The sequence below is a fragment of the Nuphar pumila genome, chromosome 2 (assembly GCF_984573655.1).
Source record: "Nuphar pumila chromosome 2, dmNupPumi1.hap1.1, whole genome shotgun sequence".
NCBI lineage: Eukaryota > Viridiplantae > Streptophyta > Magnoliopsida > Nymphaeales > Nymphaeaceae > Nuphar > Nuphar pumila.
The window spans coordinates 33,166,317-33,238,405 of record NC_143250.1 but is presented as its reverse complement, the minus strand read 5'-3'; the positions used below and the strand labels follow the sequence as shown (position 1 = coordinate 33,238,405).

At 37.0% G+C, this 72,089-nt stretch overlaps 2 protein-coding genes across 2 annotated transcripts; one reads left to right on the top strand and one right to left on the bottom strand.

Annotated features, from left to right (window-relative positions):
• The first annotated feature begins 13,240 nt into the window (after positions 1-13,240).
• LOC149845204 (pentatricopeptide repeat-containing protein At3g22150, chloroplastic-like) lies at positions 13,241-15,588 on the top strand. The gene is made up of 4 exons (XM_089987194.1): positions 13,241-13,504; positions 13,769-14,399; positions 14,518-15,345; positions 15,518-15,588. Exons 1-4 carry the CDS (start codon positions 13,241-13,243, stop codon positions 15,586-15,588), a joined length of 1,794 nt encoding a protein of 597 aa, XP_089843320.1.
• A 2,474-nt stretch (positions 15,589-18,062) lies between these two features.
• Positions 18,063-57,824, bottom strand: LOC149845203 (uncharacterized). Its single transcript, XM_089995599.1, has 6 exons — positions 57,266-57,824; positions 42,708-43,739; positions 42,383-42,577; positions 42,144-42,292; positions 18,446-18,556; positions 18,063-18,314 (listed from the first exon to the last, which is right to left on the bottom strand). The coding sequence occupies exons 1-6, from the start codon at positions 57,383-57,385 to the stop codon at positions 18,254-18,256; spliced, it is 1,668 nt and encodes a 555-aa protein (XP_089851725.1). The 5' UTR covers positions 57,386-57,824; the 3' UTR covers positions 18,063-18,253.
• Between the last annotated feature and the right edge of the window lie 14,265 nt (positions 57,825-72,089).

The following is a 72,089-nucleotide window of genomic DNA, read 5'->3' as shown; positions in this document are numbered from 1 at the left end:
TCCACCAAATCAATATCTACGACTTTATAACAAATACATATGAATGAATGGAGCAAATCGGGAAGAGCAACCTAGCTGCATCTATCACCAGGAGCTAGCACAAACTAATTAGTATCTTATTGGAGATATTTTCACAATTTGACATGTCATGCCATAGAATTTTCCTCCGTTGTAGCCTCTGGTCTGATTGCTGATGTCTTTTTGCTTTTGATCACTTTGATGAGGCTTGCTTTTTATTTGATTATTTTTTCCTTGATTGAACCCCTTTTCTTTTGATGAAAACTTGAAATAATTGTTCTTATTTTTGTTGAACTTATTATTATAGTTGCTACAATTACCGAAATACGCCATTTGATTTGATGAGATGACAAAATTGCTTTCGAGATTGGTTATGGTTTCATGACTTTCCAGCAACGGAACAATATCACGATATGATGGCACCAGTGGTTTGAGCATACTAGTGACAAACTGCTCATAACCCTACCCGAGCCCTTGAAGAAGCCAAAATACCTTAATTTTGTCTTCAACCGGCTTTCCAATGGTGGTCAAATCATCACAGAGGCCTTTGAATTTCCAAATATAATCATTCAGCGAGTCTGATCCTTTTTTTTAGTAGATAGTTGTTGAATGAGACAAAACTCCCTTTCCTAAGAATCCTATGCAAATGAATCGATCAACATGTCTCATATTTCTTTGGAAGTTTCGATTCCAACAATTAAACCCAAGTCAAATTCAGATAATGTGGCTGTGATCCCGCCCTTGAGCAGACGATCTGACTTCTTCCATAAGATGTAACTTGGACTTGCTACCTTTGATTTTACAACATCTGTGCTGTTAGGACATCAATGGTAGGACTAGGCATAGGACTTTCACCAGTGATGAACCCCTGCATATCTTGGCTTTCTATGAGAGCTAAGATGTGGGTCTTCCACAACAAGAAATTGGTGTGATTGAGCTTCAGTGAGACGAAGTTTGAAATATTCAAGGTAGCCGAATATGGGTATATGACAGAAGAACCTTGCTGAGTTATCTTGAAGAACAAAGCCTCCAATCACACGATAATAGAGGTATCCTACTACTCTGATACCATGAAGAAAAACAGAGTATGAAGGAGTAAAAACAAACACACAAGGAGAAGACACAATCTTTACGTGGTTCAGTTCTTTTGGTAGAACCTAAGTCCATGAAGGTAATGAGCACTCTCTGGCTCTCTCTTTCTTCATATGTATTTTCAACAATGGCAATACGATAATATATGTACAAGGAGAGTCTCCCACGATATTGGGCAACTAATTTCCTATAATCATGGGCAACTGATTTTCTATAATCATGGGAGACGATAAGACAATTATCTGCCTTTATTAATTAGCATGCTTCCTTCTTTATGGGATATTCTCTAATTCGTGATAACTAGAGTATCATGCGTATCTCCAGGAATATCGCCATGCATATCTCGGATAAGATTATAATCTTGACCTCCTTGATTATTGTTAACAAACTCAAACCTAGTTCCTTGAGTATCTCACTAAACTCCACCACTTGTTTAGACAAGGGCCTAAATGAATCAATCCTTGCTCAGACATAGGGGAGCAGACTCAGATGACCTGTGACAAAAATGTTTGCTAATTTTTGAACACTAACCATATATGATTCAAAAATCTCAAACAAACCTTCACAATTATCTCTGTATCTTCAAACACCAGTTTAGTCGGAAAGAGTACATGATCAACATGATTTACTAAAGTTTGTGAGTACCAATTGATGAAAAAATGCCCATAATAGATATCATAATCACCCCTATCATGAAAGAATCTGGTCTCATAAGGCTTCAAATTATATTGGCCAGCATTGTCAGGTCCTCTACCCCACATTGGATGCCCTTGCAAATTTGCAGTCTTCTGCAGACTCTGCTGCAAATACTTGTCATAACACTGGAAAAAAAAATCAGATTCATTCACCAATCAATCTTCTAATGGTACCAAAAAAGATAAAATTATAATATTTAGGAAATAAGAAAGTTTGCAGATGAAATCAGATTAGTATAGTTCCATAATGCTGCATAGAAGCAAAAGACTATGCTACAGAAGATGTACATTATGATGTAATTCTGGATGACACACAAAAATGATTCAAGAACACCAAATTAATTGCCAAAGATGCTTCTATGCATGTGTGCACAATGTACACAGAGACATGAGAGAGGGTTTTGAGAAATTGTTATAGTTGTATGATCCTCAGTCTCTCACTGTAACACCTCAAAATTTAACTAGAAAAGACAACAATTTTTTTTTCTATTTTGTTTTTATATCATAAATACAATGAAAATAATAATTTAAGCTTCGGTTAAAATTCTAGGGGGGGAGTGGTATAAGTGTTTGGATCTATCGATACCATTTCATCACTCAACTTAAATTAATCATCAAATAAATATATTGCCTACAAACGAGTCTTAATAAAATGAATAAATGTAAGTGATATCCCAAGAACACGAAAACTAATGGTTCTTGGCGCCGCTCCCAACATCCCGCAACCGCTCTAGTTAGCTTACTCTTGACCTAAAAATGTATAATATAGGTGGGTTAGACTTCACAAGTCTCAGTAGATTCAATCTATTAGTGCATGTGATAAGTGTACCAATGATGCATAATCATATGCCATTTTAAATGCAAGTAAAGTAATCCATATCATGATACCATTAAATACACAAGATATGACAAGTAAATTTATGTAAAAATGATTCAGAACATGTATATAACCACAACTTAACATTTTGATTATCAAGCATATTACAGTACAAAATCAACATGACAATAATCTGCTCAAATATAAATATTTTGTTTCTCTATTTATACTCATTCGGGTACTCGTAGGCTAAGGCAACCATAATAGAAGCGATCACTTGAGGGTTTATTATGCTATTATTTTAATAACCTGAGTGACTAACTAAAACTGAGATCTAAAAAGGACAGTGTAATAACCGAGAGAACACCCAGAGGCCGAACCAAAATAAGATGCATCACTAACTCGAGAAACGTATAAGATGTTTAAATTCAATTTTGGTACTACTCTAATATTTGGTACAAAAAAAGATTATTGTTTTTTAAAAAACTCAAAACCTTTAATTTTTAAGAAAGTTTTATGTGTGATTGAAACATAACAATCATTTGGGTTAGTATGACACTCAAATAATATGGAGTCATTTGGGGTCATATGAAAAGAAGCACCAAAATAAAAAATCCAAGAAGTCTTATCGGGGTCAATGTTTGTGGATACGGCCACACTTGATAAGGAAGAAACTTGTTTTTTAAACATTGATTATAGTGCCTCCATGAGTTATACTAAAGATAATAAGTTGGTGCATTTAGAATCGTCTATATCATTTCTTTCAAAAAATGGTCCCACCGAAGCTACCTTCTTATCATCTCTTTGTTATCTTTCCTTCTTTTAGGGCAAAAATTTTTTGTGTGACTCAGCTCATACCAATGGTAATATATTAGTTTATCACTCTTCTTGTATTCATGATCACCCCATTTATCATTTTGACTTCTTCCATAATCATTGGAATATCTTCCAAAGGCGGCCTATAACTCTTTGTGTGATTTTTGAACTTTGACATAGCAAACATGAATTTTTCATCCTTTGAAGATGATGATTTTTTCAACCTATTTTTCTTCATAGTTAATTCTTCAAGAGTTTGAACTATAGTAGGTACACCTCCACTATGAAAAAGGGGGTCAATTTGTTTCTTTCAAATCTGAGTCTAAGCTCATTAACAAATTGATAGAAATGCTTTGTTCTAATTTATTTTTTACGAAGTTTTATATCTTGAGGGCAATGCCATTTTGGCTCTAGAAGAGTCAATTCATCCCAAAAAAGAGATAGGGCATTGTAATATTTCTTAATGCTCATATTTCCTTGGGTTATAGTCCTTACCTTATTTTGCACATTGCATATGTGAGCAATATCCTTGAGACTATACATATCTTCAAGATATTTTCATGCATCACTAGAAAAATTAAATTTTGTTAAGTTAGACCATTTTTTGATGTCAACAATATTGATGAACCATCCAATTATCTTGGAATGACCCATCCTCCATTCTTTTCATTTCTTATCATATTTGGTGATGGCCTTAGACATATTTTCTCCTTGAAAAGCCACTTTTTTTTCAATTTTTCATCTTGAAAAATATAAGTTTAAGCTCTCTTTCGGTGCCATCAACCAAAATTCATAGACTTTTTTTTCATATTTTATGTTTTACTATGGATGCCCACATCACATAGTTAGTATCATTAAGTCTCATGGGGACAATCACTTCTCTTTTATCATCCATTTTTATAATAATGAGAGAGAGAGAGAAATGTAGAAAGAATTTTGATGAAGAGAACTTTGATGGTGCCCTTTCCAATGCAATGATCTCACAAACCAATGCTCCACCAATCTCTCGATCCTTCTCTTAGCCTTTCTGAATGAATCACAACTTAAGAGCACCAAACTCTGATACCACGTAATGAAGTAACAACAAAAGCAAACAAGTGTCTCTTATGAACTTATAAGAACACAACCAACACACAAAAAACACCAATTGATCAATCCACACACCTACACAAGGATTAGGAGAAGAAAATAAATGCTTTTGTATTACACAAATGCTTAAGAAAGCATTTAAAATATACAAGGGCTTAAGGCCCTATTTATAACAAATGAGAGAGATAGGGAGGGTCACCTATTTCACATAGGTGCCGGTGCGGGGTTACAGGAAGGCGGGGGTGTTGAGGTAACCCCCATATTTTTTTTAATGAGAGGCTTGAGGGATCCCTTTCATAGGTTTTTTTTTGTCTAAAATAGACTCGGTCAGAGTTGATTGAATCTATTTTGGATAGATATGACCTTGGGTGTAGTTGACCATACGAGGTGTCGCACCCACGTCACATTGCATCGCATCGACACTAGTGCGACACCCTATTGGGTGAGAATTTTTATGACATAGATGGTCACATTTGTGACCGTTGGTAGCAGCTCCAACAGCTAGTTGGAGCTGTCCCAATCGATTACATCAAAAATACAAAATATAAAAAAATATAAAATAAAAATCTTATAGTTAACCCCTAATTAATGGGTTGACTTGTATTACAAAGTAAATGATTGAAATACCCCTTATGAGTATTTTGGTTTACATAAATAAGGACACACACACACACACACATATATATATATATATATATATATATATATATATATATATATATATATATTAGAAGCACATCTTAACAATCATTTTATGGCATGTTTTTCATTCAAACTCACAGCATAAGGGATAATGTAGAGATATACAAAGAACTAGCCATAAAAACTGATACCTGAAACTCACCAATACCAGGATACTTCCCCCATCTTTTCAGGAAATGAAGGATACTGCAGCGCCCCCGGAAAGACCCAGCCCAATTTCAACAGCAGAAATGAAGCCCTCAACAAACAAATCATCAAACTCCACTCGGAATCTCTTCCCGAAGTCAAAATAAACCTACAAGAGTATAGTGTAAAAATCAAAATGCTAATTTAAATTTGAGAGACATGAAAGGTTAACAACAGATTTAAGATGAGAAGATGCCTTCATAAAGGAAATAAGGCATCTGAATTTAGCACTTGCATTGCTAATAAGGTTTAACAGCATATAGTCAATGACAAAAGTGAGGCAACCACTATGATACAGTTGCAACAGAGACATTGCTGTGGTTTAACTTTTTGATAAAAATGCTATATAAGTTTCTTGAAAACTATCCAACAGAGACATTACTGTGGGGTTAATAAATCTCTCTCTCTATATATTATATGCATATATGTTCAGGTCACTATGATGTCTGAGTGAGTTTCTTTTTTATGAGACTAACCTTAGGGGTGTGATCTACATGGTTAAGTTAGTAAGAATCATATTTTGGATGGTCCAATTTGGACAAATAGACATGATTTAATGAGCTTAGAAAATAAACAGCTTACAAAGTATGATATTTCTCAGCTCATAAAAACATATCCGTTTGACAAACACGATTTAAAAGTTGGTTCCAATCACTTGTACTGTGCTGAATCCATCTATGATGTCCGATCGGTCCGACCGACACATTCCACACCTATAATTTCTAACTCATTCATACAGTCGAATTAACCCTCAAACATGATCCTTTTGATCTTTCTATCTGACCTTCTAGGGTTTACAAATGCTTATTTAACTTTCTAAAAAAGAGGTGTAAATATTTTAGGGATTTGAAGGTATTATTGTCATTTGCTTCAATTTAATTTGAGATTTAATCAGAACTAATAGTTTGTCTATTTTAGGTAGTTTTTATAAAAATAAAAGCCCTATATTAGAAATTTCAGAAACACAGTTTTTTTTTTAGATTAGGCACCAAAATGTTGGTTCTTTTTAATTAGTAAAATGACTAAGTTAGACCACGTATATACATTTATTGGCATAGTTATGGACACGTAAGCAAAACTTGCGGAACATGACACTTCATTTTCCCATGACAAGATGACCCAAATGAACATGAAGTTTTGCAAATTTCTCATCGTTTTACTCTCAATAAACAAACCTCAACCACTTTCTTAGAGACACAAGTATGCTTTCTCACTTGCAAACACGCTTGCAGTGATTCAGACTAGGTAAGAGTTCAGCTTAGCACCAAAGGGTGCTCTCCCCATGGTTGGTACGTAGGAGCTGTCAGTGCACGTCTCCTTGTGGTGGGACGTTGCACGTTCAAAACTATTTTTTGATATTTTATTGTTAAAAAATATTTTTAACTTAAATAATATTTCAAGTATTAAAAATATTTAAATAATTATTTTTTATAGTATCTTCATCTGCATGTCCTCTTGTATCACCAAGGGGACACCACCAAAATCACGTGTCCCTATGATAGCCATCAGGGGTCTTTTGATGCTGCTCTTCCATGTGAATGAATGGCATTCCAAATTCCAAAATCCAAACACCATTGTTTCCCTTTGTCTACCGTTCATTTTATCAGGCGTTCTTTAGATGTCATTTTTTTTAAAAGTTTTTTTCTCTAAATACCATTCATTTAAGGCACGTTTAGAAGCGAGAAAAACTATCATAAGAAAAGAAAGTTTTGCTTATGGGAATTTTGATATGAGAAGTTTTCCAAAAAAAAAAAAGATCGCTTGTTGTTGTAGCATGAAAAAATGACTACCTCTTTCATTTTTTTCCTACACCCTTGTCCCTACACCATCCCCTCATTCACAAACCCACCACCACAACCACGGTTGGAGCTGGCCAAATGGCGGTCGGAGGCCACTCCAATAGGTACATCTCTCTCTTTGTGTGTATGTTTATTCTTCTTGATTTTTCTTTCTCACCTCTTTTTTCAGCCATAGCCGATCAAAACTCTTACAGGAGGCAAAAATGGAGCTTGTGTCGAATGGAGGTTGTAGTGACTGTGAGTTTGCCAGATGGAAGTTGATCTGTCACCGAAGATGCAAGCCATGAGAGAGAAGAAAGTGGAACAGAGAGTAGAAGCAATATGGAAGATGAAAGAGGTTAGGAATTGGTGATGGGTCACCGGATCTGAGTGCTTGTCAGAGGTGAGATGGGTGGTAGTGTAATGCCCAAAATTTTAACCCAAAAATTATGATAATTTTTTTTAATATAGTTTGAAAATCACAGAAAAAAACATTTGCTAAAAATATCGGTTAAAAAGACTGAGTGGGTTACAAAACAATCAAACCATACAACTGAATTAAATTGAATTTATCAATAAAATAAATAACTTAAATCAGTCCCATGAATTTAAAATAACATCAAAGTCCATAGAATGTCCAAGAAAATAAATTAATGTCGATTTAAAAAATGCCTAAGAAAGAAAACAGTTTGGCTCTCGACCCACCGCAACATCCTGCCATCGCAAGACATCCTCAATCGATACATGTATGTAATTTTGGGGTCAGACTCATTGAGTCCTAATAGAAGTTAGTAATTCATGAGGCATGTTTTATTTACTTTAAATATTTATTTAGGCAGATAATCATTTCAAACATGCTTCCAATCACAAATATATTTCGAACAAATATTAAATCTATGCAGGATCATAATTGCATAAAATAAATAAACTTTAGAAATAAAAATAACTTTATGCATGAGCAGATAAATAATGCATGCACTTACTAATATGAAACAATAATTTTTTCATACATGCGTGATTTTAACTTTATTTATTTAAGTTTTCTTTTTGAATGATGTATGACATAACTACGTTAATGTACATATACTAACACATGTTAAACTTGGATCAGGCCAGGCGGGGTATTTTCAAACAAGTTGTGGCTTAACCCTATCACTGGTCTTGGGGGAGAAGCGATATTGTCGAGAGAAAGCTCTCAATACTTCTATCCTTATATATCAGACTTGAGTTATGAGATCTTTATCTGCCACCTTGTGGTTATTGTTGAGGTTTTACCTATCTTCATGATTGGGGAGAAGTACTCTTTCGTGCTTACAACTTAGTTTCATGAAACGAAAAGTATCACTTATCCTCTCATTGTAAGCATCAATAAAATTAATGTTCATTCTTTGTTCTTTAATTACATTAGTCATATTGCTTTTCATGCAGATACATAATGAATCTATTTTAAAGATTTGTGCCTTCATTTTGTACACCTTAATGTATGATTCAATGTCATTATCACTTTCATGCCATGCATGTTAATTGTAAAACATTCACATCATTTATACATTCATCTTAGGCATTGAATATGAATAACATCATTCAACTCCAAAATGCCATATGCCACACACTTCAATCAACATGCCTTTGCAATTTAGTAATAGTGTTCAATTAATGGCATGCAATAATAACATATTCAAATGACATGCTTTATAAAAATTTAGAACATGCATTTAAAAAAACATCATAGTACAATTGCATGTTAACATGTAAGCTCATTTATTTCATTAAAATCAAAAGTCCATGCTTCGCTTAGTTAATTCAACCCGTATTCAGATAAGGGTCCAATTAAGCAGGAACCACCCTGATATCTTCAGGTTGAGTTCCAAGCTCATTTTTTTATGAATACCCTTATTCGTCACTTTTCACACCCCACAAATTGTTCGTAAAAACTCCTCATAAAATAAGAGTTACGAATATTTAACACGATCGGTTCCCAATTTGTATGGGTTCTAATCAACATGTAAAACCCACCAACATATATTAAATTTTCTTTTTCCACAACAGTCATAGGCAAACATTATAACAGAAAATTTAACTGTATATATATAATGTTTTGTTGGGACTGCAGCGGGGCTGCGGCTGCAGCTTACTACAGTCTTAACCTAGGTGCACCAACAAGGTCACACCATGCTGGTCACCGTGGACCAGTAGACCAACTGGGCCAGGCTAACCCAGTCTGTTGCACCTCTTCTGGTGCAGCAACTGTTGTGTCTGCTCAAGACAACAGAAAACTTCTGTTGTGCAGCAGACACCACAGTCTGCGGCATTACATGCACAGCAGGTTCATGTGGATGTATATATATATATATATATATATATATATATATATATATATATATATATATATATATATATATATATATATATATATATATATATATATATATATATATATATATATCTTCTCGGTCTCAGCTTGTATAACAGGTGACGAGCACCGTAATTATAAAAGCAAACAGATTGATATCATGATCTAGGCCATCATCCAAAATTTTTAATGATATAAAAACAAACAAATATTTGAGGACGAGAAGAAGAATGAAAACCAATTGCTCAAGGAAGGAATGGATTTTGGTGCATGTATGCAGATTTTTCCATGTTAATTGTCACTATGGTTTCACCATCCAACACACACATGGGCCACTTTCTACATGCAGGATGCTACTCAATGACCAGCTTTCTGTCGGACGAAGAATGGAAGGGTTGGCCCACTTTTTTTGGTCTTCTCCCACCGGGATCAAGAGTGATTTTGGAATCAGGTAGGCTTAACCTGGTAAATAGTCTGAAAAGAAAATTGAAGATAGAGCTCAGGGAAATGAGATTCCTTAAAATGTTAAGAATTTTGTGTATAGCTTAGACAATATACTTGTACAGAAGCCATGTATACAGTCAAATCACATTATTAAACATCTTGCTTATGCTGCAAAGTTGAGAATCCCAAAAGACTGGAAGGACTACCCCTTTATTATTGATGACCTAATAAAAGCTGGTAGCCTAACCCCAGCTTGCAAAAGAAAACATTTGTAAAGCTCATTTTTTGGGAAAAACTTTACCTAAGTTTGCTAGAGGGGTGTGAGTAACACATGAAAAGAACAGCCCCAAGACTGACATCCTCTATTTGTTTTTTGTTTTTTTCAGAGGTGATTTTTTTGTACACAGTTTACTTCTTAATGAACTGATAGTGAAGGATTCAATACATACCTTTTCGTCGAAGCGGAAGCATAAGATGATCGTCTATGCTCGTTTTGCTCAGCAGATGTGCGCCCTCACTTGGAGAGAATGACAGATCCACGATCCAAGTGCTCACTAAGTTGATTCACCACAAAGATACACTGTCTTCTTTTCTTACTCTTTCTTTTCACTGTGTACAGATCTCTCTATTGAGATCTCTCACTTAAATACACAATACACAATTTTGTTGAGATTTCTCTCAAGTACCAGCGTATACAATCCTCCCACTGAAGCACACAAAGGCCCAGCCTTTTTTCTTTCTGTGTCTCACACACTTAATTTTTTTCTCTCTTCACGCACATCAGGATTAAACCCTAGAAGTGGGGATAATGGACGGTTTTCAAACCGCCCCCTTCTCAAATGGTGGTCCGAGTCTGAATCTCGCCCATCATGGGCAGACCCGGTACCCAACCCAACAGATAGGGTAGGGGTCTGCCTAACCCGTAAAAAGATCATTGCACAAATATTTATGCATTAAGCACCTGATCACCATCCATCTTGGGACAAGACCTGTCAGGTGTGGGACCCGAGACCTGATGGAGGCGATGGACTGTTTAATGAACACAATTTTGTGCAATCATATTGCACCCGGACTCACCTAACCCCAGTTTGATTATATAAAAAAAAATCCATCAAGCCTTTGAAACCTCGAAATACATTTTTTTGTGCTCTGTGTTTAGGAAGCACAATATCACACGTAGTACATGTCATGACACGTCCAACATTATTTTGATTTTATATAATATCTTCATAATAAATATAATTTTTAATATTAAAATATTAAAAACATATTTTTTATCGATTAACGCTATGTTAAAAATATGTGCATGTTTGTGTTTCGTACCGGTATCGAAATGCAAATGGGTAAGACCTAGAACAGCTAATTAAATACATGGGGGTGGGGGAAGCAGATCAGGTCATGCTGAACATGAGCTTTTTGCTCATGCAAACATCGTGGCCGTCTGTTTGCATTTTGGATGAATGCCACGTAGCATATAACTGTTCCGTTGACTTTTAGACTTTTTAAAATACAAAACGGCCACGATGTTGGCATGAGCAAAAAAGCTCATGTTCAGCATGACCTGATCCGCTTCCTGGGGGTGGTTCCCATCCAATCTGAAACAGCAAAAAAATTGCAAAACCTTCTTCCTGAATCTGACCCATTTGTATCCCTAGTACTGAGTTCGCCTACAAGTCAGCTTCTTTGTGAGATAGTTTTGAATCTGATGTAGTGATGGTGCATTACCAATGGTGTGCGTCCAATAAGATGAGATGGCTGGCTCAATAGGGTTATTCCATGACACCCAACGGGGCTCCGCTTGTCTGGTAGGAGCAGTTAGTGCACGTCACCATGTGTTGGGACGGTGTAGGTTCAAAACCCAATGGTGTATAACTGGTAGGGGCAGCTTGCCTTTCAAAAAAAAAAAATTGGTTTATTCCGTGAACAAGCCTGTACATTGTACAACTACAACAACAACAGTCTCAATCGCCATTATCAAACTCTATCTCCCCATGTGGCACTTTGTTCAAATGGGCACCCTTGAAAGATTGGCTTCAAATGGTTTTCCTTCACCTTTTAGTTGTTATGATAATCATGATATTTGTTTGCTATTGTATAGTTTAGGCATTAAATGCATATTTTAGAATTTGATTGGGCAAATTGATGCATTTTTCAGATAGGTTTTGGTCTTTTTAAGTAATTTTACACAAGGTCACGAACACTCGAGCCCTTAGGAGCCCAAAGGCAGCTGCACACCCGATCAAAGTCGTATCTGGGATGAAGGGGTCAGCACCTTTGATTTTTTATTCCTTGAAATCTGAACCTATCACCAAATTTAAATGCACCAACAAAACTAAACATTGAGAACACGAAAATATAAAGGCTATAAAAAAAAATAGAGAGTACCTTTCATATCGTTAATAAAACGATATTTTAAACTAGGCGATATTCTGAAAATATCTTGACATTTTATGTGTGACACGGGCTCCATAAAATAAGGAATCATATATTTTCAAATGTTTCCGGTATTTTTTTTTTAAGGCAAGCTGGGGTTAGGCGTATCCCTACCAGTTATACAACTATACCAGTAGGTTTTGAACCTGCAACGTCCCAAAACAAGGTGACGTGCACCAGCAAAGCTGATAATATTAGAGAGAGAGAGAGAGAGAGAGAGAGCTTCTCTTTTGGAAGATGAAACCCAAGTGGAGGAAGAAGTAGCAGCAGCCTTTGATGGCTTCCCTCGTCTTCCCTCCTCCATGCAACTCGTCGTCACCGCCACCACCATCATCTTCGATACATTCTCGAAGGCCAGGAACCCAACGTACTCTATCGACTCAATCCGACCCACCGATCGAAAGCGACAATGAGAAAAGTGCCAAACCGAAACCATCCGTTCGATCTCGACTGAGCCAGCTCTGCAAAGATGGACGGCCGGAAGCTGCACACCAACTGTTCGACAGTATAACGAAGCCAAACACAGTCCTGTGGAACACCATGTTCGTGGGCTTCATCTGCAACGGGTTCCCTGTTCTATCACCGGATGAAGGAGAATTCCGGCAGAAAACAAGGGGTTTATACGTATTCTTCGGCGCTAAAGGCCTGCTCGGATTTACGAGATCTCAGGGCTGGGAGAGCCGTCCATTGTCACGTAATTCGCAGCCGTTTGAAGCCCACCAGGATTCTGTGCAACTCCTTGCTTGATATGTATGCTAATTGTTTGAGCTATTCTCTTGCATTCCAACCGTTTGACGAATTTCCTCATAGAAATCCGATGTTTATGGGAAATGGCATTGTGGGTTGTGCTCAAATCAACGGCGAGATATTTGGGGAGGAGAAGGTTGGGCTGCAGTTTGATGCGGTTGATTCGAATTGCTCAGTCTCTGTCGATGTCCATCAACCGTTTGTTGAAATGCCTCAGAGAGAAGGATCTGATCTTCTCACTGGCACAGAGACGAGCTATGAGACGGTTGGTGTGGGCCAATGGTTTCATGGTCGAACGAAGGAAAGGTTTGCGAGAAAAATGAGAGAAAACATGGTTAGCCGATCATTTGGTGAGGTGCCTAGGGGGAAATTGGCCGTGATTGTCAGCATGTCTCCAAAATGTACCAGACTTCGAGTTGTCAATCTGTTATTTGATAGAATGCTTAGGAGAAACGCAGTGACATGGAACATTATTATCTCTTGATATTTTCGGACGGATCGACCATTTGAAGCAGTGAAACACTTCAGACCCATGCTTGAGAGTGGAATCAAGGGAACTGTCCTTAGCTTCGTTAACGTGTTTCCATCTGTTGCACAGCTTGGAGACTGGCGAGGATCATCTGCCTTTCATGGTTTGCTGTTAAAGTTAGGGCCAAACTATACCCATGATCCGTTTGCAGTTAGTTCACTTATCTGCCTGTACTTTGGCATCTCAGACTTTGACTCGGCTAGAAGGGTTTTTGACTTGGTGCCCGAGAGGAACACAGAAATCTGGAATTCTATGGTCAGTGGATATATTCAGAATGACCATCCTGATGAAGCTCTTGATCTTTTCTTGCAACTGCTGATCTCAGATCAGAGGCCTGATGCTGTTACTGTCCTTGGTGCTGTTATGGTTGTCTCTCAGTTGCAGCAGTCAGAATTTTGTCCACAAATTCGTTCATATGCTTTGAAAACTTCAGTGGATGTGCCTTTTATCGTGTCAAATGCACTTTTAGAGATGTATTCACGATGTAACAGTTTGGAAATCGTATGCGATCTTTTCAGTAAAATGACTGATAAGGATCTTGTTTCTTGGAATACCATGATTTCTGCTTATGTGCAGAATGGATTGAATATGGAGGCTATCAAACTTATTCATGAGATGCTAAAGCTGGGTTTCATTGTTTATTCAGTAACTATGGTTCTTTTGGTGTCTATAAGTTCAAATCTGGGTGATCCAAGAATGGGTAATCGGAGTCATGGTTATATCTTCATTCTTCAGGCATGGAATATATTTTGAGTGGGTGGAAAGTTATCTTGTTGACATGTATATGAAATCTGGATGTGTTGAAACTGCTTGCGAAGTCTTTGAAAGAGTAACACTGAAGGATCAGGTGCTGTGGAATGTTATGATCGCTGGGTATACACAAAACGGACTGAGCGCTGAGGCTTTCAAAGTTTTTCAAGATATGCTAGAGCAGAAACAGAAAGCCAATTCTGTGACACTAGCTTCAATTCTCCCAGCATGCAATACAACTGCCACTGTATGTTGTGGGAAGGAGCTTCATTCCTGCCCGATCCGCCATGCACTTAACATCTTTGTTGACACGGCACTAGTTAATATGTATGCCAAATGTGGGCTCGTGGCTTCAGAAGTCAAGGTGTTTGATAGGATGCAGAAGAGGAATTCAGTTTCTTACACAACCATGATTTCTGGTTATGGTCTTCATGGCCATGGGCAGAAAGCCCTGGAATTATTTCATGAGATGCTTGAAGCTGGTATGAAGCCTGATCATGTCATGTTTGTAGCAGTGCTATCTGCATTCAGCCACAGTGGACTGGTCGAGGTGGGACTGAGAATCTTCTATTCAATGCCAGACTATGGAATAGCCCCATCTTTGGAGCATTGTTGGTGTGTTGTGGATATGTTAGGAAAGGCTGGGATGGTGGAGGAGGCTCATGGCTTTGTGAGAGAAATGGAAGAGAAGGTTAGTAATGCAAAATTGTGGGGAACTCTGTTTAATGCCTGCCGAATCCATGGGAGGCTGAAGTTGGGAAATCTGGTTGCAGACAGGCTTTTTGAGATTGAGAATGGGATAGCTGGTTATCATGTCCTGCTAGGTGGGATAAACAATTTGAGAAAGGCTATGAGAGAAGGGATTGAGAAAGGAGTCTGGAACGAGTTGGATCGAGGTCTACGGTGTTGTGCATTCTTTCATGGCTAGGGATCAAAGCCACCAACAGCATGAGGAGATTTATGCAGGGTTGGATAAGTTATTCTGAACATGAAAGCAGAAGGTTATGAACCCATAATCAACTGTCATATAGATGATATTTTTGCGTTGGAGTATGGATGATGTTTCAGGCCTGAGAGGGTCTACTGCTCCTGATATGGCAGGTGCTTGGCATATCAAGTGGATTAGTACCACCTTCTAATCTCAGTGACATGATGAGGGATATCCACATTGTGAGTTTTGGGAGCTCACTATTGAGCAAGGCATTGTTGTGAATGCTCTCCACAGCGTCGTGCCCAGTTAATACCATTGATGTGAATCTTGCCTTCACCATTACCCTGCAAGTACATCCTCTGAAATTAGGTGCTCATGGTGCCACTTTCAATACTTGCGATTACTGTAGTCCCAGCAGGACCTCACTTATACCTTAGTCCATTTTCATGCTGCTCGAAAAATATACCCCGTTGTCCCGAAAAGTAGGAGTGGCTGGGATTTTGGTGTTCCAACTATGATTGAGAAAATGCCTCAGCAGTCTCCATAGTTCCAGGAATTGGAAGGAATTCCTACCAAGGATTGGTCGATATAAGGGTGACATGATTGCAATAGATTAAATGCTAGTTGAACTTGCTAGGACTCGTCTTGTGATGGTACAAAACACGTATACGTGCAAGCATTCATGACACATACAGATTAGGCTGGAGCTGGCCAGCCTGCAACATATCATCTGCAGTTCTAAGAGGAGAAATGTTGTAAACTAGAAATGCTTGCTTCTTGTATCTAAAATTGTAACAATACTGAAATCCTTGATTTATTTTCATATTCAATTTTTGCTACGTGAAATAATAAAATGTCATTTGAATGCTTGAAGCCACCAGCTGATTCCTTTTGATCCAATGGTTATAATTATTTCTTCTGTCTATCAGAAGCAAAGGACGAGTGCAGCGAAGGTACCAGGTGACATGATGTTCTTTATAGATGCCCCTCTGATCATAGAACCGCGGCCACCTTCCATCAACAGTTCCGATGTGGCCTCCACCTGTGCTTCCCAAAGAGATAGATAGGCCAGTTCTGACGATGAGTATGAATGGGGGCGATTTGGAATTCGTTGCTCTTTGATGAAACTATGGCTTGGTTTATGGAATCACGCCCATTTGTACTTTCTAGCTACTGGCAATTAAATACAGTGCATCGACTTTGTGCTTGTCACATAGATACGGATGTGGATACAGGGATACAACCATTTTTTTTAATGAATTTTTAATATGACTAACATATTAGGGGTTATGGAACAGGATTAAAAACGGAGTATACATACTGTGTATTTATACACATGCAATGTTATGTGAAGAAATATTTCCAGAAGTTCCACCGGACATAGGATAAGATTCTTCTAAAAAGCCATAATCATGAGTAAAGAATCTTCGATAACGCTAGTGAACATTTGAAAATAATGTCTTCTGAAAAAAGGGAAAATGAAAAATATCCAATGCCTTCAGATCCACATACGCTACCACCCTCACCATGTTAAGATTTTAAATGATCATTACCCCTTCATTCATGGCTCAAGTTTCTTCCACCCATGTTTTTGTGAACTATTATTGTTGTTTTACAATGATATCAACATGAATGCACTATTAAATGCTTCGTATCTTGCTGCCAACACCTATGATAAATGATGAGTAGGTGAAAAAGAAAAGGAGATCCATAGATTACTTTTAAGATATACAATTTTAAGTTATTTCCTTAACCGCGAGATTGCGGTAAAACATTGTATTACACCATACATACTGGTCAGAGCCAACTGCCCTCATTGTATTCAATGACAACATTTAAACTAGGGATGCAAATGGGTCGAATCCAGGATAGTCCTTTTGCAATTTTTGGCTGTTACTAATCCTATCCGGATCCTACTGTCCATGTATTTAGCTGTTCCAGATCCGATCTGTTGGTATCCCTAATTTAAACCAACTTTAAAACACACACATGCACTTGCACTCCCATAATGAACTTGGAGTAGAACAGGATGATTCCTCAGGCTTTTGGACGCCTGCAGGCCTTGAATTTTATCTGATTAAAATCGAGACCTACTTGTATTTATTACATAAACAGAGGTGCACATATTATGAAAGATGTCTTTGATTGTGCAAGATGTCAATGCTCTTCGCTACAAAGGCCACTAGGGCAACTAGGTCCCTAGTTCAAGAAAAGGGTGCCATCAATTTGAAGATAACCACTTGTAATAGTAATAGTAATAGTAATAGAAGCAGCAGCCATGGAACAACACTAGTAGTAAGAAAAACTGCCTAATGACAAACTTTCAGTTGTTACATTTGGTCACCCAAGTTTTTTGTTGGCCCTATAATTAATGAGTTGAAAACGGTTTAATCAATCAAAAGGATTAAAATAGGGTAAACGTTCCTTACAATGGTTTGTATGGTTTCCTACCAACGGGGCTTGTCTGGCAGATCTGCTGTGTTGAAGGAAACAATTGCCTGCACTGAGTTTTATATGCATGACAACACTTGGTGACTGAAAATAGTGCTCCTTGGCGCAGCTTTTCAATCAGTGGAGACAGGATGCCAAAAATATGCATCATAGAATCACAGATAGAAAAAGAAATGGTATCCCATGTTTACATATGAAACTAACAGCAATAACAAAGAAAGAAGAAAGGTATGCCAGAGTAAAATAAAGAACATAATTTTTTCTAAAATGGAAAATTTGAATTCAACCATCAAGAAGAAAGCTTGAAGAACATTATGGTACATAACTTTGACCACATATAACCATCATAGACGGTATTCTTGATAGACGGGGACATGGATGATGTATAAAGAAGAATATCCAGTGTATCATTTGTACTTCAATCAACTCTCCTGTGGCAAAGAATCTGATTTGCAAATATTTCCTCTACAAACGGGGCACACCCTGCAGAGACCAAGGATAGCAATAAACATCAAGCTAATGAAGGTCTATTTGTTAAGGAAGAGAAAAAGAGTAAACAAATTTTCAAGTGATCTACAATATAAAAGCAAAATAAAAAGCAATATGCGGAATACCTATGTACTTCTTTCAGCCATTTATCTACACATGATTGGTGAAACTTGTGGTGGCAGGGGAGTATTCTCAACCGATCTCCCTCATCATACTCCACAAGGCAAATGTAGCATCTGCACATGAAACACAAGCCAAAGATGATTATGCATTTAAAGACACTTGTGGATGGGTTCTTAAAGACATTGATTCGATTGCTTTCTGACACCCAGTTCCCATTGAGTTCGAAGATCTGCATCTAGCCTCTTCTGACCAGGGAGGCGTCATAATTGTTCCTTGTTTCTTGTTAAAAGTGAGACCATAGAGTTACTCAAAGTGTGGGAAGTCATGCCAGCTGGTCATTGAGGTAGACCATGGGATAAGTAATTTGACTCATTCACACAGATCATGAATGTTTGAAATCCATATTATGCAAGGAGACCATGATTTTTTGTAATTCTAATGGAACGGTGATACCAAATTGGTCTATTTCCAGTATCCTATTGGGAGAAGAAAGTTTCCAAGACATTGAAGCTTCCAAGGAACCAAGCCTAGAAGTAGCTATGGTAGCTTCTGATAAAGTGATAAGTAGTTCTAGTTTACCAACATATACAACAGACCATTTTATTCAACATTAAAGTTTCTTTTGGTTTATCCAAAAAAAATTATAACCTTTATGAAGTGGCCACATGCATGCAAAGGATACCAATAAGAATAACTTCTTTAGGATATCCTAATACCACCTATGCTTCAATGTGTTATCTTATCTTGTCAGCAATCATCTATTCTATGTATTCAAGCACTTTAAACAATATGCTGTTATGACCAGGTCACAAGTATATAGATTATAACAAAAGTCAACTCTATCCATCATTTAATAATGTCTTTAGTCATGATAACTTCATGTGCCAGTACTGCATATTATAAAGTCTATCTGCCCATGGTACCAATATAGGCAGCAGAAAAAAGAAACGGGTACTCAGTGTGGTTGAAATGTTAAGATATGTGTAGCTTTTTCTTGTGTAATCATTTTTGTCTTGCATATACCAAAGTACACCGAAGTGTACTTTAGGTATTTTCTTCTTTTTATGTAGTCTTGTACTCAAGGTATACTTTAGGTATACCACTTTCATGTATTTTGGGATAAGTATACTTAAATATACTTGTAGACTAGTGTTAGGTTTCTTTTATTTTTATTCTTTTTATTTTATTTTTTGTATTTTTGGTAGCTACTCCAACCAGTTGTTGGTGTCTACTAGCCGTTAGGATGGTCTAACAGCTAGTCAAACTAGCCGTTAGACCATCCTAACAACTAGTATTTTGCTTGGCTATCTATATGAGGCTTATGTCTCATTGTGAGTCTGAGAGAGGATGACTCATGACTGTACAAAAAGTTTATATGTAATTTTTGTTTATTTTATCATTGATATAAATTAAATTAATATTTTATTTGTTGGTGTTTTTATGAATGTATAAACATGTTAATTCTTATCTATGGTCAAATGAGTTACGTTTATGCTTCTTTTCCTCTTTATTTGTCTTTCGTTTGTGTCATGGGTTTTGTGTCACTTTGTGACAGTATCAGAGCCAAGGGAAGATCACCTTGGTGTTTGTCTTTTGGAGATGGACTCGGAATCCTCTTGGTTTGACTATGTGCTTTGTAAGGTGTCCTTGATCGAGATATATATCTAAATTTTTTCTTTAACTAAGGATTTTTTTTGTTTTAAATCTTGTTGTTTTGGTGCTCTCATGCATTGTGTGTGAGAGAGTTCTTTGGTTGTAAATTTTTTATAACAATCCTTGTAACTTTTTGTTTTTCAAAAATATAAGTTGTTTTTCCCTAATTTTTGGTGAGCTCTTCTTTTAAAGGGAATGTCTATTTGGTGTTTATTTTGTTTTCTCAACTTGATATTGTTTTAAATTTGATGTTGGTTCGTCATGGTTTTAAATTGTTTTTGCATTGATAAATAATTCTTTTGTATTAAGTTGGGGATATTGTTTGTTAAAATTAAATGTATACAAATACCCAACAAGGGTATTTTTGTCCTTTATATTTAGAACAGTCCACTAGGGACTGAAATATAATTTTTTCCGTTTCTTTTTTATTCTTCATTTTCTGTTTTTGTGTCAGTCTTTTTGACTGTTGGGAGACAGTCCAACGTCTATTGGACTGCCTCCCATTCATTAAAGGTGTAGAGCCTCACCTCTACTTTGTAAGAGTGCTTATAAAAAGCATTTGCTGTGGTATTCAATTTCTCACTTTGTTTTTCAATAGGCTTTTATGCCTTATTACTGTTTTTGTATTTTATCTCTTATGAGATTGTGATCGGTCCATTAGAGACCACATTGTTGTTGTGCATTTGTGTAGCTCTTTGTTGGCATTGTATTCGTGCACCCTTTTATAATTTCATGTATCAGAGCTAAGGTCTTTTTGAAAAAGCTTCCTTAGTGATCCTCTTGTGGTAAGTGCTCCTCACACTCGTGTTAGTCATTCTTCTATTCAAATCTTCGCAAGTCGCTATGGGAGAAAGTGACTCTGCCTCCGTCGTCACATACAAGCTAAATGAGAACAACTATTTGATGTGGGCGACGGCAATGAAAAATCACATCAAAGGCAAAAAGCTATGGGGTTTTGTTAGTGGTTCTACTAACGAACCCCAACTCAAATTGACTAGAAGAGAAGGAGATCAAGTCAAAGTATTATCCGAAGAAGAAAAGGAAAAAGCTTTACAAGAATACCAAGACAAGTTGGAAGATTGAGAAGCAAGCAACGCTCAAATTCTCTCATGGTTTATGAATACCATGGAATTTAAGATTACCACCAACATCATCAAATTCAAGAAGGCATGCGATGCATGGGCCTTCTTAAAGAACTCCTTTATTCAAAAGGATATGCCTAGACTATATTATCTTCAAGACAAGGTACGTAATGCAAAACAAGGAGACAAAAGTGTGAGAGATTTGAGTTTTGTGTCACTTTGTGACAGTATCAGAGCCAAGGGAAGATCACCTTGGTGTTTGTCTTTTGGAGATGGACTCGGAATCCTCTTGGTTTGACTATGTGCTTTGTAAGGTGTCCTTGATCGAGATATATATCTAAATTTTTTCTTTAACTAAGGATTTTTTTTTGTTTTAAATCTTGTTGTTTTCGTGCTCTCATGCATTGTGTGTGAGAGAGTTCTTTTGTTGTAAATTTTTTATAACAATCCTTGTAACTTTTTGTTTTTCAAAAATATAAGTTGTTTTTCCCTAATTTTTGGTGAGCTCTTCTTTTAAAGGGAATGTCTATTTAGTGTTTATTTTGTTTTCTCAACTTGATGTTGTTTTAAATTTGATGTTGGTTCGTCATGGTTTTAAATTGTTTTTGCATTGATAAATAATTCTTTTGTATTAAGTTGGGGATATTGTTTGTTAAAATTAAATGTATACAAATACCCAACAAGGGTATTTTTGTCCTTTATATTTAGAACAGTCCACTAGGGACTGAAATATAAATTTTTCTGTTTCTTTTTTATTCTTCATTTTCTGTTTTTGTGTCAGTCTTTTTGACTTGTGGGAGACAGTCCAACGTCTATTGGACTGCCTCCCATTCATTAAAGGTGTAGAGCCTCACCTCTACTTTTTAAGAGTGCTTATAAAAAGCATTTGCTGTGGTATTCAATTTCTCACTTTGTTTTTCAATAGGCTTTTATGCCTTATTACTGTTTTTGTATTTTATCTCTTATGAGATTGTGATCGGTCCATTAGAGACCACATTGTTGTTGTGCATTTGTGTATCTCTTTGTTGGCATTGTATTCGTGCACCCTTTTATAATTTCATGTATCAGAGCTAAGGTCTTTTTGAAAAAGCTTCCTTAGTGATCCTCTTGTGGTAAGTGCTCCTCACACTCGTGTTAGTCATTCTTCTATTCAAATCTTCGCAAGTCGCTATGGGAGAAAGTGACTCTGCCTCCGTCGTCACATACAAGCTAAATGAGAACAACTATTTGATGTGGGCGACGGCAATGAAAAATCACATCAAAGGCAAAAAGCTATGGGGTTTTGTTAGTGGTTCTACTAACGAACCCCAACTCAAATTGACTAGAAGAGAAGGAGATTAAGTCAAAGTATTATCCGAAGAAGAAAAGGAAAAAGCTTTACAAGAATACCAAGACAAGTTGGAAGATTGAGAAGCAAGCAACGCTCAAATTCTCTCATGGTTTATGAATACCATGGAATTTAAGATTACCACCACCATCATCAAATTCAAGAAGGCATGCGATGCATGGGCCTTCTTAAAGAACTCCTTTATTCAAAAGGATATGCCTAGACTATATTATCTTCAAGACAAGGTACGTAATGCAAAACAAGGAGACAAAAGTGTGAGAGATTTTTATGGGGTTTTATCTCTTATTTGGGATGAATTAGCCATATTAGAACCTAAATGGGAAGGTTCGGCTATTGAAATGAGAAAAGCTCAAATAGAAAGAGAAAACCTTTTCTCTTTCTTGTATGACCTTCAACCGGAATTTGAACAAGTTAGGTCCTCTTTACTTCATAGGATCTCAATTCCTTCTATAAGTGATGCTCTTGCGCAAATTTGCCAAGAAGAAACAAGACTTGGCATGCACAAGTCAAATGATAAGGTTTTTGCCATGACAAGACCCAGAAACTTTGTAAAAACATATAAACTCCCTCATTTTGAGAGAAAAAACAATAAAGAAGGACATCATGGAGGATACAAGGGCAAAATCATTTGTCATCATTGTAAGGAACCGGGACATATAAGACCGGATTGTCCCAAATTTAAGAAGGTAGCCGCTCTAAGTGAAGAAACTCAAGATATTAAGAAAGAAGGCAATTTCAATGATCTGACAATTGCTCAAATAGCGGAGGCCGTTTCACACATTCTTAAAGTGACTCCTTCTACATCTGGTGCCACCATATCGTCCTCTTCTTCTCCAGGTAAGTCCACTTGGATTTTGGATTTAGGAGCATCTTTTCATATGACATATAATGAATCCCTACTATCTGTTTGCACCAATTCATACTTTTCATGTGTATCAACCGCCGATGGCACTTCTTTAAAAGTCAAAAGCATAGGAAATCTCAAAGACACTTCAATTTTTTTTTTGTTCCAAATGTACGGGTTATTCCAAAGTTAGATTTAAACATTTTTTCAGTTTCTCAAATTTCTGATAATGGGTGTAAAGTATTCTTCTCATCTAAGGCTTGTTGGGTGCAGGATGTCCAGTTAAAGAATTTGATTGGGCAAGGCAATAGAAGAGGAAATCTCTATTATATGAACTTTTTTATGTATACCCAAAAACTCTTTTTGTAATCATGTCAAAGACATAGATTTAGACCTTTGGCATAAAAGCTTAGGACATCCAAGTATATCCAAATTATCTCATTTTCCATTTTTGATTTTTTTTGTAAAGATAAATATTTTGTATGCAAAGATTGTATACTTGAAAAAATGCAAATGATACCTTTTGGATCAAGAACTTCCTCATCTAGTGAAATATTTGAATTGGTGCACTCGGATGTATGGGGTCCCTCTCCTGTCATGTCAAAGAGAGGATATTCATATTATGTTACATTCATAGATGATTTTAGTAGACATACTTGGATTTTTTTCCTCAAGCTTAAATCAGAAGTTTTTTCGTGTTTTAAAACTTTTCATAACCTTATTATAAACCAATTTAAAACAAATATTAAAGTCTTCCGCTCCAACTCAGGGGGAGAGTTTCTTTCAAATGAATTTCAATCATATCTAAAAAATCATGGAATTTTACACCAACGATCTTGTCCAAGGACTCCTCAACAAAATGGATTTTTCGAAAGAAAACATCATCACATTATTGAGACTGCTAGAACCCTTCTTATTTCAAAATTTGTTTCAAAACAATTTTGGGTCGAAGCTGCACTTACAGCAGCATATCTAATAAATAGAATGTCTTCTCAAGTCTTGGAAAACAAATCTCCAATTGAAAAACTTTTTGAAATTTCTCCTGACTTGAAAAGACTAAGGGTATTTGGATGCAAATGTTTTGTGCTTCTTGAAAAATATAACAAACTCTCTCCCAAAGCCATAAAATGTGTCTTTCTTGGATATGCCGAGAATAAAAAAGGCTATCGGTGCTATGATCAAACAAATGACAAACTTTATGTTTTTAGAAATGTTACTTTTCTTGAAAAAGAAAACGTATTTGATTTTGAAAAACCCAAGTAAGAAACCGAATATGCTTTTTTACTTTATTTATTACCTAAATCAAATAATGAAATTGTTAATAACATTGAAAAATTTGAGTCTATTAATGACTCTAGTGAAGAAAGAGAACCATCTCAAAATCTTTTACAGTATTCTAGACGAGATACCGAGGAGCATCCATGTGCCCTTGAAAGATATAATCAATCAACAAATATTCAGGAAACTAGTGTTAGGAGATCTGAACAAATTCATAGACCTCCAAATAGATTCGTGTTATATGAATCTTTTACTCCAAACTATAGGGCTTGCCTTTTAGCTATCCATTCATATCATGAACCATCTAACTACAATGAAGCTAAAAACATAGACGAGTGGGTAAAAGCCATGAAGATAGAATTAGATGCACTGCATAAAGCTCATATGTGGACAATTCAACTTCTTCCCAAGGGAAAGAAGACTATAGGGTGTAGATGGGTCTTTAAGATCAAAACAAAAAGTGATGGGTCTCTAAAAAGACATAAAGCACGATTAGTTGCAAAATGATACTCTCAGGAATATGAAATAGATTATGAGGAAACATTTGCTCCAGTAGCCCGTATGACCACAGTTAGGACCTTAGTTGCAATAGCATCCATTATAAAATGACCTATTTATCAACTAGATGTTAAAAATGCATTTATAAATGGAAATTTAAATGAAGTATACATGGATCCTCCTCCTGGTTTGACTATTGAAAATGGTATGGTTCTTCGACTTCAAAAGGTTTTGTATGGTCTTAAGCAAGCCCCTAAAACATGATATGATCAATTTAGTAATACCATATTAAAATTTGGTTTTAAATCCTGTTACACTAACACTACTTTGTTTATAAGATCTATAGGTACCTCTATTATTCTTCTTCTTTTGTATGTTGATGACATGATCATCACTGATAATGATCAAAAGAAAATTAAAGAAATTAAAGTTATGCTTAAAAAATATTTTGATATGACTGATCTTGGTTTTTTGAGATATTTCTTAGGCATTAAAGTGACTTACTCACCAAGGAGATACATTTTATCTCAAATCAAGTTTGCAATAGATATTGTTGCACGTTCGAGAATCACTGACACAAAGTATGCAGACACGCCTGAGATAATAAATGCAAAAATGAGAGCTGAAGATGGCGTACTATTAGATGATCCAACACCTTATAGGCAACTTATCGGATCACTAATGTACCTTTCTATTTCTAGACCTGATATTGCGCATGATGTACACAATGCCCAGCCAGTTTCAACCTGTGCCCACATCAATTCACATGAGTGTCGTATTGAGAATAGTTCGATACATTCCGAAAACTATTTCTAAAGAGCTATTCTTATCATCTTCCTCGTCTTTAAATCTTATTGTATATGCTGATTTTGACTGGGGAGAAAATCTCAATAACTGTCACTCAACTACTGACTTTTGTGTTTTTTTAAGTGATTCCCTCATTTCTTGGAGATGCAAGAAACAACAAAAGGTGTCTTTATCCTCCACTGAAGCTGAGTATAGGGCAATGGCTACAACAACCACTGAAGTTGTGTGGATGCGTGCATTACTTTCAGATATGGGAGTTGATATTTCAGAGCCTACAAAATTATGCTACGACAACAAAAGTGCTATATACATTGCCAGTAATCATACCTTTCAGGAGCGAACAAAACACATTGAGATGGATTGTCACTATGTTCGCGAAGAATATTTGAAGGGGACTATTACATTGCCATATGTTCAGTCAGAATTTCAGATCGCAGACTTCTTCACCAAAGCTCTTCCTTTGCCTAGATTTTTGTTTCTTAACAAACTTTCGGTGATTTCACCGTAAGTTTGAGGGGGAGTGTTAAAATTAAATGTATACAAATACCCAACAAGGGTATTTTTGTCCTTTATATTTAGAACAGTCCACTAGGGACTGAAATGTAAATTTTTTTGTTTCTTTTTTATTCTTTGTTTTTTGTTTTTGTGTTAGTCTTTTTGACTGCTGGGAGGCAGTCCAACCTCCCAACAGTCATAAATATGACCGTTGGAAGGCAGTCCAACGTCTATTGGACTGCCTCCCATTCATTAAAGGTGAGGCTCTATAAATAGAGCCTCACCTCTACTTTGTAAGAGTGCTTATAAAAAGCATTTGCTGTGGTATTCAATTTCTCACTTTGTTTTTCAATAGGCTTTTATGCCTTATTACTGTTTTTGTATTTTATCTCTTATGAGATTGTGATCGGTCCATTAGAGACCACATTGTTGTTGCGCATTTGTGTATCTCTTTGTTCGCATTGTATTCGTGCACCCTTTTTTCATTTCAATTGTTATCCTTTGGTGTGTGTTTTTGTATTTGTTTTTTGAACCTAGTATGCTCTTGTTTGTTTGTTTTTTTTGTCATAAAGGCCATATACTCATTTGAGAAATTTTTTTTTGTGGTTTTATAGATAATTATGAGGTTTTGATGCTTGCCTTCTACATACATGCTTTGCGTGGATCATCTCCTTCAGGTGTTGATAATCATGTTTTGCATGTTGGCATGGGATATAGTGATTTTGTTTCCTATGCTCTTTAGTTAAGTGCATGATGATATTCTTGTTTTACTTATAGGCACTTTCAATATTTATGCATCTTGGATTTATAGTATAAAATGTGTTTGTATCTTGTATGCACTATGGATGCATGATATTTTTTGTATTCTTTGTTGACTAGTATATGAATGGGTTTATGCACATATAGCATTGATCTGAGTTTTTTAAATGATAACATATCCATGCATGCAAATGATCCTTTTTGACCATGTGTTCTCGTATAAAAATTTTGAAATTTGTGTGATCTATTTTGTATGAGAACATTATTGTCCTAATTTGAGGATGTGTGAATATCATATTTTTACTTGTTGGATTTGTGCTCGTAGGCAGCTTATGCTCTTCTTGATTGTATTTCTTTGGAACTCATTTTGTGATTGCGATAGTCTTATAGGCATATTAAATACATGTTTTGTTAAATATATCATGTATGCATGAGAACATTTTGGGTGATTGCTTGATGATATCATATGTATTTGTGAGAATTTGGTATTAAAGCATCTTTTTACATATAGAACATCGTGTGAAGTTATTTTATTTCCTCTTATGGAATTTTATGAAGCTTATGAATGCTTGATGTGTGAGGATTTCAGCATTATAGTTGTATCTTGTCATTGCACCCTGATTTATTATATGTATTTTTTGTTAAATCCTTTTGAAGATTTAAATTCTTCTATTGGATTTGATTTGAAAAATGTCTCTTGTTTTTTTTCTTCTTTTTGGATATTGTTTTTTGAGGTCTTCTTATTGCCTTTCTAGCTATGGTTTAGCTCATCACAATGTTTCTTTTGAGACTCCATCACTTATCTCTTTTGGCTTGTTGGAGGCTATGTCACACGGACTCGGCTAAAGGGTTGCCGCACCCGCGTCGACACGCACGGACTCGGGTGCGGCTTTGGACTCGGCCCGGACTCGGTCAACTCCGAGTCGGACTCGGTCAACGAGTCCGGGCCGAGTCCGACCACATTTTGGACTCGGTCAACTTTGACCGAGTCCAAAATTGTACAGTTCGAGTTTTCAATTTTATTTTGGATCCGGGTCGGGTCGGGTCCAAACCCGACCCAGATCCAATTTTTTTTTGGCAGCCGAACCCTAAAAGGGGTTTATCGACAGGGAGAGGGGCTTACCCTCTCGATTTTGCCTCTCCCCCTCAGCCCCTGCAGCTTTCTCCTGCAACCACGCCGGCGATCCGAACTCCGGCGACAGGCAGCCACCGGTTCCTCCTCCGTCAGGTATGTCGACCCTGCTCGTAGCCTCCCTCCCTGCACCATCTGCTCGCAGGGGAGGGGCTCGGCCCCCCTCCCTGCAGCTTCTGCTCGCAGGGGAGGGGCTCGGCCCCTCCCTGCAGCCTCTGCTCGCAGGGGAGGGGCTCGGCCCCCCTCCCTGCACCCTCGATTCGCAGGGGAGGGGCTCGGCCCCCCTCCCTGCATCCTCTGCTCGCAGGGGAGGGGCTCGGCCCCTCCCTGCAGCCTCTGCTCGCAGGGGAGGGGCTCGGCCCCCCTCCCTGCACCCTCGATTCGCAGGGGAGGGGCTCGGCCCCCCTCCCTGCATCCTCTGCTCGCAGGGGAGGGGCTCGGCCCCTCCCTGCACCCTCTGCTCGCAGGGGAGGGGCTCGGCCCCTCCCTGCAGCCTCTGCTCGCAGGGGAGGGGCTCGGCCCCTCCCTGCAGCCTCTGCTCGCAGGGGAGGGGCTCGGCCCCCCTCCCTGCACCCTCGATTCGCATGGGAGGGGCTCGGCCCCCCTCCCTGCATCCTCTGCTCGCAGGGGAGGGGCTCGGCCCCTCCCTGCACCCTCTGCTCGCAGGGGAGGGGCTCGGCCCCTCCCTGCACCATCTGCTCGCAGGGGAGGGGCTCAGCCCCCCTCCCTGCACCCTCGATTCGCAGGGGAGGGGCTCGGCCCCCCTCCCTGCATCCTCTGCTCGCAGGGGAGGGGCTCGGCCCCTCCCTGCACCCTCTGCTCGCAGGGGAGGGGCTCGGCCCCCCTCCTTGCACCATCTGCTCGCAGGGGAGGGGCTCGGCCCCCCTCCCTGCACCCTCTGCTCGCAGGGGAGGGGCTCGGCCCCTCCCTGCACCCTCTGCTCGCAGAGGAGGGGCTCGGCCCCTCCCTGCACCCTCTGCTCGCAGAGGAGGGGCTCGCCCCCCCTCCCTGCACCCTCTGCTCGCAGAAGAGGGGCTCGGCCCCTCCAATATTCCCTGTTTTATTAACTTTATTTTATTTACTTATTTAATTATTTTCTTTTCAGTTTTCACTTTTCAGATATAATGGCGAGTTCTAGCGGTAGTGTCAATACATTTGGTTCAAGTTCTAACCCTGAATTAGATGTTTCTCAACTACTTTGGAGACTTGTGACAAAAGGGATAAAAGCTAGTAGTGGTGGTGGTGGGAATGCGCAGTTTCATTGTAATCTATGTAAGACTGTTTTCACAGGTTCTTATACGCGTGTGAAAGCACATCTTTTGCATATTCGTGGTCAAGGAATTAGGGCATGTTCTGGGGTTGACAAAGACATGTTAAAGCAATTAAAAAAAGAACAAGAGGAAGCTGAAAAGAAGAAAATTGCAGAGATGAAAAGCGATTCGATTAATTTGTCTTTTCCTACTGCTAGTGATACACAAGAAGAGCTTTTAAAGAAAAGAAAGATGGAAAGCAATAAAACAATACAAGCGTCATTCAAAAACATGGCAAGAGCAGAAATTGATAAAAAGATTGGTCGATTCTTTTACTCAAGCTCAATTCCTTTTAATGTAGCTAGAAGTCCATATTGGAAAGATATGATTACATCTTTGGCTAATTGCAATTTGAGTGGTTACGTGCCTCCTAGTTCAGAAAAACTAAGAACAGTCCTTCTTGCAGAGGAAAAAAATAGAATTGAAGACTTGCTAGAGACCCAAAAATTTGCATGGAAACGACATGGAGTGTCGATTGTTTCTGATGGGTGGACTGATATACAAAGGCGACCACTGATAAACTTCATTGCTTATTCACTAAATGGGCCAATCTTTTTGAAGACTGTTGATGCATCTGGAGAGTATAAAGATGCTGAATATTTAAAGAGATTATTTGTTGAAGTGATAAAAGAAGTGGGTGAAGAAAGTGTGGTGCAAATCATTACTGACAATGCTCCAGTTTGCAGTCGTGCAGGAATGAATTTGGCAAGTGAAGATACATATTCACATATTTTTTGGACTCCTTGTGCAGCACACAGTTTAAATTTGGCACTTAAGAGTATATGCAATCCATCAAAAGATGATGCACATGCACATGAAATGTGCTTATGGATTGAGGAAATAGAGCATGATGTTCGAAATATTAGAAATTTTGTTGTAAACCATCATCATGCCCTTTCTATATTTAATAGGCATTCTGATCTCAAGTTACTGAAAGTTGCTGAAACTCGTTTTGCTTCTCTAATTGTTATGATAAAAAGAATTAAGCAACTCAAGAATGCATTGATGATGATGGTGGCTGATCAAGATTGGGATTTTTATCGTACTGAAGATGATGTCAAGGCTCAAGCTATCAAAAAATGCATCTGTGATGATTTTTGGTGGGATAAAATTACATATTTTGTTGAATTTACAGAGCCTATTTGGGAAATGCTGAGAGAAGTTGACAGAGATGTACCCATGCTTCATAGAATTTATGAAATGTGGGACAATATGATTGAAAAAGTTCAAAGTATCATTTTTAAACATGAGAAGAAAGATATTGCACTTGATGATTCAGAATTTTACAATCATGTACATTCAGTTTTAGTGAGAAGATGGGATAAAAGCAATACACCCTTGCATTGCATGGCACACTCTCTCAATCCAAAATACTATGCAAAAAAATGGTTGACAGCAGGTGTTGGTCGTGTTTCTCCAAATGAAGATCCTGAGATATCAAGAAATAGAATGATATATTTGGGAAGAGTTTTTAATGATCCTCACATGTTTAAGGTTGTAAATAGTGAGTTTGGCAAGTTTTCTACTGGAAGATTTGATTCTTTAGCAGCACTTGTGGCAAGGGACGAGGAAGATCCCCTTAATTGGTGGGCAACATATGGATCAGAGACACCAAATCTGCAACGTCTTGCAATGAAGTTGTTATCCCAACCTGCTACATCATCTTGTTGTGAAAGAAATTGGAGTACATATGCTCAAATTCACAACATTAAAAGAAACAAACTCACTAGTAAAAGAGCAGAGGATTTGGTATATGTTCACTCAAATCTACGATTAATTTCTCGCCGCACCAAAGAAGAGTATAGGTACTTTTTTTTCTTTGTATTCAAAGTTTGTATTTAAATATTTCATATTTGTATTCAAAGTTTTAAGTTAGATACTAATATAGTGATTTTTTGATGCAGTTGTGGACCATCCAAGAATTGGGATGTAAATCCAGAAGATTTTGACTTGGAGGGAGAACATAATTTACATACTCTCAACATGGACTACCTCGATCCTGTTCTTCCTTCTAATTCAGACGATGAGGCAGATTTATGATAAGTTTTGTTGTTTATCACACTCACAAGCTTCTTTATGTGTTATATTTTGGTAAGTTTGTGTTGTTAAGAATTGCTTTTTTTTTGCTTTAAAATTTACAATCTTTATGTGTTAATTTATTGTTATATATATAATTATAATATTTAAAATATATATATTTATAATATATATTTTTTAATATATATATATATATATATATATATATATATATATATATATATATATATATATATATATATATATATATATAGCCGAGTCCCCGTGTCCAAATTTTTTGGAATTGCGCCGCACCCGTGTCGCACCCGCACCCGCACCCGCACCCGCACCCATGTGACATAGGTTGGAGGTGAGTTGTGTAACTCACTCTTGTATGAGTTTAGATCAGAGTTACCAAAAGCTTCTTAGATAGGTGGGAAGCCCGCTTCTCGAAAACTAGCTTCGAAAGCGCGATACTCCTCTGAAACTTGATGAGAATCTTGATTTTCCCACGCTTCTATGTTTCCACATGCTTCATCTATTATTCTTATATGTTTTCTCACTCTACTTTTCATGTTTTTTATGTATTTCCTCTCACACTTCTCACTCACTTCCATATGCTTTCTCTAAATTGACAGTCATCATTTTTAGATTTTGTTAAAAATTTAATTCTTATGCTAAAAATCATGAAATTTAAGAAGTCACATTTATTTTAGTTTTTATTTGTGTTCCATTTCTATTCCCATTCAATTCTTATATTGCTTTTTTTTAATTCCTCGCTTCTCACTTCCTATACATTTTAAAATGCATCGCTTCTCGCTTTCGCTTCTTGTATCCTTTTCTGCTTCCATTTCCTAGTCTGACAACCTTGGTTCAACTTATTGGGTTTTTAGTGTAGTTTTGACACTCAATTTGGCTCTAGCTGATGTTTGTTTATCTTTAGCTCTGTGAGTGTAAGACCTGTAATTTTAAAGATTATTAATAAATAAAGAACTCATTTTTATCCTCAAATTAGAAATGTGTTTCTAGCTTTTGAATTTCATTTATTGATATATTACATGTTCATTTCTGGCCAATCAGGGCATAATTTGCATTTATAGAACTATTTCAGGCTATAAATCACTATTTATATATAAATTATATTTAAATATATTTTTTATGGTGTTTGTAATTATTAGAGTGTATTTGTGCGTTATGTGACTCTTGGTAATGGTTTATAGGGTAATTTGTTATTTTTGGCTAATCGTGATATAACTGACATTCTTGAATTTATTTTTGGCATTTCTCGTTGTATTGCTTGGGTAGCGGTCTTTGCGGATTTCGAAACCTCTCGGTCTTTTGGGTTTCGATTTATTGCTCTTCACATTATTAAAATAAGATACCTTAACTAAACTTGTAGAGAGCATGTTTATGCATTTATCTTGTAAGCATGATGTGTGGCGTTAAATTCTTAACTAAATTAAAAATATAAATTAGGCGCACACACCACACATAGTTGTGGATATCTAGGGGTGCTATGGTTGCCTATATGTTTAACTGATTTGATTGCAGGGCATACTAAAAATATGGTACTTATGCTAAGTATCAAAACGGCCATAAGTTAATGTGCATTGAATGCAATGTAATGCGAAATGCAAATCGGGTAAACACCCGTGGTAAGTATACGTGATGCACACAATTATTTATTTTATTGTATGCAACACCTTCATGCTCAGACACTTCACTTATTTATAGATATCTAGGACTCTTGTCAGAGATCATGCTTGTCATGATTGTAGTTAGCGGAATATGGTGTGTGTTTGTTGTAGGTACACCTATGTGTAGGTTTGAATGCCCGTGCACTTATGAATGTATAATATGTACGCAATGTGTGCCATCATACTTTGGATTGCACATACTATGTTGTTTTGTGTGTTTGGATGAATTTGATACATGGTGCACATATAATGTAATGCGAAATGCAAATCGGGTAAACACCCGTGGTAAGTATACGTGATGCACACAATTATTTATTTTATTGTATGCAACACCTTCATGCTCAGACACTTCACTTATTTATAGATATCTAGGACTCTTGTCAGAGATCATGCTTGTCATGATTGTAGTTAGCGGAATATGGTGTGTGTTTGTTGTAGGTACACCTATGTGTGGGTTTGAATGCCCGTGCACTTATGAATGTATAATATGTACGCAATGTGTGCCATCATACTTTGGATTGCACATACTATGTTGTTTTGTGTGTTTGGATGAATTTGATACATGGTGCACATATAACTACTATGGATACGTGTAAGTCGTATTTGATGCATACTCTGAATATTAGAAATTGTTTTGAACTTGTATGTCGTGTTTGCTTGAGAAACTTGTGTATGATGTAAGGTGGGATGGTTAATGAGATTTTGACCTACCTTTCTTACGCAATATCGATTCATATGGTGAAAAATATATATATGACTTGAATCCTGCATGCATAACTCGAACTACGTAGGAGCTATGTATGTTGAGGTTTAGTTGCTTCGTATTACGAAATGTGCATGTTCACGTATGCATTCATAGAACTCATGTTTTGTTTATGCATGCCTCGATGTTCAATTTCCGAAATGCAATGTTCCTTATGTCAATGATATGATGTGTAAGATAATATTCTTCTATATGATATAATTTAAATGCCACGTGATATGAAATTATGAATGCATGCAATAAATGTTTAAGTTCAATAGTGAACTATGGTTCATAAAACCTTATTGGTTAAATGTGTGATTTTATAATTTAAATATCATATGAAGTGATGTATGATGTGATGCATATTGATTGTATACATGTTTGTGCCCGTGTTGGTGGCTATCGACCTTGAGAGCGGTTAATTGTATTGATACATGTATGACAATAGTTTTTACTGGATATGATACCCGTTGAGAAACTGTTCCCAAAGGATTCTTTGTGAAGGTGTGTATGACCAGATCAGGTAATTCGGCTAAAGCGGTAAGTCTCTGTGAGGAAGTGCATTGTTCAAGAGCGGGTAGCCCGCAAAGACGGTATATTCCTGTGAGAAAGTGCATTGTTCAAGACCAGGCAAACCATCCATTTAGGGCGGTAACTCCTTCTGATGTTGTACATTTCTCAGACCAGGTGATCTGGTGTGGATCTTGTAAATTTTTATTATGATTAAATAAAATGTTGTGATGAATTATGATGATCTTCTGAGTTGATTGAGATAGTCAATTATAGATCTATAGATTAGGCTTTTCTGTTGTAGCATGATTATATACTGAACTCAGATGTGAGAATCATATCTTTAGTGATTTTAGATCTTGACATAAGGTTATAATTGCGACACTTATGCTAGTGTATAAGTGAATGACACATCACGCGTATAAATGACTAGTTTTGACTTATTAGGTGAATGATACATTATGTCTACATAGTTTCATTGCAAATAATTGCATTATGATTGTCAGAGTGAATATATCACACCTATGTATCATGATTAATGTGTATTATGAATATTTAACTAAATTACTTAGAAGGTATATGCGTGTGTTTTATGTTAGAATGGTCAAATGTGATTTGACTTATTGTTTATAAAAATTATGAATGCATATGAAAATGATGCAATGATCTAAATGTATATATATATATATATATATATATATATATATATATGCGATGACTTGTATGCATATAGATTATGCTTTATTGTGTGAGTTAAGGTTAAATAGAATATTAAGTGATAAAATGCTTTATGTTCGAATGCTTGAAATGAATGACTCATAGGACATTGTTCCCTTGCCTATCACCTGACGATTGATGAATAATATATAATGTCTTTACCTTTAAATGCTTGATATATTTTCTTTAAGTTTGTGTTTGGGTTGCTTAGCGAGTCTGACCCCGTTTTATGGGGGACAAGTAAAGTAGGTAAAGTATAATGAGTAGTCGGAGCGAAGGACTAGTCAAGCTTCATCCTCGAGGGTCCACTCTTACCCTGCGATCTTGGTAGACATGACTTTTTCGTTTTAAGTACTTGATCATGTAGAGACTGGACTATTGTTTTTATACTCTGATTTGAAATAAAATTAAAACTTTTCATATTTGAGTCTTATATTGTACGTGGTTTGAAATGTGTATATTCCGTACATTTTGATTTGATTGTTATCTTTAGTGTAACCCCGCCCAAAGTCTAATCATTTTTTAAAATCGTTTTCGCATTATAAGATCTAATTTACTTGTACTTATAAAAAAAATTAGTCTCAAAATTTCAATATTTGAATAATAATTAAGGTTAAAATTTTAGAGGCGGACTTGTATCACTCATTTGTTGTGATTGGATGCTTGTATTGATGTTTATCTGTGATGGTTATACCTTTTATTGTTGTGACCATGGTGGTTCATCTTATATTATTGAAAGTTTATAAAATTTATTGTTGCCTTAATTTGTATATTATTTTCAAATCATCTTTCTTATCTTCTGGTAGACATTAGTTTGTTTTCATTATAAGTTCTTTTTACTTCTCTTGTTTTTCCATTCTTCCCTATTATTTGAGTGATTTTTCTTTAGATAAGGGATCTTGTTTATCAATTTTACGACAATGTGTGGTGAGTTATGTGCACCCGTTGTAACTGACTGTATTGTTTACAGTTTTACAACCATTTTTGAGGTGAGGTGTGCACCTCTTATGGTTGTAGCTAGTATTTATTGTCAATTTAAATAGCCGGTATTGTTTGTGTGTGGTCACTGGTATGGTTAGCACCGACATTTGTTTTGATCTCTGGTTTTATGTATTGATACACTCAGTTCTTGAGGTTGTTGAGATGGGGTTAGTGAAGTGATTGCTTGTGGTGAACAAACTATTGTTTTTACGAATTAAATATTTGATAATGTTGTCTTTTCTCGTCAATTTGATTTTTTTTTAAATCTCTTCCACTGCTCTTTTGTCCTTATATGGAAAATGGTTATTCTTTGAAAATTTTTTATGCATTATTATGTGTATTAAATATGCTTTAATTGCATGTTGGATATATATTTTGAGTGGGTTTGTTTCATGTTGGTTATCTTGCATGCACTGCTGTATGAATTTAATTAATTCATCTTTTGTTGTGAGCTCTCTTGAGCTTTTACATTTTGTTATCGTGTTTGCTTAGTATAATTGATGATTTCTAGCTGTCACCTAGGTACAAGTGTGGGTTAGGTTACTGGTACAGGTATGAAGGGTACAATACGATAATTCTAAAAAATGTGGGTACGGGGACACAACTACATATATATTAAATATCACATAAATACAAAATAAACTGAATATAATATATTATATACTAAAAATATAATATTCAGTTTATACTGAAAATATAGGACATGCAAAATGGTGTGTCAGGTACCTGTACCCGTGTCGACACGGGTACGCCACCTAAAGTGGCATGTCTCGGTAACCTTAGTTGTCAAAGACGTTAGGCAGAGTGTAACGCTCCAAAATTTTTAACCTTAATTATAGTTTAAATATTAAAATTTCGAGACCATTTTTTTTTTGCTAAGTATAAGTAAATCAGATCTTATAATGCGGAAACGATTTTTAAAAACGATTAACACTTTGGGTGTGGTTATACTAAAGATAACAATCAAATCAAAATGTACGGGATATACACATTTCAAACCACGTACAATATAAGACTGAAATATGAAGTGTTTTAATTTCATTTCAAATCAGAGTATGAAAAAATACTTCAATCTCTACATGATCAAGTACTTAAAACGAAAAGATCATGAATACCAAGATCGTAAGGTAAGAGTGGACCCTCGAGGATGCAGCTCGACCAGCCCTTCGCTCTAACTACTCATCATACTTTACCTGCATTAATTGTCTCCCATAAAACGGGGTCAGACTCGCTAAATTGTGGTAAAACAACCCAAACTCAAACTTAAAGAAAACATATCAATCATTCAAAGGTAAAGATATATTATTCATCCATCGTCAAGTGATAGACAATGGAACAACGTCCTATGAGTCATTCATTTCAAGCATTCAAACATAAAACATTTAAAACATTTCATTACTTAATATTCTATTCAACCTTAACTTACGTAATAAAGCATAATCTATATGCACTCAAGTCATACAAGTCATCGCATATATATATATATATATATATATATATATATATATATATATATATATATATACAAGAGATTCAGATTATTGCATCATTTTTATATTCATTCATAATTCTTATAAACAATAAGTCAAATCACATTTGACCATTCCAACGTGAAACACACGGACATACCTTATAAGTAATTTAGTTAAATATTCATGATACACATTAATTATGATATATAGGTGTGATATATTTACTCAGACAATCGTAATGCAATCATTTGCAATAAAACTATGTAGGCATGATGTATCATCATCCACCTAATAAGTCAAAACTGGTCATTTGTAGGCGTGATGTGTCATTCACCTATACGCTAACATAAGCGTCACAATCATAACCTCATATCAAGATCTAAAATCAATAAGGATCTGATTATCATATCTGAGTTCAATATATAATCATGCTATAATATAAAAGTTAAATCTATAGATTCATAACTGACTATCTCAATCAAGTCAGAAGATTATCACAATTCATCATAACATTTCATTTATTCATAATAAAGATTTATAAAATCCACGCTGGATCACCTAGTCTAGGAAATGTACAATCTCACAAGGAGTTACCGTCCTAGACAGATGGTCTGTCTGGTCTTGGACAATACACCTCACAGGCTATGTCACACGGACTCGGCTAGGGAGGCGTCGCACCCGAGTCGACACGCCCCGACACGGGTGCGGCTTCGGACTCGGCCCAGACTCGGTCAACGCCAAGTTGGACTCGGTCAATGTCGAGTCGGACTCGGTCAACAAGTCGAGGCCGAGTTTGTCCACATTTTGGACTCAGTCAACTTTGACCGAGTCCAAAAGTGTCCATTTTTAGGATAAAAAAATCATTTTTTATATATAGTTTTTTTCTAAAAAAAATATATAACCAGACTGTGCAATGCAGTTGCATAGTCACAGACTACGCAACTGCAACTGCACACCGTCTGTGACTGTGCATAAACTGCATTGCACAGTCTGTGCAACTGTCAACGTATAAAGTTTAAACATTTGAATGTCAAAACTGAACAGATCACAAAGATGTGAATGCTATAGTAAATGGGTCATTTCAAAAATCGAACCAGTACAGATTATGGACTACTTCACAAGGTCATAGTTTCAAGTTTTTTTTCCTTTAACCATGGCCCATAGATGTGTTTACCTTAATTTTAATTGTTTACTAGAATTATTGTTATATATATATAGCCGAGTCTCCGTGTCCAAAATTTTTGAAATTGTGCTGCACCCGTGTCGCACCCGCACCCATGTAACATAGCTCACAGGAATATACCGTCTTCGCGGGCTACCCACTCTTGGACAATGCACTTCCTCACAGAGACTTACCGCTCAAGCGGAATTACCTGATCTGGTCATGCACACCCTCATAGAGAATCCTTTGAGAACAGTTTCTCAACGAGTACCATATCCAGTGAAAACTATTGTGATACATGCATCAATACAATTGACAACTCTCAGGGTCGATAGCCATCAACACAAATATAAGCATGTATACAATCAAAGCATCACTTCATATGGCATTAAAATTATAAAATCACACATTTAACTAATAAGGCTTCATGAACCAAAGTTCACTATTGAACTTAAACATTTATTGCATGCATTCATAATTTTATTTCACAAGACATTTAAATCATATCATACAGAAGCATGTTATCCTACGCATCATATCATCGCCACAAAGAACATTGCACTTCGTAAATTGAACCTCGAAGCATGCACAAACAAAACATGAGTTCTATGCATGCATACGTAAACATGCACATTTCATAATATGAAGCAACTAAACCTCAACATACATAACTCCTACGTAGTTCGAGATTTACACATACGATAAAAGTCATATGCATTTTTCACCATATAAATCGATATATCACCTTAGATATAATTGTGTAAGGGTTGGTAAAGATCTCATTGACCATCCTACCATATATCATACGCATATATTTCTCAAGCAAACAAGACATACAAATTCAAAACAATTTATAACATTCGCATGCATTCTTCCATACAAGTATAAATGAGTCCATCATATGACAAGACAATATATATAACATTCACATTATGCATCGAACACAACTTATCATATCCATAGTAGTTATATGTGCACCATGTATCAAATTCATACAAACACACAAAGCAACATAGTATGCGCAAACCAAAGTATGATGACACACATTGCGTATATATTATACATTCATAAGTGCACGGGCATTCAAACTCACACACAGGTGTACCTGCAGCAAACACACTCAATATTCCGCTAACTACAATCATGACAAGCATGATCTCCGAATTACAATCACAAGAGTCCTAGATATCCATAACTAAGTGAAGTGTGTGAGCATAACTTATACATATCCATAGTAGTTATATGTGTACCATGTATTAAATTCATACAAACACACAAAGCAACATAGTATGCGCAAACCAAAGTATGATGACACACATTGCGTATATATTATACATTCATAAGTGCACGGGCATTCAAACCCACACACAGGTGTACCTGCAACAAACACACTCCATATTCCGCTAACTACAATCATGACAACCATAATCTCCGAATTACAATCTCAAGAGTCCTAGATATCCATAACTAAGTGAAGTGTATGAGCATAACTTATATTTGCAATTTATTTAAATATTCAGCGCAACGACATCATGCTTACACAATTAGTGCCTAAACATGCTCTCTACAAGTTCAATTGATGTATCTTACCTTAATAATGTGAAGAACAGTGAATCGAAACTCAAAAGACCGAAGAGTTTCGAAGTCTGTAAAGACCACTACTCAAGCAATACAGCGAACCCTTTGTGTAAGATCTCGTGTTTTCAGACCTTAGTCACTTCATGAAAAACTTTGAAATTTGGCTAAGTCTGGTAAGAAAATCGTTTGAGGCTCGAGTTTAGACCAAGGTCTTAGAGTTTGGGTTTGACCCAAGTCTCATCATCAGGGTCTAGACAAGCCAATCGATGTGTGGCAAAGAGTTTTAAATTCAACCTTTAAATTCAAGTGAAATTCAAGCGAAGTTCGGGTTATTTTCGGGCGAAATTCGGAATTTGATACTCATGTAATATATCGTTGAATGCGTCTCGAAATTCTGAGTGCAATCGTATTTTACTTTTTCAAATCCGAGTTCCGGTTGGCCTAGAAATCACGTTTTTCTAAAATTTTAACAGTTTGTTGGGATGGATCCGAAATTGGATCGGATTGAATCCAAGGTATAGGATCCAAATTTTTATGGATTTGGGTCCTAGTTAGGTCCTACAAAAATCTGGAATGGATATAAGTCTTAATCCAAATCTTGTATGAGTATGGGTTTGGATCTTGGATCCGGATCCGATCCAAAATCCAAGCTTAACATTTTTATGACTTTAAATTCAGCTGGGAGTTTTAAATTGGGGTTATTATTATATAAAAAGTCTCCAGGGTCAACATGACCAATTTTGGGAACTTTTGAGTACCCATTAATAAGTAAATTCAAAAATTTGTATTTATTAAATTAATGATTTTTATTAATTTCGGGAATAGAGTTAAGAGGGTTTAGGGTTAGCCCTCTTCCCTAATTAAAAAAGGGTATTGAGGATTCCATACCTTTTAGGATTAGGAGGTCAAATAGTCAACCAAATGTACATTAGGGAAGGAGTCTAGAATTTGGAAACTCCTTAATGTGGGAGACCCAAATCTGGAAATAGGAGAAGGAAGGGGGGCGGCAGCCCTTTTCCTTTCTTTTGGCTGGAGAGAAAAAAAAAATAGGAGAGAGAGAGAGAGAGATAGAGAGAGAGAGAGAGGAGAAAGCAAAGAGGAGTGAAGGAGGTAGAAGAGGAGGTTGGAAGCATTGGAGCTCAGCCACACGCCCCCATAGCCTCTATTCTTTTCTTTTTCCAAAAAAGTACGGGTACTTCTTCTTGAAATAAATGAGAAATAGGGTAAAGATTGGATTTTCCATGCTTCTTTTAGTGGAAATCCATAGAGGAACAGTGGACCCTCGATTTCCACCGTGATTCCATTAGTGTAGCCCTTTTCCTTTCTTTTGCAATAAAACTATGTAGGCATGATGTATCATCATCCACCTAATAAGTCAAAACTGGTCATTTGTAGGCGTGATTGTGAAAGATAAATATAAACCAGAAGCATGCGTTGGAAAATATCGATAGGCACATGGCACTGACCAGCTAGGTAATAGAACCCATGAGACCAATCTACATATCGCAGCTCTTAAATTAAGTATCAGACGAGCTTTTTCTTTTTTCTTAGATGGTAAAAGAGCAATAATTGACAAATACACACAAGAAACGCAGGTATAGACATTGATAACTTACTGGGCGGCATCCTCATTCTCAAGGCCAGATTTAGAGTACATCTTGACAGGGAGGTACTCTACAAACTCCTTTGGAGCAGGTCCAGATCCATGAGAGACAGAAGGCCAAGAAGATAATACCACGGATTGTTGCTGAATTTCGTCCAGAACCTAATTAAAATAACTCAAGTATTACACTCACATATAACACATGACAAGAAAGGTAGTTCAGCCATAGAATTGTTCAACAAAGTCTCTTACATCAAACAATGCCTCTGCTAACATAACAATTCTTGATATGCTTGCTCTAGCATTTGTATTATCTACAGTACCATCTGTCCTCATATTTGTTCGGCACAGACAACGACCCCTACGATGGTGGCCAGACAAGACACAAGACCTATCATGTCCAACTAAGCTCTCAAATCGACTACCCAACCGATGAAGTGCACGAACCTGTGAAACACATATTAGTAAAATGCCTACACAAGGTATTTTTTGCAGGAAAAAAAGGATGCACAATGATGATAGCATGTTAATATACCACCCTAGTAGAAGTGTAAACAAGCAGGACTGTATTACTTACCTGAGACCTCACCCTCTGTCTCCGTTCAAGGAATGTCATTTGATGTGACAAAGGATTGTCATTGCTGACATTTACTGATTGCAGATTATCCACATCAAATTGGGGGCTGGTATTGGTGGACCTAACGGTACTGTCAACACTAGCAAGATCATAACTCGAGGAAGTTTGTGGAGTTTCAGCACTTAGGTTAATCACTTCTGTCACAGAGTCCATGAGATGTACCATATTACCCTGTCTAACACCCCTGGATGCATCATCCTCCACTATCTGATTAAATGGCCCAACAGATGTCGCATTTCTTTGAAGAACTTTATCACAAAGTCTCTCAACACTCAATGTCTGGCTACACTGTATGCTCATTTGCAGAGGTTCCATAGTTCCTGTCTGTCTACAAGCATGCCTTGGTTCATTTTGAGCTGTTCCAGAAGAACTCCCTAGGGAAGATTCATTTCTAGCAGGTTCAAACATTGTAACAGAACCATGGATTGCTGTATCCTCAAAAGAAGCCATAACCTGATCCTGCCGTTGAGCCTCACCAGCAGAAGAATCTATGTCTTGAGAACCATTTGAAGAATCCTTGCAAATAGGCGAACACAAGTTGCCATCTTGAAGAATGTCACTGCCCCTTTCCAAACCATCCAAACAACTATGTTCAGGACAAGCTGCAGTGGACTCTGAAATCACAAGACAACTTGACAAAAGTGAGTAAGTCTCCGAGGACCCAAGATTCACGGATCTATTCAGCCTGATGTCAATATGATCAGGGATCAGATTCAACTGAGGAAGAGAATGGCTTAAGGGGTTCAATTTTTGAGTATGTGTGGTTGTCACAGAGCCGCTAACAGCAACAGACTCGATGGAAGATGCATTTTCTTGAACCCATCCATCGAACTCTATGCTTGAGGAGATAGAAGGCACTTGAACGGTTCCCAAGCCGTCACCTTTTATACAACTTTCACGCTTTACTTTATCTGATTCCCTTTTAATCTGAACTCCACATGGCTCTTTTTCCATCCTACCACCTTGTTTGCTCTGAAAAAACAAAAGCATTATGTGAACTTTCTCTTGACATGCAAGTAAAGCCAGTTCCACTTTCATTCATACAACACAAACAAGATCATGCATCAGGAACTTACATGGGAATGAAAATAGACACGTAAAGGCAATCCTAAACAGTAAACAGTATTTTCTTATATCAAATAGAAAATTAAGTAAATGACCAATAGAACCAACAAATTAACTTTGATCTCTCAAATACACCACAAGTGGATACATTTGGAAACTAAAAGAAATTTTGATCCGTTAGTAGTGTAATGCATTGTATTGATAATCAAAGTATCAAAGGCAATGTCCTTTTCTTTCCTTTATTTTACTTCTAAGCCAAACTTGCATTGAGAAAAAGAGTTACTGAAAGCTCATGGAAAAGGCAATAAGTAGCCACTGCCGATTTAAAACCTAATAACTGCAAAGATGATCAGGCCGGCTTTCACCACCAATCGACATGCTACCTTTCTTCACAAAAAAAATGGCTTGAATTTCTGGTCATATATGAAATTCTTGGGTCTGACATGCTACCTTTCTTCACGAAAAAAATGGCCTGAATTTCTGGTCATATATGAAATTCTTGGTCTAAATTTTAAAACCATAGTCACTGATATCGCTGAACAGATTTGCCCATCTGTAATGGGGATATAGGTTGATACTGTTAAAATATTATGTCTCTTTTAACTGTAAACTGAAATACCCATCAGGGGTATTTCAGTCCTTTTACTCAATAGGTGTCAGCCACCCTAATGGGCTAACATTTTTACTTTTTCTTTTTTTATTTACTTTTTCCTTTTACACCTTTTTCTTTTTACATTTTTTTTCTTTTTGACTGTTGTGAAAGGGACAACTCCATATAGTTGTGCCCCAACAGTCACAAATGTGCCCGTTGGGTGCAGCTCCAAAAGTCATATTGAGCTGCACCCTATGGCTTCTTTTTGCATTATAAATAGGCCTTAGTGGACCTTGTAAACATATCCTTTTTTGTGAGTGCATATGCAATAACAATGCTTTTGTAAAGCTCCTCTTGGGAACTTATGAATTGAAGTTCATTTTGTTTCATGCTTTTGTGCATGTGTATCCGTGCCTTCGTGCACTTGTGAGTGTTCTCCTTTGTGCCTTTGTGCACTCTTTGTATTTCTTGTATTGTGGTGTTACACACAATCTCTTTTTGTAGAGATTTTCACATGGTATCAGAGCAAGATTGTTTGGAGAAAGAAATTGGTGTGATTCTTCTCAATATCAAGTGCCTCGAAAAACGTGCCTTCAACTTTTTGGTGATTGGAGTGGAGACTCTTCTTCATTCAATATTTTAAAAGATTACTACAACAAGAAAGATTTAAAATCTTATTGTGGTACGTATTCTTTTCTTTCTTCTTTCCTCTCTAATGGGTGAGAAAGACTCCCATTTTTCTCTTAGTTCCAAGTTAAATGACTCAAATTATCACGTGTGGGCCGAAAATATGGAAGCTCACATCAAAGGGAAAGGGCTTTGGGGTTACATTCAAGGCTCGATTCCGGAACCAGAGCCTAAAATTACTTTGGTTAAAGAAGGGGAAATCAAAATCCTTGAGGGAGATGAAAGAACTAATGCTCTTGAGGAATATAGTAGGAAACATGAGTAATGGGAAATGAAGAATTTCAAGAACTTGTCTTGGATTTTCTCTTCCGTTGAGACAAGGATTAATGCCAACATTATAAAGTTTAAAAAGGCTTCTCAAGCGTGGGAGCTATGTCACAGGGATTCGGCTAGCAGGGTGTCGTACCCGCGTCGACGCGACTCGACGCGGGTGCGGCACCGGGTGCGGTCAACCCAATCCTGGGTGTGTTGACCGCACCCAGGATCATTTAGGTTCATTTTTTTTTTTTGGATTTTTTTTTTTAAAAAAAATTTGCCCTATGAAATGGGCTGCAAAATTTTTTTTAAAAAAAAATCTGCTGACAGCAGCTGTCTGTCCGCTGCTGACTTTTCAATCCTGATTCTTTTTTTGTAAAGGATTTTCTCTCTCCATAATAAATGATAATGATGGTGCCTTGCTTGTGCTATCGTGCAGCTGTATATAAAATGAAATTTGAAAAAACCCGCGTCGGGGGAACCCCCGATCCCCTTTATATATATATTTACATTTTTGCCCCTGTCGCACCCCCGCACCCGGGTTTTTTGGAAGTGCCGAATCCCCGCACCCGCACCCATGTGACATAGCGTGGGAGTATCTTGAGAAGATGTATACCTCTAGGGACTTGTCCCATAAGTATTATCTTCAAAAGAGAGCGTTAACTCTCGTTCAAGGTGATATGTCTATAAGAGAGTATTTTACGGAACTCTCTTCAATTTGGGATGAGCTTGCCATGCTTGAACCCAAGTGGAGTGGAGAAGCCATAGAGCTTCGTCATAAGCAATTAGAAGAAGATCGATTCTTCAATTTTTTGAATGGGCTAAGGCCCGAGTTTGAGCAAATAAGATCTTCTCTCCTATCCTCTTTTACCTCTCCCTCTCTTGAAGATGTCTTAACTAAATTAAGTGGAGAGGAAACCCGTATGGGCATTAGCAAGCAAAATCCTAATGTGCTTGCAATGTCCACAAATCAAGAAGAATGTGATGGTGTTAATGTCGTTTCTAGACCCGGTAACAATTTAAGAACATGTAGACCTCCTCATTTTAAGAATCAAAATCAAGGTAATCAAGGAGGAAGAAGAGATTATAGTAAAATCTCGTGTCACTTTTGCAAAGAACCGGGTCATATCAAACCGGTTTGCCCAAAATGGAAGAAACTTCTAGCAATGGCAACTACATCTCAACCATCCAAAGAGGAATCTTCAAAAGAAGTTCTATCTTTCAATCAAATTGTGGAGGCTCTTCAACCTCTTCTAAAGGGAGCTATTTCCGGTGCCGCCGTATCCACCTCTTCTCCTCCAGGTAAAACTTCTTGGCTCTTAGATTCGGGTGCATCCTTTCATATGACCCCAAACATTTCATCTCTTTCCGAGTATTCTAAAAATGTGTCACCTTCTTTTGTTTCGACCGCGGATGGTACTTCTCTTGAAATTAAGGGAATTGAAAATTTTAAAACCCAAAACTTCTTTATTCCAAAAATTAGACTTATACCAAAATTAAATTTAAACTTGTTTTCCGTTTCTCAACTCACAGACCTTGGGTGTAACATTCAATTCTCATCTAATAAATGTTTAATACAGGATCACTGGTCCGGGAGATTGATTGGGGAAGACTCTAGGAAAGGAGACTTGTACTATGTGGACTTTCTTCAAATTCCTAAAAACACCTTTTTGTAATGTGGCCCAACATAAAGACATAAATGTTTGGCACAAGAGACTTGATCATCCCAACATTACCAAGTTATCCTATCTACATGTTGTTAAAGATCTTTATAAAAATACTTTCTCTTGTAATGATTCTATTCTTGGAAAAATGAGAAGTATACCTTTTGAACCAAGAACTATGTTTAGTACTAAACCTTTTGAAATTATTCACTCAGATGTTTGGGGACCGACACCTGTCATATCCTAAGGTGGTTTTGCTTACTATGTGATTTTTGTGGATGATTTCTCACGATATTGTTGGATATATTTTATCAAACATAAGCATGAAGTTTTTTCATGTTTTAAAACATATCATATGATGATAAAAAATCAATTTAATAGTAATTTAAAGATATTTAAGATCGATTCCGGAGGTGAATATCTCTTTAATGAGTTTAAGAAATATTTTGAGGATTGTGGCATTGTCCATCAAAGATCGTAAACTAAGACCCCACAACAAAATGGTTTGGCCGAAAGAAAGCATAGGCATATCATTGAAACCACTAGAACCCTTTTCATTTCCCAAAATATTCCTAAAAAAATTTGGGCCGAAGCGGCTCTTGCTTTCGTCTATCTTATCAACCGACTTCCATCCAAAAATTTAGATAAAATTTCTCCCTTTGAGATTCTATATGAAAAAGAACCCGATTATAATAGATTGAGAGTTTTTGGTTGTAAGTGCTTTGTTCTTACCGATAAAAATGATAAACTCTCACCAAAAGTCATTCTTTGTGCTTTCCTTGGCTATTCGGAAACTCAAAAAGGATTTCGATGTTATGACTCTAAGAATGATAAATTATATGTTTCAAGAAATGTAACTTTTTTGGAAAATGATAGTGGTTTTGAAAAAAATGAATCTCATTTAGAAAATGCCGATTACTCCTTTCTTTTTGACCTTTTATCTAAGGATGATGATATCTCTAATGATGATGAATCAACATATAATAGTGAAAATGAAATGGTTGTGATCAACAATAACTCTAACCCTTCTACCCCTCAAGAAGAAAATGTATCTAGAGAACCCATCACTTATTCTCATAGAGATAGAAGCACCTTTAGGAGTGCTATTGAACTATATAGTGAACCTAGTGAGACTATTTTCACTCATGATTCTCATCCTAGGAGAACTGAAAGAACTAGAAGGACTCCCTCCAGATTCGTATCTTTTGATTCTTTCTCTCCTAAATATCGAGCTTGTTTGAGTGTCATTCACTCTTATTTTGAACCAAAAAATTTTGGAGAAGCCAAACAATGTACTGAATGGAGAGAAGCCATGGAGAGTGAACTCAAAGCTCTTAAGAAAGCTAACACTTGGGAATTTCAATCTCTTCCCAATGGCAAGAAAACTATAGGATGTCGATGGGTGTTCAAGGTCAAGACTAAGAGTGATGGTTCTCTTGAAAGGTATAAGGCTCGTCTTGTAGCTAAAGGGTACAATCAAGAATATGAGATTGACTATGAAGAGACATTTGCTCCAGTAGCTCGTATGGTTACTGTCAGATGTCTTATCACCATTGCTTCAATTCAAAAATGGAATATTTACCAAATGGATGTCAAAAATGCCTTTTTAAATGAAGATCTTAATGAAGAAGTTTACATGGATGCTCCACCTGGTATGAAAATCCCTAAAAATAAAGTTATTTGTCTTCATAAAGCTCTTTATGGACTGAAACAAGCACCCAAGGCTTGGCACGATAGGTTTAACAATGTAATGACTGAAAATGGTTTCACTTCATGCTATACTGACACTGCATTGTTTGTTAAGAAATCTGATGCAGGGATTATTATATTATTGTTATATGTTGATGATATATTAATAACAGGTGATGATATCAAAGGAATCAAGAGCATTAAATCTATTTTGACTTCAAGATTTGAAATGTCAGACTTAGGATTTTTGACATATTTTTTGGGAATTGAGGTTGCCTATTCTCAAAGAGGGTATTTCTTGTCTCAAACTAAACTTGCTTGTGAGATTCTTGATAGATCAGGAATCACAGATGACAAGGTCTGCGAAACTCCTGAAATAGTAGGTTCAAAGATATAGATTGATGAGGGGATTCTCCTAAAAGATCTCACACCTTACCGGCAACTGGTTGGATCCCTAACGTATCTCAGCATTACCAGGCCTGATATTTCTCATGCAGTACATGTTGCTAGTCAATTTCAACATGCACCTACTACAGTCCATATGAGCGTCATCCTTCGCATCATCAGATACATAAAGGGTACACTAAACAAGGGAGTATTTCTATCTTCTACGTCTGAATTAAGTTTAATTGCTTATACTGACTCTCATTGGGGAGGTGACACAAATAACCGTCACTCCACCACTGGTTTTTGTATTTTTTTAGGTAAATCATTAATCTCTTGGAGATGCAAGAAGCAACAAAAAGTATCGCTTTCATCCACCGAAGCTGAGTATAGAGCCATGGCATCTACTACCATGGAGATTGTTTAGATTCACAACCTGTTGGAAGATATGAATATTCAAGTTCAAGGGCCCACAAAATTATGTTGTGATAATAAAAGTGCAATCTACATTGCCAAAAATCACACATTTCATGAGCGCACAAAGCATATCGAGATGAACTGCCACTATGTTCGTGAAGAATATTTAAGAAAAACCATTGACCTTCCTTATGTTACATCAGAATATCAACTGGCAGACTTCTTCACTAAGGCGTTGTGTTCTCCAAGATTTAACTTCCTTCTTGGCAAACTTTCAGTCGTGACACCCTAAGTTTGAGGAGGAGTGTTAAAATATTATGTCTCTTTTAACTGTAAACTGAAATACCCATCAGGGGTATTTCAGTCCTTTTACTCAATAGGTGTCAGCCACCCTAATGGGCTAACATTTTTACTTTTTTTTTATTTACTTTTGCCTTTTACACCTTTTTCTTTTTACATTTTTTTTCTTTTTGACTGTTGTGAAAGGGACAACTCCATATAGCTGTTGGAGTTGCCCCAACAGTCACAAATGTGACCATTGGGTGCAGCTCCAACAGTCATATTGAGCTGCACCCTGTGGCTTCTTTTTGCATTATAAATAGGCCTTAGTGGCCCTTGTAAACATATCCTTTTTTGTGAGTGCATATGCAATAACAATGCTTTTGTAAAGCCCCTCTTGGGAACTTATGAATTGAAGTTCATTTTGTTTCATGCTTTTGTGCATGTGTATCCGTGCCTTCGTGCACTTGTGAGTGTTCTCCTTTGTGCCTTTGTGCACTCTTTGTATTTCTTGTATTGTGGTGTTACACACAATCTCTTTTTGTAGAGATTTTCACATACATCTCCTGTTTGTGTTTCAATGACGGGTAACACAGTCAAGCTACCCACACCTGTCTGGTCCGATTGTTTAGTGGCTCTTTCTAAGACACGGGAATGTAAGCAGAAAACATTTCGTGGGAAAATTTTGAAAATGTCATGATATTATCGATTTTTTTAATGTCAGCCGATATTTTCCTGAGATTTTCAAAATATCACTAGAACCTAAAATATCGTGATATTTTCTCCAAATATTCAGATTTTTTTATATTTTAAGTATCTATTTTTGTTTCTTTGATATTTCAAAACCTTTTTTAATTGTTTCTTTATATTTTTGCAAGAAAAAGACTATAAAACCTATTATTTCTTATCTTTTTTACTATGTCACACAGACTCTTCTAACAGGGCACCGCACCCGCGTCACACCTGCACCCAGGCGGGTGCGACACTTGGACACAACTTCCTTTGTGTTAGGTGAAGTCAACCACATTGAGGTTCATTTCTATCCAAAAGTAGATTTAGTTAACCCTAATCAAGTCCATTTTTATCTATATTATATATATATAAATACATAAATGCACACAAATACACAGTGTTAACTTAAAATTGTTATATATATATATATATATATATATATATATATATATATATATATATATACTCCCCACACCCTCGCACCCAAGTTTTTTTAAAGTGTCGCATCACCGCATCCGCACCCGTACCAACACCCGCATCCGCACCTATGTGACAGCTTTTTTATTATTCATAGCTTTCGAGATTTTCCTGAGATAAGACACTTTTTGAAAATATCTCCCAGAAAAACCCTCACCGAGAAATTACCTTGAATGATACAAAAGACTGACTAAACTACTAGGAGTTTTTCCTATGACACGCAAGCATCCAAGCCTAGTCCATTAGTTCAACCTGTTCACATCCCTATGTGTGGGGTCAAATTGGTCAGATAAAGCTTGAATCTAATATTAACATGAATGTGTCTACTTGATATTTTTCTTGTCACTAAACGATTATGCTGACTCATTCATTTATCTCAGATGAACTCTAACGTGAACGGGGTTGCCATGAAAGGCTTCATCTGTACTGAGTTCGCAAGAAGTTCTATTTGGTATACACATGCACACCAGACATACACAGAAGAAAGGGAAAAACAAAAACTATGGCACATCTCTATATTTTCCCTTTTTTTCTCTCTAACTTAACACTGTGATTATTGTTAAGGATAACGATAATGTTAAGGCCCAAGATACCGGTCAAACCGAGAGATCGTAATCTCTTGGTTCCATGAACTCCCCTTGGCTCTATGTAGGAGCTTCAGGACTCTTCAAGGATAAGCCAAATGTAACAGCACCAGTATTGAGGACTCTTCAAAGATAAGTCAAATGAGTTGTAATCATGTTAGATAACCTAGTGTTTTGTAACAACGGTCTTTTGTTCTATCGTGTAAACCGTGAGGCCTATAAACAAATCCTTCTGCGTCTCAGCTGAATATACACGGAGACTGTGTTTTCTTCATAGCCACTATTATCGTGTTATTTTCATGGTATCAGAGTCATCCTCTCCAACGAGCTGTCCAATGGCGTCCACCGCATCTAATCCGAATGGGTCGATGACACCTACTGTAGCAGCAACTCAATGGAACGTTGTGGCCAGTCTTGTCTCTATCAAATTGAATCGAGAAAACTACCTTCTCTGGCGCTCGCAACTAAAATCTGTCATGGTGAGTCAAGATTTGCTAAGTTTTGTTGATGGGTCATCTTCTAAACTCGTCGAGTCTATATCTGATAAAGACGGCAAACTGGTAATCAACCCTGACTACCATGTATGGCGTAAAGCTGACCAACTCACCTTAAGCTGGATTAAGGCAATAGTCTCTGAAGCTGTTCTCGAGCAAATAATAAGAACCAAGTTTGCCCATGAAGCCTGGGTAATGTTAGAAAAAGCCTATGGCTCGCAATCCCCTTTGCGCATTATGATGTTGAAAAAAGAATTAACCTTCATTAAGAAGGAATCGCTGGACATGTTGGCCTATCTTGATAAAATCAGATTTTTATCTGATTCATTAGCGGCCTCAAACCATCCTGTTAATAATTCGGATCTTATCCAAATAACTCTAAATTGCCTACCCATTGAATATGAAAGTTTTGTAACGTCAGTTACGACAGGATCCACCATTCACGAGTTTGCATATTTATATGATTTATTAATCAACCAAGAAAAGAGAGTGCTCATGTTACACTCTAAAGTATCTGAAGTTCAAGAATCCAGTCAAACTACATTCTCTACCATTCGAGGAAGAGGCTGAGGATGCGGCTCCTTCAAAGGGCGATGGAATCAAGGTTGGGGGAATGGTTGTGGCTCTTCCTTGAATAACAACCAAGGCTCCTCTAATCCATGGGCACCTGTAACTTGTCAGTACTGTGGCAGACATGGGCACATTGCAAAGGACAGTTGGGACATTCCAAAGGCTTTTTCGGCCATGTCTATGCAACAATGAGGAGATGAATATTGGTTTCCTGACACAGGGGCCACCAATCACCTGACCATGCATGAGCAAAATCTTATAAATAAATCTCCATACCTTGAGAGTGACTCCATTATAATAGGAAATGGTAAGACTCTCCCTATTTTTCACATGGGTGACATGGTTCTCTCATCTCAAGGATCTCAGTTCTCATTAAAAAATGTCCTTCATATTCTAGCCATCAAAAAGAACTTATTGACAGTCAGTCAATTTACTCAGGAAAATGATTGTGCTTTTATGTTCTCACCATCTCACTTTGTTGTTAAGGATCGTCAGACAGACAAGATTCGTCTTCAGGGTCAGAAAACCACTGCGAGACTATATCACATCAAGGCAAGCAATGACTCGTTACATTCAGCGGCTTATACAGCAAGTCGTCAATCCTTTGACCTATGGCATCGGCGGCTCGAACATGCCAACAAAACCATTGTTTCGTTCCTTGGATCTAACAATAGTATCTCTTTAAATAAAGAAAGACAAATAAAAACTTGTGTCAACTGTCTCACTGGTAAGGCTCATAAACTACCTTTTGGTCACTCTTAGTCTTATAGTTCGCGGACTCTAGAACTTTTGCATGTTGATGTATGGGGCCCTGCACCTGTGGAATCCAGAGAAGGCTTTAGATATTACTTTTTATTAGTTGATGATTATTCACATTTTTGTTGGCTATTTCCCATGAAAAATAAATCTCAAGTATTTGATTGTTTCAAAACTTTTAAGTCCATTGTTGAAACGCAAGTTGGCTTCACTATCAAATCCTTTCAGTCTGATAATGGTGGTGAATTTACTAGTTCAGAGTTCAAGAGTTATCTTCAACAACATGGTATATTTCATTGTCTCTCGTGCCCACATACACCCGAGCAGAACGGTCTTGTTGAACGCAAGCACCGTCACGTTGTTGAAACTGGCTTGAGCATGCTCAGTGATACCCGTCTAGCCCTTGAGTACTAGGTCGATGTGTTCCGAACAACCGTCTATATTATCAACCGATTACCAACCTTAGTTCTAAAACGTTGCACCCCATATGAACTCTTCTTTCACCATAAGCCGGATTACTCTCATCAGAGCATCTTTGGCTGCCTCTGCTATCCTCTACTCACGCCCTACAAAAAATCCAAGTTCCAACCTAAGACTCTACCTTGTATTTTTCTGGGTTACTCCTCTTGCCAAAAATGATATATTTGTTTTCATCCTCCAACCAGTCGAACATACATTTCTCATCATGTATATTTTGACGAGTCTTCTCTTCCCATTGTTCCAATTTTGACCAATTCGTCTTCTCTCTCTCCCCCAACCGCGTCCCAGTGGGGTATTTCCCTGCTCGCCCCGCCTACCCTCCCCCCTAGACCGCCCTCTCCTCCATGCTCTACTCTTGCGCCTCCTGCTTCCCCAATGGTTGTCGCAAACGCTAGATCTGGTTCACCATCCCAATCGTCCTCTCCTCCTGATATTGCTTTGACTCCAGGTCCTTCTGTGTCTCCAGATCCTTCCCCAATATCTTTATCTGTCTCTCGACTCCCAGTGCCCACCCTGACTGATCATCGTCCCTCGGCTCACATCCAACCAATGGTCACTCGATCCATGACTGACTCTCTGAAACCCAAAACTTTTGTGACTTCTCTTTACCCACTTGTCCTTACTGGTCTCCATGCATCTCTCCTTGAGCCTGAACCGACTACCTTTAAACAAGATTCTCAACTTCCCCGGTGGCAAATGGCTATGCAACAAGAATATGATGCTCTTATGAGTAATCGGATGTGGCACCTCATCCCTCCGCAGTCACATCTTAATGTCGTCGGATGTAAGTGGGTTTACCGTATCAAGCGTCATTCAGATGGTACTATTGCTCGACACAAGGCACGACTTGTGGCCAAAGGGTTTCATCAGGAAGGTCTTGATTTTTTTGAGACGTTCAGCCCTGTAATCAAGCCAACCACCATTCGGGTCATTCTCTCTCTTGTTGTCTCCTGAAAATAGACCATGCGTCAACTTGACTTCAATAATGTCTTCCTTAACAACTACCTTGATGAAGATGTATATATGACTCATCCACTAGGCTTCAAAGATGCTAAGTTCCCTCACTATGTGTGCAAATTCAACCGTATCATTTATGGGCTCAAGCAAGCTCCTCGGGCGTGGTATCAACGTTTGAGTGCCTACTTACTGTCTCATGGATTTGTCATGTCGCAATCTAACGCCTCGCTTTTCGTCTATAAAAAACATCATCTCATACTGTTTTTACTAGTCTATGTAGATGATATTATAATCAGGGTTTTAAAACTCGCCGAGTCAACTCGGTGACTCAGCTCGACCCTCCAACGAGTCAACCCGGCAAGGTAAACTCGTTTTGCAAAAACTCATCCTTGACTCGGGCTGACTCGGGCGAGTTTTGGGCACTTTTTTCTTTTTTCATTTTTCAAAGGCTATGGGCAATTTTTTCATATGTAAGTGTTCATTTTTCAAAGAACAAATAGCATAATAACAATAGGCTTACCAACTTAATATAAAATCACAAAATTAGTAAAAGTCTATCAAATTTCACATGTCCATCATTCATTCATTTTGGTTGCTCCAGCCTCCAGGTAAGGAATCAAACCCAGTACCCCTCAATGAACATAGAGTGAATCCACTAATCCAGCTAACATAATTAATCCCTCATGCAATCATCTCTGCAACACTGACTTTGTTTGCATATTGATACTGCATACCAGGTGGTTGAAACTTGAAACACAAGATGAAAGTCATTGTTATTCTTCTATATCCTCCATCAGATCCCACTTGAAGTGGCTCCTGTCAAAACTCCAAATCCTCCTCCTAAAGGGTTTGAGTTTATTTCTTTCATTAAAAGTTCACCACGCCACTACTTACAAAGAACTATATAAGTACATAGGTACATAGAGCAAATGTCCATAAGGAAACTTTGTTGCTGTGAGACCTACAAAATAGTCGGCAGCCTGCCAGCCTGTTCAAAACCAACAACATAAAATGCCCACATTTATCATTATAATATATATACATCACAACATTCTCATTATCCAAAGCTTATATGCATTTATGTGCAGATATATAAGGCATGGTCCAATCAACTGATTCAACTCTACATCAGACAGACGCTTACAAATATCAAGATAAAGTTAAATGTTCCCAAAATTTTGCAAGGATTTTCTGAGGCCCTGCAACACAACAGCTATGTCCATATATTCAGGATGTAAACCATGATCGAGCATGGCTATTAAAGTTCTTGAAGCTAGTAATTAAGTCATTCTTTATATATTGTCTTGAAAGACTTGCTCCTGCTTGTGTATTTCTTTAGTAAATGTGAGATTTGAATTAAGAGCAGTTTTACTTGATGTTATTTTACTTATTAATCAATTAAACTAGTAATTAAGTCATTCTACAAACCTTAATATGTTTAAATGACAATTTATATATTGTCTTTCTTTTAAAATCAAAAGTTAACAAAACCGGGTCCGAGTCACCGAGTTGACCCGCCAAGTCACGAGTCAATAAAGAACGAGTCGAGTCCCGAGTCACGGGTTTTAAAACCTTGATTATAATTACAGGCAACTCTCCAGAGTTGCCAGGCAACTCTCCAGAGTTGCCATCACCAGCATGATCGCAGACTTTGGCTCTACCTTCTCTGTCAAAGATCTTGGGCTGTCAAGTTATTTTTTGGGTGTTGAAGTTCAGTATCTCCACAATTGTGTGCACTTATCTCAACGGCTATATATCATTAATCTTCTCAAGAAAGCTTCCATGGTCGATGCCAAACCCGTTGCTACTCCAATGAGTTCCTCTCTGAAACTCACTAAAGTTGGGACTGCGTCATTCTCCGTAGTAGTGTCGTGGATGGCCTGCAATATCTGTCTCTTACTCGCCCGGACATTGCATTTGCTGTTAACAAAGTTTGTCAGTATATGCATCAGCCTCTCGAAGAACATTGGTATGCAGTTAAGCGCATCATTCGTTCCTTGAAGGACACTGTTGAGTATGGACTTCTGCTTCGTCCGTCTTCGTCTCTTATCCTAAGTGCCTTTTCCGATGCTGACTGAGAAGGTTGCCCTGATGATCGCAAGTCCACCGGCGGTTTTGTTGTCTTCTTAGGCAACACTGTTGTCTCGTGGTCTGAAATGGTTTCAAAATGAACATGCCCAAATAATTCAGGAGTCAAGAATGCCAAAAATTGTTAATCAATGCCATACAATTGCAAGGTATCACCGCAAACGAACTCAAAAGACAGATTCACCAATCGAAAAAGAAACCCACACTCATCAAAACAGACAATAGGCAAGTCAAACCAAATCAGTATTGATCGAAATACATCAGAAAGAACAACAACAACAAGGCACCATAAACATTAAAAAAAATAAGACGAAAGAATCGACGAAACCTGATCGCGATCATCATGAAGATCCGAAGAATACGAGCAACCCCCCGAGCAGAAGAAACGCAACGATGCACCTCCCGGTCCACGCAAAGTCCGGGCCTCCTTGCTACACCCCGTCCCCATTTTCCCAATAACAACTTCCACCTCACTCCATCACAACCACCCCATTCCTTCCCCCACAAATCATCCCAAAAACATCAAATGGAGGAAGAAAGGAAAAAGACCAATCGACTGCCCCTTTCGAAATAGGGAAAAACCAGCCTTCAAACTTTGCCAGTAATCAGGAATTGGGCGCGACAACAGAGGATAAAATAGAAAGGAAATATGCAAACCCTAAATGCAGTACGATCACTGAGGAAGGCGACCAATTTTGCAGCGAAAAGTGCCTAAACAGACAGAATCAAAAGAACAGGAAGGAGAGGGAGATAGGGGTCGATCTAATTGTTGAGAACGAATCGATCGATTTTGTTGGGTAATTGTTTTTCTGGCCCATTTTAGCAATTTTTTGCCCCCTTTTGGGTTGACAAGGTTTGGTGCCGCGTCATTTTGGAGAGGAGGATCTGGTGTGGTAGTGGAAGGGGTTGGCTTTTTTTTTTTCAAAATTTAAATTTTAGGGTGCATCGCGACCGTCCGACATCAGACCATTTTAGGACGTATGGAAGGTACAGAGAAGTATTGAGCTGTAGATCAACGGGGCCCAAGTTAGATCCACTCGATCCTACGGACCATGGTTTGTTAACTTTGTTTGCTAGAAACGGGATGTGGGCATGACGTAAGCGATGTTGTCAGTATCGTTTCGAATCGGCCCATGCGATTCGTATCGCATCGGCCACAAATAGATAGTGTTTCGGCTTATTTTTAAATATTTTTCAAAATAATTTAAAATATTTGAATATTATTTTAGTAATTTCACGACACATGTCATCTACTGATTAAAAATTGGTTGGTTCAGTTCAGGATCGGAATCGGTTCGATCCCTTGAATCGTTTTGAAATTTGATTCAGGGCAGATACCGATTCTGACAACATTGTGTGCGAGCATACACCAAGGCCTAAAATGTTTTTCAGTTCAAATTTGAAAAATATTGAAATGAATTTCTAATAAACAATGATGCAGTTTAAAAATAAATTGGCATGAGTGCAGACAGGAAAAGTTGAGGCAAAGTATATATCTTATTCTTAAATATTATAAAAGTACAAGGATAGTAGCTGTCAAAAACTAGATGCTTCGTTATCTTTTTTAAAATGGCATTCTTCTCGTGCCTTCTGACTAGGTAATTAAAAATTTGTTTGCCCTTGTCTAATGTAGTTTTCCAAAAATTAAAAGAGTTACATGGCATATTGTATTTTTTAAAAAATGTTTGAGTTAACTCCCTTTCTTTTCTTAATTGTCATAATAAAATTACTATAATCATAATAAAATAGCAATCCTTTGATCTCTCTCTCTAAAAGAAACAATGTAAATTTTAATCTCTAAATCTTGATAAATAGTATTTGATGACAAATTTTTGTCATTCTTGTAGATCCCGGCATATGGGTTTTTATAAGGGGACCATACTTGCTACTGTCATTTGTAGGTACAAATGTTTCTTTTTTTTATTTTTATTTTTGTTATTTTTTATTAAATTAAACTTAGAGATGTAAACTATATGTTTTTCTTTGTGGGAATCAGTCTTTAAGGCTGCAAAAATCAATGGGGTGCAATGTTTGATACTTTCTGGGGTTATAAAATCATGTTTTTCATTGAAAAACTTGATCCAAAAGCCGATTCCTACTATTTTGGACATGTTAAATCCATTCATGAGGTCGGATAAGAATAAAACAACATATGACATGGAGATCCAAAAGCATCTGTACCTACTACAAACGTTTGTAATAAACATTACCCCTTTCATAAGAATGCTTACAAACTAAAATAATCATACACATCTAATCAATCATTATTGTATAATAATCTTTTTATACATCATAATATTTAAAAGAAAGAAAATAATGTATTTATATAACTAGGCCATTGTTTGTATGAAAAGTCGTTGATAAAAACAAGTGTGATAATAAACGAGTTTTTGTGGTGGATGGTACTTGCTTAGTAAGTGTCTATAATGAGTTTCTTCAACATTTGATACTTTTATTTATGATTTTTGAACGAGTTTCCTACAAGTATTTAGTATGGTACACCTAATATACGATATGCTACGGTGTATCAAATTTCAATGCATCTATGAATCAAACCCAAGATCGTGTCTTTCTAATATAGAAAAAAAACATGATATTTTTCAGTCATGAAGTTTTTGCATACTTACCGGAAGGAAAGCACGTTTCTGAAGCAGCTAGCGCTACCTTTGGGAAAACTTGTTTATTATTTGTGGGAAGTGTGCTTCTCTCTTGCATCTTTTTGTTTCCCACTCAATTGCTACTTGTTTTTCCCTTGCTTTCTGATGTAAACTGAGAAGGCTTGATTTAAAAAAAAAAAGGTACTCATTATTAATTATTTAGAAAAAACAATAGATTTAAAAATACAAGAAACTCAAGGAAGTTACTGAAAAAAGCAAAAAATATTTAGAAATTAATGAAATAACTGTGAACTTAACCGGAAAGTAACTAATATTCTTATATCAATTATCAAGTATACTTGACTTTGAACCTACTAGGCCTTCTCCGTGTTTATAAGAGAAGAATTCTAATTCTAATAAATTCCTAAACTAATAACCCTCTAAAAAATAAAACTCATCTTAATCTAATAAACTTGGATATTGGATATAATACATAATCCAATATCTATTACAAATAAACTAAATACTAAAACAATTCAAAGATCTCAATAATAAAAATCCAAAATATAAATTAGATCCAAATGAATTCTTATGAACCCAAGTCTTCGACTCCGCTCCTGCATCATTCTTTCGGGATTGGAGAAAGACTTGCTCTCAAGTCTTGATTTCGCTTGCACTTCTTCTAGTTGCATTCTACTTTGTGGGTTAATGATCCATAAAATGAGTCTGGGCATCGAAATAGGTCCACAAACTGAGTAGCCTAAATTACTCTAGTATGTGTCTCGAAGCCCAAAATATTCTTCCTAAACCAACCTTCCCCGCCCCGCCTCGCCCCGCTTGGACCGGGGATGGAGGGCATGAAACTGGGATGGAGACGAGGATGAACTTTAAAATTCATCCCCATGCGGGGATGGACTGACACTTTGCCCCGCCCTGCCCCATCCCCGCCCCTTCATATTTTATCTCTTACTAACCCTAACCCTATTTTATCAGTCGGAGCCATCGTCGTTGCCTCTTTCCCTTCCCCATCTGCATTCTCGCTGGAGTCGGGCCGTCATCGACCACCGTTGGCCGACGCCATCTCTCCCTCCTTCCTTCCTTCTTCCCTCACTCCATCTTTGTCGCCGCCCTGTGCCGTTGTTGTGAGCCTCGTCTGCGGTGCCACCTCCTCCCTCTTCTCTTTTTCCTTTCCCCGTCTGTGGTCTCGCATCGCCGGAGCAGCATCGTCGCTGACACCCCCAGCTGACCCCTCTCCTCACCTTCTTCTCTTTCCCTTTCGTCCGAACATCGACCATCGCTGATGCCCCTCATCTTCCCATCTTCCTCACCTTCTTTTTCGTCTTCCCCTTCCTTTCTTCTTCTCCCCATCTTCCTCACCTTCCCTTTCTTCTTCACCTTCTTTTTCTTGAACCTAAGAACTACAACCAAGGAAGATTCAACTCATTTCAGACATTTTACATTTCAACTTTGAGGGAATATGTTGTTGACGGATTGTTGACACTGCCTTTATTTAATGATTATGAAGGAACTATCATACAGGTTTGTTTTCATTTTCTTTTAAAATAATGACTAATGCAGCACTGTCTCACAGGTTTCTTTTCAATTATTACCTTTAAATGATGATTCATGTTATTGGCTTCATTGTATGTCTGTTTGTTCACTTCTGTATTTTACCAAGCAGCCAGAGGAGCATAAGGTTTGGAAATATAAGCCCCTGGACTTGGGTGACAAGCATTTAAGGGTACATTTTTGCTTAGTCTAATATAATAAAGGGCATCAATCTCAGCTTTATTGTCAAAAAAGAAAATGATGATTCATGGTGTTGTGGTAGTTTTCTTTGCAAGCCTGTATGGCTCACTAGTTGCCTTTCTTCGGAGGGCAGCACATATCCAAGTGAACTTTTGTAATTGGATTGCACTTTATGTTGTATTATTCTAGTATTGCCTTGAAAACTGTTGATAATAAGTTGGAAGTGGGCAGCAACCTAGAATTGATCCTTAAATTTATTATAACTGCCGCGGATGCACATTGATAGTAATCTCCAGAGTTGCATCTGTTGGTGCCATGTTGCAATTGCTCCATGGTTGCTTGATGTGCTTCACAACTTAGCTTTGGTTGTTGTTGTGCTGGTTACATCCGTGATGATATCATGCTGGTTGAATCCATGACGACATTGTTTTATCACAACAGTCATCTTCCACCCCTTATTATTAGGTTAACTGTTTTGTATTTGGATGCCAGCTTCAACACCCGGTGGTATTCTGGCACATTGGTGGCTAATTTGGTTGAGCAACATCAAATGGTTTAATTTCCAGTAATTTCTGAGTTGAACATGGATAGGCAAATCTCAAGTTACACGTTGCACAAGTTGGCCTACTTGGTTTCTTGGCTTTGTAATTGCTGAACTTCAGTGAATGAATTATTTTGCACACTCCAATAGACAGTTTCAACTTTTGTTAGCAACTTAGGCAGAGGTTGTTCAGATTAGATTCCCTTACCAACTAATTTCACTTTGTGTGTGTGTGTGTGTGTGTGTGTGTGTGTGTGTGTGTGTGTGTGTACGTCATTTTGATCACAAACTCAACTTCAGAGGATACTCGTAACTACTAATTGTTTAAACATATATCCAATATGTGGGTCGATTCTTGTGAATCCTTAGGGGAAATCATGGTTGCTCCTATTTGTTTTGTTGGTCCCTGAAGTCAAACCTTTAAGGGGGAATAACTTGATATGTGATGTCTAACAGTGCCATATTGGTTTATCAAATTAGTATTTTCTTTTTCATATTGGTCATATTCGTTCAAGTTGTTACTGTTTCTGTTTGTTTCCTACATTTCAATTTTGGTTGGTTTCAGTTGGTTCAAGTTGTTTCTGTTTCTGTATGAAATTTCAATTGTGGAGAAATTAATTAAAGTTTTGTCGATAGTCTTTTTTTTGTGAATGTTTTGTAGATCTATAAGTTGGTGGACAGTAATTTGATATGAAAGACGAAGAACCAATAACCAATAAATTAATTTCTCAACCTTCAAGTTCACATAGTATGTCTCAAGCTCCGGTAACACCAGTTGATAACAACCATGTTTCAATGAAAGATAATGAATATCAATCAACTAAATCAGGTAGATTTGCACTTGAATAGACAAGTAGGCATAAATCAGTTGTATGGAAATATTTCACTAGGAAAAAGATTGGTGGAAAGGATAAGTCAGAGTGCAATCATTGTCATAAATGTCTTGCTGATGGTGCCAAGGCTAGAACTACTCATTTGCATGATCATATTAAGATCTGTCCTAGGCTTAAGCATAATAATATTAAACAATATATTTTGGCGACAAACAAAGCTACAGTGAATGTCGAAAAAATAATAGAGAATTAGAAATTTGTTCAAGATGCTGGAAGAAAGAATCTTGTTATGATAATTATTCTACATGAATAACCTCTTAGTCTGGTTGATCATTATGGGTTTAGAAAATATTCTAATACTCTTCAACCCTTGTTCAAAATGATTACTTGAAACACTATAAAGAAAGATATTCACAAAGTTTATAATGTGGAACGAGACAAGACAATAAAGTTTTTGAAAAAAACTAAGAGTAGAGTTGCCATCACTACAGACATGTAGACATCTTCCAATCAAAAAAAGGAATACATGACTATCACTGCACACTTATTGATAATTCTTGAAGCTTGCAAAGTCGAATCATAAGGTATTTGTCAAATGTCAATCATTTTTTTTTTAATTCTTACTAACATGTTTTTTCAATATCAATATTTAATCACCTTCATTAAATTATGTTCAGGTTTTTATATGTACCTTATCGACATACCAAAAAAGTTCTTGTTGAGTGTTTGATGGATTGTTTGTTTGATTGGAACCTTGATAGAAAGTTGATAAGTTTGGCGATGGATAATTGCACCACTAATGATGTAGTTGTAGATATTTTATTGGATAAACTTCTATTTGGTTCATTAATATTACATGGACGTTTGTTTCATATGCGTTGTTGTGCCCATATTCTCAACTTGATTATCCAAGATGGTTTGACTGTGATTGGAGAAAGAATTGAAAGAATTTGTGATAGTGTTACTTGTTGAACATCATCTCCCATGAGAATACAAAGATTTGAAGAGTCTGCTCATCAAATGCATATTTCAATTACCAAAAAACTTGCTCTTGATGTTAAAACTTGATGGAACTCAACTTTTTTCATGCTTCAAACTGCTTTGCTTTATAAATATGTTTTTACTCGTTTGATATATCGAGATCCCCACTACAAGCGTTGTTCGACAGAAGAGGATTGGGAGGTGGCACAAGATAATTATGAGAAATTAGAGTTATTTCATCGTGCAACAGAATTATTTTCAGGTACAAAGTATCCTACATGCCTACTTTCTAACTATTTGTGGGATTAGAGTTGAGATGACTAAGTGTCTAAGTGATCCAAAAGATGTGGTGAAAAACATGACGCTTAGAATGCTAGAAAAATTTAATAAGTATTGGAGTGTGATCCACAGTATTATGGGAGTGGCCACTGTTTTAGATCCAAGATACAACTTGAGCATGTTGAAATATTATTACAAGAAGAATTATGGAGATAATGAGGCTTTAAATGAAATTACGAGGATTAAGAATCTTTGTTTGGAGTTGATTAGTGAATATGAAAAACAAGAAAACAACTCCAATGAACCTGAACTTTTTCCTCCTCCTCCTCCTCCTCAATCAAGTATTGGATCCAAATATTTACTAATTGATGATCTTTCTAACTTTGATAAGTTTATACAATCTAAAGATATTGAAAAAGCATGTGGGAGATCAGAATTGGAACATTACTTAGAAGATGAGATGATGCCAAGAACTCCAGATTTTGATATACTATCTTTTTGGAAGTCAAGTGGTCCCAAGTATCCTCTTCTACAAATGATTGCAAATGATATATTTGCTATTCCTGTCTCCTCAGTTGCTTCAGAGTCTGCTTTTAGTATAGGCGAAAGGGTGGTCAGTCCACATCGTAGCAGACTTCTTCCAACTAGAGTAGAGGCTTTGATGTGCTCTCAAAATTGGTTGTGGGCTGAAGCACGAGGTAATGAAAGTTCATTTTTTATAATTAGTGAATGCTTATGTTATAATGTATAATTAATGCATTGTTTTTTCATTTATAGGTTCATCATCATCGAAGGATCCACAATGAAGATATGGATGTGGTAAATTTTGTTCTTTTACTCACTCTTTTATTTGCTACTATTACTTGTTGTCAAAATCTATTTTGTTTGGTTGATAGGAAAGTGAAGTAGAAGATACAAATACTATCAATGTTGATGATATTTAGAGTTTAATGAGCTAATGGTAATTCTTTATTTGCAAGTTCATTTAGCAAATTGTTAAATTCATTATTTTTTACTGCTATATTGTGATATGTGCATTAAATTCATCAATCTTTACTTCTATATAGCAAAGTATGATTTTTTTCTTTTTTAGTAGAGGAATATGGTTAACTCTGCATGTGTATAACTGTTTAGTTATCCACTGCCGGTCCCAAGCCCGGATAAAGGAAGAAGGTTGCGGTAGGCCTGTGACAGCCAGCATAAAAACTTAGTCATACCCTATGAATTTGAACCAATATGAGAATTTCGTTGGGGCGTTCCCTACTGAGTGACGCGTTGTACTCTATAGGCCCGGAGGCAGTGATAAATGGGCAAGGGTTGCCAGGTCGTCGCCCGGAAGCGACGCGTCACACCGGCGCCCGGGTGTGGTGTCAAATAGGCAAGGGTTCCCTCACTTTGTTGGACGGGTGGGGGTAAATAAATTAGTCCAAGACCATAAAATTAGGTTAGCCACTTGGAACATAGGATCTTTAACTGGTAAGTTAGTAGAGTTAGTAGATGTTATGTGTAGGAGAAAGATTGATATTTTATGTTTACAAGAGACCAAATGGGTAGGTGAGAAAGCAAAAGTGATAGAACCTTGGGGATATAAGATTTGGTATACAGGAATAAATAGGAATAGGAATGGAGTAGGGATTGTTATGAGTCGTGAGTTTATAGATAATGTAGTTGAGGTCCGTAGGAAGGGTGATAGGATTTTACTTATTAAATTAGTATTAGGTTCAAAGATTATTAATATTATTAGTGTTTATGCACCTCAAGTAGGTTTAGATGATTCCATTAAGCGTCAATTTTGGGAAGATTTAGATGGAGTAGTACAAGGGATATCTTATGGAGAAAGGCTTTTCATCGACGGTGACCTTAATGGGCATGTAGACATTAGTACGGATAGATTTGAGAGTATCCATGGAAGCTATGGTATAGGAGAAAGAAACGAAAGTGGAGAAAGGATTTTAGATTTTGGTTTGTCCTATGATATGATCTTAGCAAACACTTGGTTTAGGAAGAAAGAGTCTCACCTAGTAACATTTAAAAGTGGGGTTAATACGAGTCAGATAGATTTTTTCCTACTTAGAAAGAGAGATAGGGGTTGTTGCATCAATTGTATGGTTATACCGGAAGAAAGTGTAGCTACACAACATAGAGTCTTAATTTTAGATCTTAGAATTAGACAATGCCACAAAATGGATAGACATATGATAGATCCTAGAATTAAGTGGTGGGCACTGAAAGGAGCTAAACAATGAATGTTTGTAGAGCACGTAGTTAAGGAAGCTGATTGGTGTTTTGAGGAGGATTCAGAATCAATGTGGAATAAGATAACGGGTGACATGAAAAAGGTGGCTAAGGAGGTATTGGGTGAGTCTAAAAGCGGTGCACCACTAGGTAAGGATACATCGTGGTGGAATGAGGATGTCAAATTAGCTATTAAGGTTAAAAGAGTGTGTTATAGAAATTTAAGAGTCGTGATAATGAGAATTTGAAGAAGTATATGATAGCAAAGAAGGAAGCTAAAAAAGTAGTTCAGAACGCGAGGAATAAGGTATATAAGGAGGTTTATGACAAGTTGGATATCAAAGAGGGCGAGAAGGATATTTATAGGCTTGCAAAGATGAGAGATAGGAAATCGAGAGATCTGGGTATGGTTAGATGTATTAAAGATGAAACCCAAAGGGTTTTAGTCAAAGATGAGGAGATTAAGGAGAGATGGAAAGATTATTTTGATAAGCTATTTAATGAAAGTCATGCTCAAGATCTTGGAGACTTGTCCATTTCTTTTCATGAGATGAATCGTGACTTCATGCGCAAGATTCAAAAGAAAGAAATTGAGAGGCTTTGAAGAAAATGAAATCAAGTAGGGCAGTTGGCCCAGATGGTATACCAATCGAGGCTTGGAAATGCTTGGGAGAGAAAGGTTTAGAATGGTTGACAAATCTTTTTAACAAGATTTGGCGGACAAATAAGATGCTTAATGAGTGAAGGAAGAGTACTTTGGTGCCTCTATATAAGAATAAGGGTGATATACAAGATTGCACAAACTATCGTGGTATAAAACTCATGAGTCATACTATGAAACTTTGGGAGAGGGTGATTGAGTCTAGGTTGAGGAAGATTGTCATGATATCGGAGAATCAATTTGGTTTTATGCCTGGAAGATCAACTATGGAAGCTATACATCTTCTTAGACAACTTATTGAGAGAAATAGAGAAAGGAACAAAGATTTGCATATGGTTTTTTATTGATTTGGAGAAGGCATACGATAGAGTACCTAGGGACATTCTCTGGTGGACAATGATGAAGAAAGGTGTTTCTCTCAAGTACATTAGTATAATTAAGGATATGTATGAAGGAGTAGTAACCAATGTCTGCACTTGTGGAGGGGTGACAACCAATTTTCCTATAACGGTTGGGTTACATCAAGGATCTGCCTTAAGCCCTTTCCTATTTGCTATAGTGATGGATGAACTTACGAGATCAATTCAAGAAAATGTGCCGTGGTGTATGTTGTTTGCTGATGATATTGTTTTGATTGATGAGTCTAGAGCTGGGGTTAATGCTAGGTTAGAACTATGGAGACAGACATTGGAAGCAAGAGGTTTTAAGTTGAGTAAGAGTAAGACAGAATACATGGAATGTCAGTTTAGTAAGCAACGAAGTAGTGATGGGAGTGTAGTGAAGCTTGGTGAGCAAGAAATACCGGTGGATGATTGTTTCAAATATTTGGGATCTATCATTCAAAAGTATGGAGAAATTGATGGAGATGTAAATCATAGGATAAATGTTGGGTGGATGAAATGGAAAAGTGCAACTGGAGTATTGTGCGATCGTAAAATGCCATTGCGGTTGAAGGGAAAGTTTTATAGGACGACTATTAGGCCCACTTTACTATATGGTACGGAATGTTGGGCTGCCAAGAGATATCATATTCAAAAAATGAGTGTAGCTGAGATGCGTATGCTGAGATGGATGTGTGGAAATACAATAAAAGATAAGATTCAGAACGAGGAGATACGTAAGAAGGTAGGCGTTGCACCCATTGAAAATAAGATGAGAGAGAATCATTTACGGTGGTTTGGACATATTCGGCGAAGGCCTAATGATGCTTCAGTTAGAAGGATGGAGAAATGGGAAAATATATTAGTTAAAAGAGGTCGGGGTAGGCCTAGAAAGACATGGATGGAGGTGATAGGAAAGGATATGAATGCTTTGAACCTCACTGAGGACATGGCATTGAATATAAATGATTGGAAAAGAAGGATTCATGTGGAAGACCCAAAATGATTTTCTTTTTTGGTTCATATCGCCGACCCCAATTGTTTTGGGATGAAGGCGTAGTTGTTGTTGTTGTTGTTGTTTTTGTTGTAGTAGAGGAATATGGGTACACATAACATATTGTTATAGCCAAAGGCAAATGGAAATGCCGACCCTTTGCCAACTTACAACTCTCACACTCTTGCACATAACCAGAAACTACAGACTTCTACTTTCTTAAGCAGCTCGAAGTAACACTTTTGCTAATCACAGAAACTTGGATGCAAACCTTTTGTTGTGTCAACAATGCTTCAAGAGAGAGATAGCTTTGGTGGGCTTTAGAATTATAGTCACAATATTTGTTTGTTTTGATCAACCAAAATCAAGCTTCAAATTGCCCATCAAGTGGTAATGCCGCTAAAAATAATTCAATAACTTAATTAATCTATGTAATTTCTTTGATGTCTGAATGATATGACTTCAATGTTATTTTGTTTTTCTGGGTTATTTCAGAGAAATACTGGGTCAATGTGGTATTTCAGCAAGCGGATCTCTTAGATAAACCAAAATTTCAAAATTTTCTTGTTATATCATATAGTCTCAAAATTCAGTTCAAGATGGACTAATGAATGATGAAACGTGGCTTGCTTGTCAAATAAGTACATTATCTCTATATTTTTGTTGCTCATGATGTATGCAGTGTACTTCTTTTTATCATATTATGCTACTTCATGATCATGAACAAACTATTTGAAATCAACCATATGCATTTCGAAAGCCCCTGGTGAAACCAGAAAAGTAATAATTGCAGTTTCATTTGCAGTTCATACTTTTGCTTAATAGCTTCTGCCAATCACTTTTTGGAGAAGCACTTGATTTATCTTATCTCAACTTCAATATTCATATTAAAGTTTAAATATTTTTCGTACATGTAGCTTTAGACAAGGAAATAATCCCTTGATATGTAATATAAAAATATGATTCCATCATGGTGAGATTTTTGTCATCCATGCCTGGTTTTATACATATATATCTCCTTCCCTGTATATTTTAGGACATTTAATTCATTGGTCCATAAGCACTTCATACTTATTGCACTATATTCTTTGTGTGTATTCAAATATATGTATAGGTAACTCTTGTATTTTTGTTGATTCTTTTTTTGCATGACTCCATATGTTATTCTGATTGTTGATATGGACTCATTGGTTTTGTAAGCCATTACCACTATGTCATTGTGGTTTGGTAATTGGTTTCCCTGTGATCAGTTAATCCACCAACACTGGCATCTCAACCACCATCAGACCATTCTTGCCATGGATCAAAACGTTTCTTTGATTTGGTATCTTCATTATAATCAGCTATATTTGTTCACTATAATGAACATGATCGTCATTATCTGCATTTTTCCATTTTTATTTTTTATTTTTTTTGATGGGTGGGGCTGGTTGGGCGTAGGGGTTTAGATTGATTTTGGATTGGAAGTCTATCTTGAAGATGGTAGTTCTGGGATTTTTTTGCATTGAATATGTATTGTTTATTCAACGGAATAACCATTATTTGTATTGCCCTGAAAAAGATCACGATTATACTAGTATGATGCCACATTTCTCTTTGAACATTGTCATATCTTGTTGTGAACTGGTATTGCGTCTCCACCTATTCATTACATGGGGAGCTATTATTTCATTTCCCATTTGTTATTCTATGACCTGCGTTGCACTGATTTGCTCTTGCAAATATTTTATCTGTGTCAGTTTTTAAAGTTATTTTGATATTAGGATTTATTGTCTTTGCATGCTTATGCTTCCATTTTGTGGACTGTTTCCAGTGTCTCCTTGGAGAATTTGTGAATGATTACATTCTTATTTGCATTGTTGACTGAGATAACTTGTCAGTCTTCAGTGGTTGTTAATTTTGGACTTAAAAATCCTTCCTTATCTGTAGGATACCTACAATAGGAGGGAAGGAGCTAGATCTGCATCAGGTTTTTGTGGAGGTTACTTCTCGAGGTGGTCTTGAAAGGGTAATGCAGGAGAATACATATATGAAAATTCAACAAACTAATCTTTTCTGATTTTATTTATTGTAGTTGTAATGCATATTAACTTTTGCTTTATGTTATAACTATGTCTTTCACCATATAATTGCTACTTCTTGCTGGTTCATGATGGACATGGTCAACTCGTGTTCATGACCTCATGTACGGTGTTTTATGATCTTGTGTCATGGTTACTTTTAAGTGTTCCATTACTCTGACTTCTTGGTACTTGGTGATTTTCGCATTGATACGAACTATGTTAATATGTTTACTAGAATGAGTAGATCTTTTGCTAATTGTTAAAATTAAGTAATTAATTAAACAAACTTGCCTCTATATCTTACTTTTCATACATTATTGTATCACATCCGAGTCTGCATTTGTATTTGTGTGATAATGTTTATAATTGATATTCGGATCCAACTTCTTGGTAAGGCTTTGGAGGATTTTTGGAGCCTTTATTCATCTGCAATCGCATTTAAAGCTGACATGGGTTTGGATATATCATGGGAAGTAGATGGATCTACTAGCTTTATGATGCAATATAGCATGTTATTCTTCTCGGTCTAAGTAGTTCTGTTATTTCAGATTCTAGGATATTGGAGTAGGAATGTGGAACCATATATATACAGTGGTTGTGTATTTTCATGGTTCTGTAGTGTTAAGCTAAAGGAATCATCATAACTTGGTGTTTGTCAGAGTTTCTCAGTAGCATTATGGCACATTTATTGGGCTCCAAACAATGTTTTGATTGGGTCATGTTTTTTCCAATTCCTTTGCAATGTCTGAATCAATTGATTCTTTGAATCATTTTGATTCTTGAAAATTGATTTAGGTCTGAAATTGATACTGACAACATTGCAATCAAGTGTCCTTATTTATTTCTTTCTTGCGATCTTGATTTTTTATTTTGTATTTATTGATATGGGGACGGGGCAAGGCGGGGATGGGACGGGGCAGGGGTGGTGACGGGGATGGGGGATGAGGAGGGCGGCGGGCGGCGGGCGGGCGGGTGGGCGACGGGAGGTCAACGGGCGGTGGGCAGGTGACAAATGAAACAGAAAGGGAAAAGGGGCTCACATTAGGGTTTTACAGAGGAAATTAACGACGAATTAGCGACAGAATAATTTCGTCTCTACTTCATCGCTACTTGGTGACAAAGTAGCGACGAAAAATTTCTGTCGATGATTCGTCGCTAAAGTGCGAAGGAACTTGAGACAGATTTTTTCCATCTCTAATCTGTCACCAAGTAGCGACGGAAGTTTTCCGTTACTAATTACACAAATGTTAGCGACATATAGTTTTCTCTAGATAATTCATCGCAAATTGGCGATGGATTATTTCCATCGCAAAAGTCTGTCGCTAATTAAAGTTTTTCTTGTAGTGTTATGGTCAACAGTTTAAATACTAAATTTGTGTCAAAATACAAGCACTAGACGATAAAAAATTTGTGAAATCTCTTCTCACTTGTCAATGGAACTTAGTATCTATTGCATGTGTTGGTGTCATTCCCATTCTAAATCAATTACTTATAGAAGTCAATAATGATGTGGATGACTTCAACCAATTGATTAATTTTTGGAAAATGATCATATTACAATAAAAATGATGTGTTTTAAAAAATGCCCTACAATTTATCAAATCCGCCAAACGAATAATTCCACTGGTTTCTATTTTTTTGGATGCTTTTACCCCTCGCAGGTGCGAATTTTCAATTTTCGTAGGTCACGACACTAAAAGTGAATGAACCCACGAAACTCATCAACAAAATCACATTTGAGGTTGCGATATTCCAAAAAAGATATGAAATTCCAAAACACTTGTGAAAATCATGACAAGTATTGCATGACACATTGCGAAAACCCTTTAGAGTATCGTA

Bases quoted from the DNA above. Each gene is read 5' to 3' on its own strand.
- LOC149845204 (XM_089987194.1), top strand. From the start codon at position 13,241: ATGTTTATGGGAAATGGCATTGTGGGTTGTGCTCAAATCAACGGCGAG. The intron at 13,505-13,768 runs GTTAGCCGATCA...TCTGTTGCACAG, and splicing joins GAAAAATGAGAGAAAACATG to CTTGGAGACTGGCGAGGATC. The intron at 14,400-14,517 runs GTAATCGGAGTC...CTGCTTGCGAAG, and splicing joins TCTGGGTGATCCAAGAATGG to TCTTTGAAAGAGTAACACTG.
- LOC149845203 (XM_089995599.1), bottom strand. From the start codon at position 57,385: ATGGGGACGGGGTGTAGCAAGGAGGCCCGGACTTTGCGTGGACCGGGA. The intron at 42,293-42,382 runs GTAAGAGACTTT...TATTTTAATTAG, and splicing joins TAGCAGAGGCATTGTTTGAT to GTTCTGGACGAAATTCAGCA. The intron at 18,557-42,143 runs GTAAGTTATCAA...TTTCATGTGCAG, and splicing joins GAGAATGAGGATGCCGCCCA to ATGCTACATTTGCCTTGTGG.